The sequence below is a fragment of the Dipodomys merriami genome, unplaced genomic scaffold, assembly GCF_024711535.1.
Source record: "Dipodomys merriami isolate MVZ:Mamm:240054 unplaced genomic scaffold, mDipMer1.0.p SCAF_864, whole genome shotgun sequence".
Lineage (NCBI taxonomy): Eukaryota > Metazoa > Chordata > Mammalia > Rodentia > Heteromyidae > Dipodomys > Dipodomys merriami.
Genome location: NW_027206473.1, coordinates 305,270 through 377,358, shown reverse-complemented (window position 1 = coordinate 377,358; position 72,089 = coordinate 305,270). Strand labels below are relative to the sequence as shown.

The 72,089-nt window shown below is 39.0% G+C and overlaps 1 protein-coding gene across 4 annotated transcripts; it reads left to right on the top strand.

The window, feature by feature from the left end:
- Nucleotides 1-15,491: 15,491 nt before the first annotated feature.
- LOC138820344 (intracellular hyaluronan-binding protein 4-like) lies at nucleotides 15,492-55,397 on the top strand. Of its 4 annotated transcripts, none has more exons than XR_011369839.1 (4): nucleotides 15,492-15,589; nucleotides 24,623-24,716; nucleotides 27,143-27,305; nucleotides 28,185-28,863. XR_011369839.1 is itself a non-coding variant. In XM_070011989.1 (4 exons), exons 1-4 carry the CDS (start codon nucleotides 15,535-15,537, stop codon nucleotides 55,383-55,385), a joined length of 306 nt encoding a protein of 101 aa, XP_069868090.1. In that variant the 5' UTR covers nucleotides 15,492-15,534; the 3' UTR covers nucleotides 55,386-55,397. The 4 variants fall into 4 exon arrangements, 3 of the variants coding, with proteins under 3 accessions (XP_069868090.1, XP_069868089.1, XP_069868091.1); XM_070011989.1 differs by lacking the exon at nucleotides 24,623-24,716 and adding an exon at nucleotides 55,349-55,397 and having other exon boundaries at nucleotides 28,189-28,239; XM_070011988.1 differs by lacking the exon at nucleotides 24,623-24,716 and adding an exon at nucleotides 32,673-32,810 and having other exon boundaries at nucleotides 28,189-28,239.
- Nucleotides 55,398-72,089: the final 16,692 nt, after the last annotated feature.

Genomic DNA, 72,089 nt, shown 5'->3' with positions numbered 1-72,089 from the left:
GGTTATAAGCATTAGCCATTGGCACCTGGCACTAAATGATTTTTTTGGTTTTTTTTTGTGTGTGACATAATTAGTGGAAGCTTTAATCAATTTAAAAATAACCACAAACAATGCAATCACTGGATATTGCTCTATTTCTGAAGAAAAAATCGGGTTATAGTAGAAATAATTCTCAATATTTCAGCAAAGGCTGTTCCACACATTTCACTCCACAGAAAAGACAAACCCCATTTATTGTTCAGAACAAAGTGAATGTGCTTAGATACCCAGGATAATGGAGTTAGTTTTGAAGGAGGAAATCATTCTGAGAAGAGCTTCATGATTCTTATGTCTCTCCTTGCTTGGTTGAAAGTCTAATGTTGGTGAATATCCACAAAGTCAATCTCCAGACTGCTTTTTTGTTTTGTTTTGTTTTTATATTATTAAATTTTTTGGGCATCAGCAAATACAGAGTAATACAATTAACATATGTATACATAACACTTAACCTCCACTAAAATGAAGAAATGTTGTTCTCTGAATATAATCTTTGGTCATTCTTCTTTTTTTATTAATTTTAATTTTTATTTTTTGTGAACATATTGTACATAGGGGTTACAATTACATGGGCAAAATAATGAGTACATTTCTTATCAAGCATTGCAGCCTCCTCCTTTGTTTACCCTTCACATCCCTTCCCAGCCTCCCCCCACCCCCCCACCCAATCCTAACCCTCCTCCCCCCCCCGCACCAAAGTTGTAAAGTTTCTTTTTGACATGACAACTTGTACTTCTCATAGTTGCATCGGGTCTACCTGTATCCTTAACCAACTTGTTTTTCCCCATATCCTCCACAAATTATACCGACATCAAATATAGTGGAAGCAGGTGTTGTACTGTGGGGGAGGGACATACAAAGCTACAAAGAAATAATCTTATAAATGATTTAGAAACAAATGCATGAAAGAAAAAAAACATTTAAATACTTATCTAAGGGTTCATTTTCCCAACATCACATTATCTGACCTGTCCTGCTTGACTCATACATATACTAGATATTGCAAATAAGGGAAACCATGGGACCTTTGTATCTTTGGGCTTGGCTTACTTCACTTAATATAATTTTTTCCAAGCCTTTCCATTTCCTTCAAATGGGGAAATGTCATTCTTTCTGATGGAGGCATAGAATTCCATTGTGTATATATACCACATTTTCTTGATCCATTCATCTACTGAGGGGCATCTGGGTTGGTTCCATATCTTAGCTATGGTAATTTAATCAAATTAATTTATTTTTGCTTGCCAAACATCTAATGTGATTTTTGTTTATACAAACATTTGATTTATAATATAGGGCTCCGTAAATAATTTTATGTAAGTGAATGAGCTAGGTCCAGGAAACAAATAAGAAAAGAGTTGTAAAGAGATTATTAGACTTAAATTTTTTTGTTATACTATTTATGTTAGGGTTGTTTCTAAGGTGCTATTCTTTCTTCAATACTTTTGAATTATATGCACATATACAGCACAATAGCACATATATTAGCACAATAGTTTAGTTACATATGGAAAAAAATGATGCTTTCTTTCTTTCTTTTTTTTTTGTGGTGTCCTGCTACAGAATTAACCTATTTTCTCTCATACGCAGGAGGTATACAAACATAACAAACCTCAAGTTGTTGAATAGGATTTTAGAGAACGTATTATGAATTTGGTTCACATTTTGTCAAATTCTACTGGTGCTATAATAATATTTTAACAAAGACTTTGGTCATGTTCATTAACATCCACTTGTGTTATAAGGTATCTCAGATGCAAATCCAGATAAGCCACATTTTGAAAGCTCAAATCAGGAATCTTTATTTAAAGGCCCGTGTCTACATGGTAGACTCCTGTCTCATAGACCAGCAGCCTAGACTAGAGCTTACACCAAACTTTTAAAGACCAAAACCTCATGCTTGGGTCGTGACAAAACCCCAACATAAAACAAAAGGCACCAAGAGAGGCAGGATTTCCCAGGGGCTTAATCACAGTATATCTGCATATCTTATCTGTGTTTAACAACAAGGTGAATCTGCAATTCAAAGGGTGGCTTGACTTACCTCTAGGCCTCCTAAGCTGGGCTGACAGCACATCACCTGGTCAGGCTCCATTATGGCTGTGAAAACAGGTGAGGACTGACTTAGACCTAGTCTTTCCCTTATTTGACTTGAACTCAAGTTCTGTAACAATGAAACACTGTAAGGATTTACACTGAATCATGTATACACTGTTCATAGAGTGTAGAGAAACTGTTATAGAAATAGGAACATCATACAAATATATGTATTGTAACATGTCATTAGACTTTAATGTTTAAAATATTTTGAACAAAGAAAAGATAGATTCATCCACTTTTGTATATCCTTTTAGCAGAAAAATCATGAGAAAATATATTAAATGTTTTTAGCCTTTTTCCTAAGAAGAAAAATGAAGAAAACACATATAACACTGTGGTAGTTTCACTGTTTTGTCATCTTTTTAAAAATACAAACTTTTGCCAGGCACCGATGTCTCACACCTGTAATACTAGCTACTCAGGAAGCTGAGATCTGAGGATCAGGGTTCAAAGCCAGCTCAATCCGGGCAGAGAAGTTTGTGAGACTCTTACCTCCAATTAATTATAGAAAAAGCCAGAAGTAGTGCTGTGGCTCAAGTGCTAGCTGTGAGCAAAAGGAGCTCAGGGACAGTGCCAAGGCCCAATGTTCAAGCCCCAAAACTGGCAAAAGAAAAAAAAGTAAAAATAAAAATGTTTACAGTTCTGTGAAATTTTCAAAAATCAAGTTAAAATTTTTCTTATGGGAAAGTATCATATATGATACACAGAATTTATTAGTTTTTTTCAATAAATTATTTGAAACATCTGTTGAGGAGGCAGTTCTTCACATAGCTCTCAATGTCCATGTTTTGCCACAAAAGGCAATGACTGCTTTAGTCCGGAACTAACTTCTAAAATATTTTTGTATTGTGAACCACTATAGAAGACACTGTCTCTCCTTGGATAAAGAACACCTACACTATTTTGTATTATAAAGTGTTCAGGTTTCCTAAAGTTGATGTTCCGTTCTCACCATACAACTTACTGCATGAGCAGTGATCACTCAGCTGTCTTCATGTTACCCTGCTGCGTGAATTGGGTCTCAGAGAACCAGGACAAGAAGATGGGGGTTCTTGGGCCACTGCTATTACTGTGACTAATAAAGTCCTTTGTTTCTAAAAAAAAGAAGAGGAAGACACACTGATGCTCCTCCTCCCAGGCTCTCCAAGAATGTCATCAGCATCCACTATTCCACGAGTGGGAGTAAAATGGTGAACACTCAACCAGGAGGAGAGCACTCACTAGGAGAACATATACACCAGGAGGAGAGCACATACTCACCAGGAAAAGAGCACTCATGAGGAAAAGAGCACTCATCAGGGTGAGGAAGCCTTTATAACAATTGTTTACATCATTCCCTGGCCTCCTACAATCACCCAAAATATGTCAGTATACCAGGATGAGATCTGGAGGACAGATAGCTGCCTCAATGACATAGTATGGGAACAAGCCCTACTTAGGCCCAAGTTTCTCCCTAAACATTACCCTTACCAGCCTATCCCTCTGGGCTGCTTACCTGAGCTATTCAGGACTTGCCAGGCCTCTCTATGCCCATGTATCTACCCAGACATCTCACAGGGCATACACAGTTCACCTGCCTGCTCTGCTGCTACTGCATCTGTAGAGAACCTGGAACAGAAGTGGAAAAGTTGTTCCAATGTCTAAGAAATGAAGTTCCAAGTCCTCGTGCTGGAAAAGATGGTAGTGTTTCCCCCCTAAGTCTTCCATGGCTAACATCATTCTGGAAGGCAAAGAAAGGTCAGAGCCAACCTTCCACACCCCATCAACTGTTGCAGACATCAGAGTTTTGGATAACCTCTTCCCCTAAACCCCCTTTGAGCCCACAGGTACAATCTTCACAGTTATTTGAGCCAAAACTGTCTGTGTCCAAAGAGAAATTAGGAAAACAAGCGTGCCACCAAGTCCAAGCACAGAATGGGGCACAGAAGAGGTGGTCAGCAACCCGGTGGCACAACCCCCACAGGAATACCCACTAAATGTATGGCCTCTGGGAGTCAGAATCAATGCCTGCAAAGGCAGGACAAGGGCAGTGGTTAAATGTGAACAACAGCCAGTCCACCACTCCTTCTGATTTAAAACTACACATCCATGATCAACAAGCCTCACAAAAACTAAACCTCAGGTGTAGATTAAGGAAATTCTAGAACACAGGGAAGACTTCAAGACTCAACAATATGAACACCGAAATGTTCCAAATCCAATATAGACAATTAGAACAATGATCAAAGCAAAGGAATCGCTGCTGCTGACACACTGAACGGTATTAACACTTAAGTGATATTACATCCTAAAAATTGCCACAACAAGGAAAAATTGACACAAGTAATCTTTGCAAGAAAAGTGATTTTTGTTATTGCTACTGAAGTCAAAGCAAAACTTGTATGCCTAATTTATAGCTCTGTGTTAACAGAAGTGGAAAAAGCCAATCTGGAACATAACTCAAGCTCAAAGCAGGCTAACTAGAGGTAGAAGTAGAGAAGAAAGAGCAGAGGTAAGGTCAGATGTATAAGATCTTGTAGCCATTGTAGGATCTGGTTATTCGTTCCTGCTATCTCTGATAAATTAATGAAAACAATCAGAAGGCAAAAGAAGCTAGGCTAATCAGCAAGCTTAGAGTAAAATACAAAGAATCGTATCCTAAAATCTTCTCTCACCAGGATACTTCAAAAGATTTTAAAAATTAGACTCCTTTGAGTATGACAGTTCATTTCTGTAATCTCAGCTCCCTGGGAGACATAGGTAGAAGGAAGGGGGAAGTGAGAACCTATAAGAAAAATAATGGAAAAAGGGCCAAGGTGGGAAGTGTGGTGCTAAGGTTGAAATGCCTATATACCAAAGGCAATGCCCTGGGTTCAAACCCCAGTACTGCCAAAAATTAAAATAAATGAGCCAGCCACCCCATAATCCAAGCACTTGGGAAAAAGAGGCATGAGGAAAGCTACACCAAAGTCCAGCCTAAGGCACAGAGCAAGACCTGTTCTCAAGATAGTTAAGAGAAGAATGATTGTTTACCTCTGAATTCCACATTTAACAAGAGCTTTAGCATCAGTTCCCCATACACAGCACAAAGAAAAAATGGGGTGGGCAGAGAGGATAGACACATGAGCACATGTATGTGGTCAGAGGCAACTGAACTCTGTCACCCCTCCCCCCTTCTAATCCTAAATCCATTCAGTTGTCAAGACCGGATGAAAACCACATTTAAAGTCCTCCTATCCTACACATCACTGACACCTGCCTGGGCTAACTTACCAGAACAAAACACTGTGCATGTTCAACTTCCAGGAATCTGATCCCTCTAGTCTTGCAACAAGGTGCCAGGCCAGGCTGCACATCCACTTCATCAATTCAGAGACCTTGTGGCTTCTCCTGCCCACTGCCAACTGCCCAAGGCATTTCCTCAGCAGCACACTGGGAGTTAGGCACACTGCCCCTATAATGTGGCAAAGAAATGAGCACAGTGTGGTGGTTTCCTCAGGAGGAATGTAAGTTCAAGGATGGCCTGGGCTTGATTGAGACACTGTCTCATTTCTCACAAAATAAAACAAAATGTCTTTCATAGAAAACATCTACACATGGCCAGGAAGCCTGCCAGCCACAGCCTGGCCACACCAGTACCTTCATGAGTCTACATACTTGAGAGAAGCTCCCAGTGGGCTACCCTGAGCCCCAAGGTAACCCTTTCAATGTGGAGTGCACAGCTCAGAGCATGCTGAGCCTCTAATAGGAGGAATGCAAATGGCAGGGTGTCTGGGCAGACCAGGTCTAGGGGCTGAGGGCTGGACATGTTCTTGGCAAGAGGCCAAGAGCCAGCTGGCTGAGACTGGGAAAACTCCAGGGCAAGGGGTCAAAGGTCTTCCAGCTCTGGTGTTAGGGAGGTCATGGGCTAAGGGCCAGACAGCATCTCAAGACAACCTGGGCAGAGGATCTGGGGTCCAGATAGGGTGTTGGGCCACCCAGGGAAAGTGGCCCAAGGCTGGCCAGTGGGATCTGCAGGTACCATGAGATGAGTGACCAGGGCCAACAGGGGTCCCCTGGCAGCTGGGATGAGGGGCTGAGGGCCAGAATGAGGTTTCAGGCAGCCGGATTGAGGAGACAGGATTTCCGAGAAGTCCAGGAGGTCCTCAGTGCCAACCATTCTCAGGAACGGCCATTGTAGGCCCAACAGTCAGCCTCTTACCTTTCTTCCCAGAATCAATACTCCACTGCATGTATGTATTGTGTTCTCCACGTAGTCCACTATGTGTGAATACTCCACTGCAATCACACGTCATGTTCTGTGGGTATAGTCCACTGTTTGTAAATACTCCACTGCATGCACAAATCATGTTCCCTGTGTATAGTCCATTGTATGTAAATACTCCACTATATGTATATGTAATGTTCTCCGTGTACAGTCCACTGTGTGTCAATACTCCCCTGGGTGTACATGCTGTGTTCTCTGTGTGCAGTTCACTGTGTGTCAGTATTCCCCTGTGTGCCCACACTGTGTCCTCCATGTACAGCCCACTGTGTGTCAGTACTCCACTGCATGGACACACCACGCTCTCCGTGTACAGTGCACTGTGTGTAAATACTCCACTGCATGCACAGGCCGTGTTCTACATGTACACCCCATGGTGTATCAATACCCCTCTGTGTGTACACACCCTGTTCTCTGTGTATAGTCCACAGTTTGTAATTCCACTGTGTGAACAGGTCATGTCTCCATGTACAGTCCACTGTGTATAAGTTCTCCGCTGTGGGCACATGCTGTGTTCTCCATGTACAGTCCACTGTGTGTCAATATTCCACTTGTGCACACTCTGTGCTCTCTGTGTGCAGCCCACTGTGTGTCAATACTCCATTGTGTGCACATGCCATGTCTCTGTGTACAGCCCACTGTTTGTCAATACTCCACTGTGTGCATATACCATGTTCTCCGAGTCTCATTATGTGTAAATAATCCACTGTGTGTGCATGTCATGTTCTCTGTATAGCCCACTATGTGTCAATACTCCAGTGTGGGCACATATTCTGTGTACAGCCCATGGCGTTTAAATACTCCACTGTTCATACATGTGATGTTCTCTGTGCACAGTCACCTGCCAAGGGGTCCTTAGGGTGCTTCTGGCTTCTTTGACTATGGTGAGCAATGTAGTATGCACATAGGTGTGTGTCACTGCCTTCTGCTGTTGTCATGCACTTGGGAGCTAGAGGTGCATACCATCTCCCTGCACCGCCATTTGGAAAACAAGCCTCTGCTCTGTAAACCTCCAGGAAACTCTAAGCACATCACCTCTTAGAATCTAGCACAATCAGTCCTCTCTGATTTTGTCACTTTAATGAATTTAATGTTAATTTGGATCCACATTTCCCTAATCACTGGTGTTGGGCATGTTCTCCCTGTACCTCTCATAATATCCACAGGGTCTTTTTTGACCTGTTGGATGAATTTTGCCTAATTTTTACCATGTTTCTTATTGCTACCTTCAAATAGTTTTACAGAAGAGTTTTGATTTATGTGCATAGCGCTTCTTCAACAATCATTCTCCCTCCATCAGTTTCTGTTCCTGCACCTATCCCAAACCCAAACTCACCTATCTCATTCAGTTTCCAAGTTCCATTTTCACATACATCTATTGAGACTAATATGTACATTCTCCCACCATTCTTCTTTATATTCATTTCCACTCCCATTAGCATCCACCTGCTCTAGTCAAGACACATTTCAGTTTCTTGATAGTCATTTTTGTTAAACTATTAGCTTTTTGATGGGGTTATGGTATGGAATCTCACTACAGCTTGTACCATACTCTAGTCAATTTGGTATGACATACATATATATATATATATATAGATAGATAGATAGATAGATAGATAGATAGATAGATAGATAGATAGATAGATAGATAGATAGATAGATAGATAGATATCTACATATATATGTTTATGTTTTAGATATATGTCATGCCAGCTTATACCATAGTAAGTTTGGTAAGACCTGTATGTATTTATATATATTTGTTTTAGGTGTAAGACCCACATGTGTTCCAGGCACTAGTGGCTTATGGCCATAATTCTAGTCACTTGGGAGGCTGAGGTCTGATTGTAGTTCAAAGCCAGTCAGGCAAGAAAGTCTGTGATATTATTATCTCCAATTAACCAGCCAAAACCTAAGAATGGAGTTGTAGCTCAAGTGGTAGAGGGCTAGCATTGAGTGAAAAAAATTAGGGACAGCACCCTGAATTCAAGGTCCTGTATTGGCAACAAAAAAGAAGTTTAAAAAGATTTGCATATGAGAGAAGACATGAGCTCCTTATCTTTCTGAGCCTGGTTGCTGCACATCAGATCCATCCATTGCCCAGCCAAAAACCAAAATTCTTCTGTATGTGTGTGTGTGTGAGTATGTGTGTGTGTGTGTGTGTGTGTGTGTGTGTGTGTGTGTGTGTGTGTGTGTATGCATGTACGTAATGGTCCTGGGGTTTGAACTCAGGGCTTGGGTACTATCCCTGAGCTTTTATACTCAAGGTTATCATTCTACCACTTGACTCATCTCTGCTTCTGGCTTTTTGGCGGTTAATTGAAGAGAAGAGTCTCACTGACTTTCCTGCTCAGGCTACCTTTGAACCACAAGCAGCATCAGATCTCAGCCTTCTGAGTAGCTAAGATTACAGATGTGAGCACCAGAATCCAGAAGAAGTATTTATGATTTTACTGTTTTTTTTACAGGAGTCTAAAGTTCCCTGAGCCTTATAAAAGACTTTATATTTAGACTCTTGACCATTGTTGGAACTGTTAAGACTTTGGAGAGTCTTGGAGAATTTGCCTTGTGAGAGGAACATGAGCCTGCAGGGCCCAGGGTCAGAATGTTATACCTTAATATGAAATGTCCCCCACCAGCTCATATTTTCAAGGCATAGTGCTCAACTAGTGCTGCTGTTTTGTGAGACCATGGAATCTTTGGGAGGGAGGACTGCCTGGAGGAAGTAGGTTACAGGGGAAGTTGGGCAGCGCGGAGGCTTTGAGGTTATACAGGGTCTCCAGTTTCCTCTCCTTTCTCTGCATCGTGGCCTTCGTGATGTGGGCTGCTCTACTCTATCCCACCCTCAACCATGATGAACTAACATCTCTAATACCATGGATATAACTACACAAAAATGACCAACGCAAATATCTCAGCCGTACATGATGATTGGGCTCCCAAAAGATGGTTCTGAGAGATCCAAATGCTGACTTTGTATTTTTTTGCTCTAGCTAAAAGCTTCTCAAGTTTTACAGAGCACTGGAATTTCCTAGGGATGTTATAAAGTATAAATTCATATTTGGCAGCTCTTAAGGTAGGCCTGAAATTCTGCCGGTCAACAAATCATCCTTGGAGGAGAAAGGTATTAGCTTACTTCTGAACACAAATTTGAAATAGATGTAGAATGGCAGCTATATTTCAGCATCTTAGACAATCCAGCATTAGCAGTGACCTGGTATAGTTTTCAGATAGCAAAACAGTATTTTGGAGGATCTAAGTATCTTGTCTGTACCCACTAGCTCCTTTATATAATTTGGATTAATGATAGAATTATGGATCTATACAGAAGTCTGCTTTTAAGGTGTTTCTGAAAAACAGTACCTCCAGCTAACAATATTGTTTGTTCCTTGTTTACATAGGCCTTCCTCCTCCTCCTCCTGCTCTTGCCCCTCCTTCTCCTCCTCCTCCTCCTCCTTCATTTCTATTTTTATTTTTGGTTGGTTGTGAGGCTTTAGCTTTTTTGTTCAAGGCAGTGTTCTACCACTTGAGCCATACTTCTTTTTCTGGTTAATTGGAGATAAGAGTTTCATGGACTTGTCTGCACAAGCAATCCTCAGATCTCAGCCTCCTAAGTAGCTAGGATTACAGGCTTGAGCACTGGTTCCCATTATTATTGTAAATAGGTCTTTAAGAAGAGCTTGCCCTACTAAAACCCCAACTTTTAGCTCAGTGCTTATCACTAAAACACCAGGTCAGGAGAGAAGACTCAGTACACTCTCCCTGGACTGACAAACCTAGCTCTTCTTCTTAGAACACTCATGCCACAGAACATGGGGAAATGAAGGCATCCATGTCATTAAGGAGATACATGGATTCCACGAGCAGGTCAGAAGTATGACTGGCACTTAGTAGGCACTGTATAAGATTCAGCTGCAATTACCAGCAAAAATAAACAGTATCACATCCACTTGATCCTGTTATGTATCTTGTTTGTCATATATTAATTTGTTGAATTTTTATGCTTTTTTTCTTTTTGCCTGTCCTGGGGCTTGAACTCAGGATCTGGGTGCTGTCCCTGAGATTTTGTGCTCAAGACTAGTGCTCTACCACTTGAGCCACAACTCCACTTTGGGCTTTTGGTGGTTAATCGAAGATAAGAATCTCATGGCCATTCCTACCTGGGCTAGCTTTGAACCTTAAACTTCAGATCTCAGCCTCCTGAGTAACTAGGATACAGGAATACGTCACAGGCACCTAGCCCTTTATATAATTTTAACACATTAAAAATATTTGCCTTGAGCAAAGACACACAAACAAGAAATTCATTCATCCAGAGAATAAATAATTACAGAAAGAAAGGTGACTTTCAAGGCGCTTGAAGCTGCTCTTCGTTGGCTTCACCAAAATGTAATTGCAAGGAGTAACTATTGAGAGTTGAACTCTCAATTGAATTAAATTCTAAGTCTATCTGAAGATTTTGGCACCAAGGCTTTCATGTAAGGCTTGGGCACTGCCTCTAAGCTTTTCAGCTTAAGATTTGAGCCATGGCTCCTCTTGGGGCCTTTTTTGTGGTTGATTGGAAATGAAAGTCTCATAGACTTTCTGCCATGGGCTGGCTTTGAACTACAATCCTTAGATCTCAGCCTCCTGATTAGCTACGACTATAGGCATGAGCCACTGGTACTTGGCAATTTTATATTATATTTAATGAAACTTTTGAAACTCAAAGCATTTTACATTTTGTGTACAGTTTACCTTAACTGTGTATCCATTGGTTGTAATAACCACTGGGATATATATAATATTATATATATATATTTTCTACTTCATGGGGATGTGTGTATTTATTTATAATTACTACAGATCATTTTCACATCTTGAGTTATTTGATGTTTGCAAAATTGATCACATCAAACACAGTGTTGTAAGTAACTCATGCTAATGCAGTCTGATTGTATTTCATGAATGTATTTAAGATTGCAATCTCCCAGCAGAAAAATGATCAGTAAAATAGGTGAGACCTATTATTATAAGGTCTACAGTAAATTCAGAAACCAGTGACCAGATAATATCAGCAAGAGACAACTTATCTCCATTTCAGCCATCTTAAAGCAGTTCTTAGTTCTGAAGCAAATAGGATTGGTTTACTTACACTTATTATGGTCCTTTGTGATTTGGACATTAAGATTCAATGCTCATAGGACAAGCCCTAAGAACTTGTATGCATACCTTGCTGGAAGGAAAATAGGAATAACTGGGGGACGTTGTCTGATTCCAGAAGTCCAATAATAAAACAATAACTCCTTCTCTCAAGTGGATGGTTTTATGGTAGTATAGTGACAGCTTAAAGGTACCAGAGACAACATTGGCTTGCTACCGTTCTTCACAAAGTATGGTCTCTTGTACAGGTATTAATGTTGTTGCATAAAGAATCTTCAGGATGGGATGTAGCTCAGTGGCAAAGTGATTGTCTAGCAAGCACAGTGTCCTGGGTTCAATTCCCACAACCAAAAAAGAACAGACCAAAAAAATAATCTTCTGGTAGTTCACACCTGTGTTCACACCTGTGGTCCTAGCTACTTAGGAGGCTGAGATAGGAGATCAAGGTTAGAAGCCAGCCTCTGTAGAAAATCGTGAGACTATTATATCTAATTAACCAGGAAAAAGCCAAAAGTAGAGCTGTGGTTCAAGTGGTAGAATGTCAAACTTCACAAAAAAAAGCAAAGCAAGAATGAGAGGACCTGAATTCAAGACCCAGTATCAGCACAATTCAAAAAAGAAAACTTCAGAATTTGGGTGCTGGTGGCTCACACCTCTAATCTTAGCTACTCATGAGGCTGACGTCTGAGGATTGAGATTTGACGCTGGATGGGCAGAAAAGTCCCCATGAGATTTTTATCTCCAATTAGACACTCAAAAACTGGGAATAGAGTTGTGTCTCAAGTGGTAGAACACTAATCTTGAGCACAAAGAGGTCCAGCGACAGCGCTCGGGCTCTATGATCAAGCCCCAAAACAGAAACAAAAACAAATCTTAAGAAAATTTAAGATGACTCTATCTGCTATTAAGTCTGACTGAAAATTATGTGATCGATGATGAATGACACTAATAACATTTAATAACAAGACTTCTCATGATGAGTTATTATGTGATGGCACTGTGCTGATCACTGTATATGAATGATCTCATTCCAACTTCAAAGTAGCCCTTGGAGGTAGGGACTGTGATGTCTCCATTTTATGGATGAGAAAACAAGGCCAAGAAATACGTGTCCAAAATCACAGAGTTAATGGGTGGCAGGACAGGGTTCAAATCTTGATCTGGGTACAAAGTACATTTTCTCCTTAAGTTGTGGTTAAAAATTATTATTTTCACAATGTGAAATGTGTAAATCAGTGACATTTAGCAATTCACAATTTTGTGTTACTGTTGCATTATTTCTGGAGTATTTTTATTACCTTACAGAAGACCTATTAAGGAGTAATTCTCCAACATTACATTGCTCCTAATTCCTGTTAGCACCAATCTACTCTGTCTCTATGGATTTGCCTGTTCTACACATATTTTATATCAGTGGAATCATACAATAAATGGCCTTTTACCTCTGGCTTCTTTTAGTTAATACAGTGTTTGGGAGGTTAACTATGTCACTGCATTTATCAAAACCTTTTGTCCAACCAGAAGGCAGTGGCTCACTTCTGTAATACTAATCATAAGGCTGAGATATGAGATTCTTTTTTTTTTTTGGTGCGGTCATGGGGCCTGAACTCTGGGCCTGGGCACTGTCCCTCAGCTCTTCAGCTCAAGGCTAGTGCTCTACCACTTAAGCCACAGTGCCACTTCCTGCTTTTGTCTTTTTGCTTATGTGGTGCTGACGAATTGAACCCAGGGCCTCATGCATGCAAGGCAAGTGCTCTACCACTGAGCCACCTTCCCAACCCCAGTCTATGAGATTCTTATCTCCGATTAACCACCAGAAAGCTAGGAGTGCCAGTATGGCTCAAACTGGTAGAGCACTAACCATGAGAGAAAAAAGCTCAGGGCAGCAAGCAGGCCCTGCATTCAAGCCCCATGACCACAAAAAAGTAAAAAATGAAACACGCCTTCTGTCCATATTATCTTTTTCCCACTTTATTTTATTGGTGAACTTATTTAATGACAAGTAGGGAGGTAGGGAGGTTCCCAAGTGGGTTAAGTTGGAAGTACCAAAAAATTCAGGATCTAGGCTTTCTCCATATGTGTAGTTGCAATGAAGGGTTAGTTGGAGAGAAGAGTTTTTTCCAGACTTGTCTGCCCAGGATGGTTTTGAACCACGATCCTGACATATTAGTCTTCTCAGTAGTTAGGATGCTAGGCATACCACCTGTACCCAGCTTCAATTTCTTTTTACGTATAAGAAAAGCTTGCCCTGAATTTTCCCCCTCCAATCTGCTCTGCCAGATATTCAAGGCAACCTATTCCTCAGCAGTTGCTGGCAAAGAAATGGAATTACAATGAATGATGTAAGATTAATGAAGGTTGAGGCTGGAAGGGGCCCTGTTTCCCCTGTGGTCCACAGTTACCTGATACCTGAACAAAATCCAAAATGTAAGAGAAAGTGATGTCTGTAAGATGGGGCAGCCACTAGTATGTGGGAAAGATTTCCTGAAAGAAACCCATCTGTTCTGAGCTCCAGGCCTTAACTGAATGTCTGAAATGACAAACAAAACTATCCAATCACCAACCTCAACTTGCCCAAGATGAAACTCATGGTCCCTTCCCAGTGTTGTATTTAGTTGTGACAAGCATTCCCATTTCAGATGCCCATGCCAGCAAAAGAATCGTCACATCAGCTTTATCATCCATACCAAACACAGTCCCAAGTCCTGCTGATCTAGTCACTCTTACTTATATCCACTGCTACCATCCTAAGTCCAAGTGACCTCATCAGTTCTTCCCTGGATAATCCACTGTAGTTTCTTCACAGCACAGTTAGAGTGGTCCTTTCAAATATAAATTGGTTGTGTTTAAGGCACTGCTCCTGGAAGAAAGACTAAAATTAGGTCTTTGTCTAATCCTTCTAGTCCCAGTCACACTGCTTTCCTTTGAGCTTAATAAGGTTTGCACTCCATCCCACCTCAAGACGTCTTCATCTGCCCCTTATCACTTTTCCCTTTCACCTTAACCTTCATTTCCAAAGGAAAGCTTTCCCACGCATCCTCATGGTAAGACCCTTGCACTAGGAATCACATCTTGATGGTCAGATTCTTGTACTAGAAGTCATGTCCTCATGCTCAGAACCTTGCACTAGGAGTCACATCCTCATGGCTAGACACTAGCACTTGGAGTCACATCCTCATGGTCACATTCGTGCATTAGGAGTCACATTCTCATGGTCAGACCCTTTCACTAGAAGTCACATCCTCATGGTCAGACACTTGCACTGGGAATCACATCCTCATGGTCAAATCCTTGCACTGGGAGTCACGACCTCATGATTAGATCCTTGCACTTGTGCTGGGAGTCATGTCCTCATGGCTATTTCCTTGCACTAGGAATCACATCTTCAAGGTAGAACCTTGGACTGGAAGTTAGAAAGGATTCCTTCTTTTTTCTCAGTATGCAGACTAAGGTCTAAGGTCCATAACAAGAAGCAGCTGGTGCTTCTTCAACAACACACTAAATGCTAAGTACATGGCTGTTGAATGGCTATGTTAATGTGTAACCTTAACAGAAGTGTGGCAGACATGGAAAGTACCCCAATTCCATGCGGTTACAGGATAGCCAAGACTGACCCCCTGGTTGGCAGTGCAAGTCACCTGCGTCCATCTGTTGTGGTTTCACCTCTGGCCCCATCTCTCCGGAATGGGCCGGGGGTGGGGTGCAGAGGTCAAGTGAAGTAACAGCCACCGGCCTGTGATTGGGCTCTCTGGCTCGCCGGTTGGGAAAGGGGAATGTCTCTGGGTGCTGATTGGCTGTCTCACTGCGGTTGGGTAGGCAGCGGTAGCAGCAGTGGCAGGGGCAGGTGCTTGGAGGGACTGGACAGAGCCCAGCAGAGAGGGAGGAGGCAGGCGGAATGGGTCCTTGCCACAGGATGTGCTGAACGTTGCTTGTGTGGGCTGCCAGCCTAGACCTGCAGTGACCGAAGCTGGATAAGGGTGTTCTGGTGCCCTGTGACAACCACCAGCGATTCTATGCAGGAGAGCTTTTGCTGGGTCGTGGCCAACCGCTTCTACCAGCTGCTGGAAGGTGAGTAGGACCAGTTCCACATCCTGTGCGATGCCAATCGCTCTCGCCAGCAGCAGCAGCTGCATAGCCGCAAGCAAGACAAGACCGCCATGGTGGCTGCAGCTCCGGTGGAGCTACACAGGAACTTAGGTTCCCAGGCCGGACGCTGGCGGCAGCCACAGGGAGTCTCAGAAGGAGCTCAAGAGCCTCCCGGTGCCCGGTGAGCCTTGGCAGGACAGCCCAGGCCCTCAGCCACCAGGTACATGGGTAGGAGAGGAGAGGAAGGGCACCGGGTGCAGGACAACCAGGCCAGCTGCCTAGATCCTCGGCATGAGACCAAGGCACTGTGTGCAGCGAGGATGAGCGCCCTGGAGGCATTTCATGTGCCAAGAGTGCTCTTGGCCAGGAAGGTGGGAGCCTATGAAACGGGGAGCCTGGCTGGCGCCCCAGGTGGTCCTGGGGTGCCACCGAGCCAGCAAGCAAGTCTGGAGCGGGCTGGTGCTACCAGCATGAAGGGAAGGGGGTGGCCGGTGGGGGGCCACAGAGGACGGGGGGTGGGGTTGCCTTTCTCTAACTGGCGCTGGCCTGGCTGCACTTGCATTCCTGAATCACCCCTGACTGCTCTAAGACAGGCGTTCCTAACCCTGGCACCTCCAAGCTTCTAGATGTCTCCTGCCTCATCAGACCATGGCCTGGTGCAGGAAGAGGAAGGGCACCTCAGAAAACACTTCCACCTGACCCGCCCTGGCCTGAGGCATCTGCACCTGCCTCCCACTTCTTCCCTGAGTGCTGAGTGAGGCGAGTGGTTTTCATGAGGTGAGGTGTGTGGTTGTCACTCTTCTGATTGTTGAGGTTAGCTGTGTGGTTGTCACTGTTCTAGGTGTTGAGGTTAGATGTGCAATTGTAACTGTTCTGAGTATTGAGGTTAGGTATGTGGTTGTCACTTTTCTGAGAAATGAAGTTAGGTGTGTAGTTGTCACTGTTCTGAGTACTGAGGTTAAATGTGTAGTTGTCACTATTCTGAGTGTTGAGGTTAGGTGTGTAGTTGTTACTGTTCTGACTGAGATTAGGTGGGTAGTTATCTCTGGTCTGAGTCGAGGTTAGGTGTGCGGTTGTCACTGTTCTGAGTACTGAGGTTATGTGGTAGTTGTCACTGTTCAGAAAACTGAGGTTAGGTGTGTATTTGTCACTGTTCTGAGTATTGAGTTTAGGTATGTAGTTGTCACTATTCTGATGACTGAAGTTAGATGTACAGTTGTTGCTTTTGTGTGTATTTAAGTTAGGTGTGTGGTTGTCACAGTTCTGAGTGCTGAGGTTAGGTATATAGCTGTCACTGTTCTGAGTAGTGAGGTTAGGTGTGCAGTTGTCATTGTTCTGACTGTTCTGATATTGATGTTAGGTGTGCAGTTGTCACTGTTCTGAGTTTTGAAGTTAGGTGTGTGGATGTCACTTTTCTGAGTGTTTGAGATATGCAGTTGTCACTGATCTGAGTACTGAGGTTAGGTGTGCTATTGTCATTGTTCTGAGTATTGATGTTAGGTGTGTGGTTGTCACTGTTCAGAGTACTGGGGTTAGGAGTGTAGTTGTCACTGCTCTGAGTGTTGAGGTTAGATGTGTAGTTGTCACCATTCTGAGTGTTGAGTTTAGGTGTTCTGTTGTCACTGTTCTGAGTATTCAAGTTAGGTGTGCAGTTGTCACTAGTCTGAGTATTGAGATTAGATGTGCATTTGTTACTGTTTTGACTGTTCTGAGTATTGATGTTAGGTGTGCAGGTGTCACTGTTCTGAGTACTGAGGTTATGTGTTTGGTTGTCACTGTTTTTAGTGTTGAAATGAGGTGTGTAATTGCCACTGTTTTGAGTAGTGAGTTCATGTGTATATTTGTCACTTCTGAGTATTGAGGTTTGGTGTGCTGTTGTCAGTGTTCTGAGTATTGAAGTTAGTAGTGTGGTTGTCACGATTCTGAGTATTGAGTATAGCTATGTAGTTTTCACTGTTCTGAGTATTGAGGTTGGGTGTGTATTTTTCACTGTTCTGAGTACTGGGGTTAGCTGTGAAATTATCACTTTTCTGAGTATTGAGATTAGGTGTGTAGCTGTGTCTGTTCTGAGTTGAGATTAGGTGTACAATTGTCACTGTTCTGAGTGTTGAGGTTAGGTGTGTAGTTGTCACTGTTCTGAGTGTTGGGGTTAGGTGTGCTGTCATCACTGTTCTGAGTATTGAGGTTAGGTGTGTGGTTGTCACTTTTCTGAGTAGTGAGATTAGGTGTGCATTTGTCACTGTTTTGACTGTTCTAATTATTGATGTTAGCTGTACAGTTGTCACTGTTCTGATTACTGAGATTAGATTTGTAGTTGTCACTTTTCTGAATGTTGAATTTAGGTGTGCAGTTGTCAATGTTGTGAGTACTGAGCTTATGTGTGTAGTTTTCACTGTTCTGAGTATTGAGGTTTGGTGTTCTGTATTCAGTTTTCTGAGTATTGTAGTTTTGAGTGTGGTTGTCACTGTTCTGAGTATTGAGATTAGGTGTGCAGTTGTCACTGTTCTGAGTACTGCAGTTAGGTGTGTAGTTGTCAATGTTCTGAGTAGTGATCTTAGGTGTGTAGTTGTTATCGTTAGCAGAGCTTGTTTGCCTATTCCTGGCTTGGTCAAGACTCATCCACTGCTTTCTAGGCAGCAGAAGCTCACGCCTGTTCTCCTAGGTCTTCAGGATGCTAAAACGGAATCAAGGTTCAAAGACAGCCTGGCAGGAAAGTTCAGGAGACACTTACCTCCTGTTAACCATGGTGGGGCTGCAGTTCATTGGTGGAGTGACAACCCTGAGCCAGAAATCTTGAGGGACAGTGCTCAGGCCTGAGCATGGACATGCGTGCACACTCACATATACATGTGTGCACATACACACACAAAGTGTGAGTTCATGCCCTGTCAGAAAATTTTAAGTGCTAGCACCTTGACTTGTTAAAATCGCGACTCTACCTTTATCTGTGTGGAGAAGATTTGTTGCTTGAGAATCAGAAGTCTGTAAAATAAAATCTGTAAAATAAAGATGCTGAAAACCAAATGCTATTCGGTATGTCAGTAAGTGTATGACCTTACTTAATCAAATGAGATAATGCACTTTTACCTTACTTTTTTTCTCAAATTAGAGAAATATAAAATTAAATGAGGCAAGGATTCTCCATTTATTTACTGATCTACGTAGTTTTTGCTGTAATAGTTTGAACTGATGGCCTCACTAATTTTTAGATATAGCTGTCTCCCTATGCTTCCTACAAAGCTGAGATTAGAAGTGCATGCCATCATGACTTCATGTCTAGCTTCATTTTTTTAAACAAATGAAAATGTTGTGTCCTTTAGAAGAGTGTGACACTGCAGCTAGTATTGCTAATAAGCTGACTTTTCACAGTTTTCAATTTTAAAATAAATTTTTGTCATTTTTTTCTTATAGTATTGAGGATCAAACTTGGGGCCTCAAGCAAGCCAGGCCAAAGGACATTATCAATGAACTATAGTCCTACCCTGTGGTGGAAATTTTAAACATGTATGACATTGAATGAACACCCTTTATTTTTCCTGACATCAGCACTGTGAATTTATATACACAAATTTAATTACATAAATGCACAGTGCTTTTTCTTTTTTCAAAACTTAAGTGATATAATCTGGGATGCAGTCCACTTCCTGCCTGACAGTGCACTACCAACTTTTCTGTCCATTTAGAGTCTAGGCAATCTGGCTTTTGAGATATATATTTACAAATCTTGAGGTAATTTTATAGGTAGAATAACATTGTAGTTTTTTTCAAGGTGCATAATAGAAGAAAGCACCTCATTAATTTCCATTTATGTAGTTACTGTACTAAATTTATCTGTAATGAGTGTTAAAGTTCTACACAAATTTCTGTAAGCCCTGTTATGAAGGTCTGTGATTTTCTCTACTTAAATATTTTATTTATTTATTTTATTGTGAAAAAACCATACAGAGGGGTTACAATTACATGGGCAAGATAATGAGTATATTTCTTATGAAGCCTTGTTGCCTCCTCCATTGTTTCCCATTCCCGTCCTTTCCCCTATCCACCCCACCCCCACCCCTGCCAAAGTTGTAAAGTACATTTTTCAACATAATGTATTGTAAATCTCATTGTTGCAATGGGTCCACCTGTATCCCTATTTAAACGATGTGTTTTTTTCCTTCCCCTTTAAAATTATACATGTTATGCCAAGGTCACAGGACCCCCACCAAGAAGAACTCTACAGCTGTTTTATTTAAACAGGCTGTAGCTTGGGCCTCATCTTACACTCTGACACAGTGGCGCTCAGGAGGAGAGCACTGAGCTAAGGATGTGCAGGTCTTATAAAGGTACACACCCAGGTGGTTTATCACCACCTATTGCTCTGCTACAAACAAGCAACAAGTGGTCACTGCCTCCAAATTTTAACCCTTCATTTCCCCCCCATTGACTTATAGTCCTGAGACACAATCTTGTAGCTCTGGGCCAAAACTAAATTCCAATACCTCTCGAACTTGAACGGGTATAGTCCCTCTCTGACCTTAGCCATAATATTAAACAATAATATCAATAACAATCAGTTTATTTTTCTTTTCTTGAGGTGTATGCGGAGTGGTTGGGTAGGATGCTTGCAGACTTCTCATGTTTCCCCACGGTCATCCAGGGCAAAGGGTTCAGCTGGTCTGGCATGGGAGCAGTGGATCCAAGCAGCAAGGGCAGGAGTAGTCAGTAGCACCATGTAAGGTCCCTTCCACCGTGGTTCCAGAGATCTCAAGTTGTGCCTTCGAACAAACACCCAGTCCCCTGGTTTAAACAAATGGGGGGTAGGAATAGAAGCAGAATCATAATGCTCTAAGCTGGGGCCACATACTCTTATGCAACAGCTGTAAATAGTCAAGCTTACACAGAAATTCAGTATCATCCAAATCAGCAAGCAATTCAGTCTGAAGACTAGGGATAATGGGTGGAGGGGGTCCATGCATTATTTCAAAAGGAGTAAAGCCAAACTGATAGGGTGAAGTTCTTATTCTAAACAGGGGCAAAAGGAAGGAGTGATACCCAATCTGCGCCAGTCTCCAAGGCCAATTTATTTAAGGTCTCCTTTCTGATTCATTCTTTCTACCTGCACTGAACTCTGGGGTCTATAAGCACAGTGCACATTCTAATCCATCCCAGGTGCTGTGGCTATTCCCTGACTTACTTTTGAGATGAAGGCCCATCCATTATCTGTCCCAACAGTGGATGGGAAGACATACCTGGGTAGGATTTCTTCCAGGATCTTCTTAGCCATGATTTTCACAGTCTCATGTTTGTTGGGTAGGCTTCAACCCATCCTGAAAAAGTGTCTACAAAAACTAGCAAATATTTATATCCAAATTTTCCAGTTTTAATTTCTGTGAAGTCTACTTCCCAATACACACCTGGCCTATCTCCACGGAGGCAAGCTCCCTTTGTAACCAGTTGATTGGTGGCATTGGTGAGCTGACAGGCTTCACAATTTTTTTTAAATTTAATTTTATTTTATTTGTTAACATACTGTACAGAGGAGTTACAATTACATGGGCAGGATAATGCATACATTTCTTACCAAACATTGCAGCCTCCTCCTTTGTTTACCCTTCACATCCCTTCCCAGCCTCCCCCCTCCCCCCCATCCCAATCCTATTCCTTCCCCCCCACACACCGACGTTGTAAAGCTCGTTTTGGACATGACAACTTGTACTTCTCATTGCTGCAACAGGTCCACCTGTATCCTTAAACAACTGGTTTTTCCCCATCTTCTCCACAAGTTATACTGACATCAAATATAGTGAAAGCAGGGGTTATACTGTGGGGGAGGGACATACAAAGCAACAAAGAGATAATATTATAAATGCGTAAGAAACACATGCATGGAAGAATAAAACATTAAAATACACATCTAAGGGTTCATTTTCCTGACATCACATTATCTGACCTTTTCCGCTTGACTCATATATATACTAGATATTACAAATAAGGGAAACCATGGGACCTATGTTTCTTGGGCCTGGCTTACTTCACTTAATATAATTTTTGCCAAGTTTTTCCATTTTCTAACAAATGGGGCAATATCATTCTTTCTGATGGAGGCATAGAATTCCATTGTGTATATATACCACATTTTCTTGATCCAATCATCTACTGAGGGGCATCAGGGTAGGTTCCATATCTTAGCTATGGTAAATAATGCTGCAATAAACATAGTTGTGCTGGTAGCTTTAGTGTGGTCTTGTTTGTATACATTTGGGTAAATGCCCAAAAGTGGGATTGCTGGGTCATAGGGGAGTTCTATGTGAAGTCTTTTGAGGAACCTCCATACTGCTTTCCAAAGTGGTTGAACAAGTTTACATTCCCACCAACAATGAAGTAAAGTTCCTTTCTGTCCACATCCCCTCCAGCATCTGTTGTTGTTAGAGTTCTTGATTTTTGCCGTTCTAACTGGAGTGAGGTCATATCTCCATGTTGTTTTGATTTGCATTTCTTTTATGGCTAGGGATGTTGAACATTTCTTCATGTGTCTATTGGCCATCCTTCTTTCTTCTTCAGAGAAGTTTCTCTTTAAATCTTTTGCCCACTTATTTATTGGGCAGTTGTTTCTTTGAGGATTTGTTGTTGGGGGGTTTAATTTTTTGAGTTCCAAGTATATTTTAGATATGAGACCCTTGTCAGTTGTATGGCTAGTAAAGATCTTCTCCCAATCCGTGGGTTTTCTATTGATCTTGCTAGCTATGAGGCTTCACAATTTTTAACAATGTCCTTGATGAGTTGATTTTTACTTTGGAGTGTTAGAGCATGTCCTGCAGTCTTCGTGTTCCCATGTGAGGGACGCAATGGATTCTCTTTAGAATCCCCTTCCCCAATCTTTTTAGCAAGATAACTTTCCCCTCACCGGTTTTCCTTCTCTGTCCAGAGGTTTATAGGCCATGGGAATTTTCTTTATCCACTGCAAGTCTTCTTGGGGATACTGAGGCTCAGGAGGCAAAGCTCGTGGCCCTGGGTCTACTAGAGTCAGCTCTGGGCTGGAGGGCCAACTCCTTAGCTGCCTGATCGGCCAAGTTATTTCCTTTGGTTATAGAATCAGTTCCGTTTTGATAGCCAGGGCAGTGCATAATGGCAATATTTGCTGGTTCCCATCTAGCCGAGGCTTAAAATTTCTTGTTTGTTTTTAATATATTTTCCCTCAGCTGTCAGCAGCCCCCTCTCTTGGGAAATGGCTCCATGGCCATGCACGTTGGCAAAAGCATACCGACTGTCTGTGTAAATGTTTAGTCTCTTCCATTTTCCCATTTGTAGGGCTTTTGTTAGTGCCACTAGCTCTGCTCTTTGTGCAGACATTCCCTGGGGGAGTGCTTCTGCCCACACTATCTCAGTGTCCGTGATGATTGCTGCGCCTGCGTATCTTGTTCCATCTCAAATGAAACTGCTGCCCTCTGTGAACCATGTATGCTCAGCATGTGATAGTGGCGATTCCAACAAGTCTGGCCTCTTTTCCTTTACCCAGTCTCTCTTTTCACGCTCAATTTCATGTTTTCTGTCCTTCCTTTCCTGTTTTTGCCACGGCTACTAGATCCCTAATAGACCTCTCACCGAGAGTCAGATTCTACAGCTGTTTTATTTAAACAGGCTGCAGCTTGGGCCTCGTCTTCAACTCCGACACAGCGGAGCCCAGGAGGAGAGCCCTGAGCTAAGGATTTTCAGGTCTTATAAAGGCACACAACAGTGCAGTTTAGCCCCATTTGTTGCTTTGCTACAAACAAGCAACAAGTGGTCACTGCCTCAAAACTTTAACCTTTCAATACCAACATCAAATACAGTGAAAGCAGGGATTATACCATAGGGGAGGGACATAAAAAGCAACAAAGAAATCATCTTACAAATATGTTCGAAACAACCGCAGGAGAGAAAAAAAAAAACATTTCTTCATGTATCTATTGACTATCCTTTCCTCTTCAGAGAAGTTTCTCTTTAAGTCGTTAGCCCACTTATTTATTGGGCAGTTGTTTCTTTGAAGATTTGGTTTTGGGGGATTTAATTTTTTAAGTTCTAGGTATATTCTAGATATGAGTCCCTTGTCTGTATAACCCATGCTTTCACTGTATTTGATGTTGGTATAATTTGTGGAGGGGAAGGGAAAAAACAAATCGTTTAACTAAGGATACAGGTAGACTCATTGCAATAATGAGATGTATTAATCGTTATGTCAAAAAACGAACTTTACAACTTTGGTGAGGGGTGGGGGGAGTGTCGGGTGGGGAGAGGGGGGAGTATGGAAAGGGATGGGAAGTGGAAACAAAGAGGAGGCTACAATGCTTGATAAGAAATGTACTCGTTATCTTGCCCATGTTATTGTAATTCCTCTGTACGGTATTCTCATAATAAAAAAGAAAAGAAGAAACATTTGAATCCTTATCTTGGGGTTCCAATCCAGATGCCCCTCAATAGATGAATGGATCAAGAAAATGTGGTATGTATACACAATGGAAGTCTATGCCTCCATCAGAAACAATGACATTGCCCCATTAGTTAGGAAATAGAAATGCTTGGCAAAACTCATATTAAGTGAAGTAAGCCAGGCCCAAAGAAACATAGATCCTATGGTTTCCTTTATTTGCAACAACTAGTATATGTCTGAGACAAACAGAAACTGTCAGATAAGTTGATGTTAGGCAAAATGAAACATTTTAAATTTAGTCTGAAGATTGAGTGAATGCTTAGCATAGAGAAATGTCAAGCATTTGGGAATACACTTTTTGACATACACCAGAAACATTAATCCTCCAGAATGTGGGAATTAGATGCTTGCCCCGTGGAATTGGAAGTTTTACTGTACTAAACTATCCAAAGCTGTACAGAAACCTATGAGAGGCCCTTTGCTCAGTATATTCTCGAACCATCAGAGACTGTTTCAGCTCGCTTTCCTCAGCTTTCTTCAGAGCCTAGAAACCCTTTGAGCCAAAATGCAACTATTTTATGGGAACTCTTGCTGGAAATTTTACTGTATTCTTTTCCTTTTCTAAGCTTGTGTTTAGATCAGTGATCCAATGCTAATGCAAGCCTTTTATTGGAAAAGGCTGGTGAAATGCAAGCTGCTGTTCTAGTGTGGAAAAGCAAGGTGGGTTCAATTGCAGTTTTGGCCTCTTACAACTGATTTGGGGGGGAAATGTCTGTCACTATTAGCTTTGGTCTTTGGAGATTTAGAGGGAGAATATAGTATTTGCAGGATATTGGTAAATATCCTAGTAAGTAGCCAATTCTATTTAACACTTCAATATACATACAGAAATGATGGAAATGACTTTACTATAAAGCAAGTTTAATTGATATAGTTAAAAATGAGATAGCAGAAAGAAGGTAGAATAATCAATGAAGTAATTCTGTAGTTGAATGGAGATACTATAATGGTAAAACACAAATGCTTATGGGTTGCAAATAGAAAATCTACAGCAAATCTTTTAATTTTTCACTTTGCTAACTTTATTTATGTAGGTGCTAATTCTAGGAATTGAACTTAAGGCCTGGGCTCTGTCCCTTAGCTTTTTCTTTTGCTTATGGTTAGTGCTCTACCACTTGAAGCCACAGCTCCACTTCTGGCTTTCTTAGAGATCACATAACTTTTGTGCCTAAGTTGGCTTCCAACTCTGCTCCTCAAATTCCATTCTTACATGTAGCTAGGACTACAGGAATAAGCCACCAGTACTCACCTTCAACTTGTTTTTTTTGTTGTTTTGTTTTGTTTTGTTTTGTTGTTGTGGAGCTTGAGCTCTGTATCTGGATTTTGTCCCTCAGATCTTCTGTTCAAGCCTAGCACTCTACCGCTTTGAACCACAGTGCTAATTTCAGTTTTTCTGGTGCTCAATTGGAGATAAGAGCCTCATGGATTTTCTGCCAGGCTGGCTTTGAACCATGATCCTCAGCTTTTGACCTTCTGAGTAGCTTGGGTTTCAGGTGTGACCCACCAGTGCCTGGCTCAACTTATTAACAACTTAGTGACATTTTCCCCCTGATTTCAACTACCCCTTCTATTTTGGTTGATCTGATTTGTTTCTACAGTAGAAGTATAATCCTCTATGAAAATATCATAAAGTGATGTAAGTTAGATTTAAATAGTTATTGATATTATAGGATATTAGAGCCATAGAGTGAACTTAAATCCCTTGTGCAATATTTGACACTCAAAAACATTTTATATTCAAGGTAATTACATAATTTTATATTCGTGATGTACAAACAGGATTTTTATTTTAAGACTTGATAGTACTTACTTATTTGTGTTAGAGTATAAAGTTTAGTTAGGAAATAATAATGAGAAAACTGAAAAAAAATCCCTGTATTTTTAAAGTTTGTAATTTTTGCCAGTCCTGGGGCTTGAACTCAGGATCTGGGCACTGTCTCTGAACTGCTTTTGCTCAAGAGTAGTGTTCTACCACTGAGCCACAGTGCCACTTCTGCCTTGTTCTGTTTATGTGGTACAGGGCATCTTGCATGGTAGGCAACCACTAAGCCACATTCCCAGCTCTATGCCTGTATTTTTATTGTGGATACATGAGAGGAATTTAATGAGATGTACATCCATTATTTGAATAAATTTTAATATTTTTCTATATGTACTATCAGCGTGGTGTAATTACTCCTAAGGAAAATCAAAGAAGTATAGCAAAAGCTATAAATAATATTTGAGGACCCTTCTAAATCTAAGGGGAAAAAGACAATTTTGGAAGACAGTTTAAGAAATGACAAAGTTCAAAATTTATTTACTAACTTATTAGATGGCTTAAAATACAGGATTTGATTGCATATTCTAAAGCAGCAGAAGAGAAAAGACAAAAGAGGGTTAGCACTTTGTCCTTGTTTCACCTGGATGCTGGATTCTCAAATGGACAAAAAAAAGATACCTTCTTGAGTGAGTTGAAAACTGAGTTGAGGCCCACACTAGAGACATATAGCAAATATATAAATCCCATTCAAGGGAAGGAAAATCTTTTTAAAATACAATGTTAAGCACAATCTAATATTGTACTTTAAACTACAATCAAAGGTACTGGTATGTACTACTTTCCTGGATGAGGTTTAGAACTATGGTTTCATAAAGCTGCTTTTGAAATGTGAAATGTAGTTAGTTTATTAAATTGTGTTAATAGAGGTCATCTATAATTAACCAGGTGTGGTGCATGCCTATGATTTTAACCCTCAGGAGTCTTGATACAGAATGATTGTGAGTTCCAGGCTAATCTCAAACATATGTAATGACCTTATTTCAAAACACAGCAACAACAAAAAGAAAGAAAAAGATACCTATAATTATATGGTTTATTGTATACTCTCTAAAACATAAGTGAAGTCATAATAGTAATAAGGTTTTATTAAAATGAATAAATTCTAGAAAATAACATCAGCAACTTTTTCCCCTGAAATTCCCATTTATCCAGTGGTATTCCAACTGGTTTTTGGAAAAATGAAATCTTAAGGAACCTATAGAATTGTACCTAGTGTTTCATGGATGTTGTGTTTTAGCCCTCTGCTTTGGTTTTCTGCTGGCAGGCCAGAAATGGACTCCTAGAAAAGGGGAGCAACAATGCTGGAATGACAGCTGGAGAAAAGAGGTGATACTTAATAGAGCTGAGCAGAGATCCTACAGGGAATATGGACCATTTGAGGCCAAGAGGCAGGCCGACTTTACAGCTGAGAAGTTTTCAGCTGAAATGTATGTACAGTCCTCAACTGGGTTGGTTGGGGAACCAGAGGACTTTTCAGAACAGCCATAACCCTTTGTGACCTTTCCATATTACAGATCTTAGGAACATTTTGATAGTTTAGGCAACAAGTCATTATTATTTTAGATGACACCTGAAAGATCTTCATGTATTTCAGAGATGACCTTATATCAAGATTCAGGGCCAGTTGTATAATTAAAACTAAATGTGGAGCTGGGTTCTGTTGGCTCATGCCTGTAATTTTAGCTACTCAGGAGGCTGAGATATGAGGATCGTGGTTCAAAGGCAACCCCAAGCACGAAAATCCTTGAGACTCTTATCTCTAATTAACCACCAGAAAACAGGAAGTGGTGCTATGGTTTAAATGGTAGAGTGCTAGCCTTGAGATGAAGAGCTGAAAGATATCACCCAGGCCCAGAGTTCAAACCCCATGAACAACAAAAATAAATAAATAATAAATTAACCATGGGCTTGGAATGTACTTTATCAGTAGAGCATTGGGAGAGCTCTTTAGAATATACAAGGCCCTAGTATCAATGTCTAATTCCACTGCAAAGGAAAAAAATATTTTCCATAATATGAGAAGCACACAGTGCAGTGTTTCACACGAGTTAACATAGCTGTTTTGCGAGACACCACCTTAACTTATAAATAGCTGAGTGTCCTGGTACATGCCTTTCACCTATGTGGGAAGCATAAATATGCGGTCCAGGCTGGCCTAATCAAAAGCAAGTATACAAAAGTAACAAAATAGCTGGACTCTAGTGGCTCACATCTGTAGTACTAGCTACTCAGAAGGCTAAGATCTGAGGATCACAGTTTGAAGTCAGCCCAGGCAGTAAAATCCATAATATTTTCTCTCCAATTAGCCAGATTAGAACTGAGGCCTAATACAGCAGCAGCTGTAAACAACAACAAAAAAAGGTAAGTAAAAGCTCAAGGTCCTGAGTGTAAGGACCAATACTGACACCAGAAAAAAATAAACAAGTAAATAATCAAAAGGAACTGGAGGCATGGTTCAAGTAGAGTGCCTTTGTAGCAAGCATACAGTCCTTAACTCAAGCCCCAGCACAGCAAAACAAAACAAAACCAAAACAGGTGAGTATATTGGATTCTTTAAAATTTTACTTTGAAGTTTTACACTAAGGAGCTAATTTTAGAGTAGGGATATAATTAGGGTTTTGATTTAGCATTATGAATTCTGTCTCTTAAATAGATTGAAACAGATTCTTAATTCTATGATCAGCTAAGTAGGCTATCATGAGACATGTGAAGAAAAGTCTAATATGATACATGATACCAAACTCTGGAAAGTTCTCTGGTGTGAAGTAATGCATAGGACTGGTGCATTCTACCATGTCTCCTGAGTCAGAGCAAAGCCTTCTACAAACGTAGTTATTATTTTGCTTATGCCTCCTGTTAGTAAGATAGTTCTGTATTCAGGGAGTCAAGTTTCTCAAAGTGTTTTGACTTCCTGCCATCCAAATTCATTTAGGACCCTGTCCGAAACAAAGTCTTAGTCAAAGAACATGGCTTTATAAGGCTGGAGTAAGGAACCATTTTCCACCAAGCGCTATTTGGATATTTATAACCTGTCATGTACTAAATGATTTTTCAGGCCTTATAGGGCCCATGGGTCAAGTGTACCTCATCCCTGCTAGAGTCAATTAGAAATAAGTAAATAAAGGACCTGTAGCAGAGAGCAGCACATCTGAAGTGGTGTGCATATGGTGACTAACTAGAAGGGACACATAAAACAGCAATGCACAACCTGGTGGATCTCTCACAAGGTTAGAGAAAGTTCTGGAAAAGCTCACTTTATTTTTTATTTTTGGTGATTATTTCAAATTTTCTCTGTAATGGCCACTTTTATATGTAAAGCTTCTTGGAGCAGAACTAAATTTTTGAAAGGTTTATGTATTTTTTCTCTACTCAGACTTTTATTCTATGGAAAAAATGAAATTTTTGTTCAAATGCAGAAACCGTCGTTGCCATCATTTTTAAAAAGTATGGAACTTTAAAAAGTATAATTGAACATGTCAGTTTTTCTTTTTTTAATAAGTATGGTAGGCTTAAAAAGATAGATTTTTGTGACATGAAAATCTGTCTGTGAAGTGAAATAACATATGTAATGGTAGGGGCACAGGGATATGAGACAATGAAGTGACTTTTCTTTATTTCTTTTAAAGTAATTTGATTTATAAAAACATGGCAAGAATTACATAAAGTATTCTCTTATACCCTTCATTTGGATTCCCTGAATATCAACTTCTTAACATATTTGCTTTACCATTCTCTCCTTTTCTACAGTTTTCTCTTTGTCATTTAGAAATAAGATTTGTGAGTGTTCCTTTATCCCTAAATACTTTATGTATTTGCCAAAAACCATGAGAGAATTATTAAAGTAATTAATATTGATATAGCACTATTATCTGATTCTTTAAATTATTTAATTTGCATTCAAATTTCACGAAGTGTTCTATCTTCTTTAATCTGGAATAAAGTGTAGACCAGTTATTTTTGTAGCATACGTATTTCTCACATGACCCATTGAGAGGACACAACTTCTGATACTCCTACCAAATGTAAATGGCAGTGTTCTCTGGTTTTCTGGTGGTTAATTGGAGATAAGGGTCTCACGAACTTTCCTGCATAGGTTGTCTTTGAACCACAATTCTCAGATCTCAGCCTCCTGAGTAGCTCGATTACACGTGTGAGCCACTGACACCCAGCTCAGGTTTCATGATCCATATGTTAATCTTCTGCATTTTGTGTTGGAGTTTGTCAAGAATTAAACTTCTTGAGTACAAGATTATTTAATTTTCATCAAGTTTTAAAATACAGAAGACCTGGTGTGCTGCTTCACACCTGTTGTTCTAGTAATTATGAGGCTGAAGCAGGATAATTGCAAGTTTGTATCCTGGGTTAGATTAGGAAGACTACGTTTCAAAAAATGCAAACTCAAAACAACAACAACAACAACAACAACAACAACAAAAGAAATGGGAAAAAAGTATATGGAATATATACTGTTTTCAAGGATTACAATATACACAGGGATGATTTTAGGCTTGGTTTCTATCATTAATATATTTGAGAAGACTTTGGTGTTTTGTTGTTATCTGATCTAGATTTCTATAAATGTAGGACTGATTTTCACTGATGTTGTTTCCCATGTATGTGTTTGCTGTTCAAGTATTGTGTAGACTTTTTTTTAAAGATTTGTGTTACAAACAACCGAGAATAGCCAAAGCAATTATAGGCAAAAGAAACATGAAGGACAAATCACGATACCAGATTTCAAGCTCTTCTACAGAGCCATAATAACAAAGACAGCTTAGTATTGGCACAAAAACAGACCCGAAGAGCAATGGAACAGACTAGAAGATCCAGAAGTAAAATCACATACCTATATTCATCTGACACTTGACAAAGGAGCCAAAGACATACAGTGGAAGAACTAGTGGTGCTGGGAAAACAAGGTGGCCACATGCACAAAACTAAAAGAGGACCCCAACCTGTCTCCATGCACTAGCATCAACTCAAAATGAATTGAAGACCTTCCCATCAAACCTGAACCTGTGAAACTATTGCAGGACAGAGTAGGAGAGACAGTTGAACTTACAGGCACAGGCAGGAACTTCCTGAACAAAGTCCCCGGGTCACAACAAATTGGAGACTCGAAGAATGGGACTATCTTAAAACAAAATTTCAGCATCGATGAAGAAATAGAAACCAAACTAGAAAGATAACCAAGTAAATGGGAAAAAATATTCACCAGCAATAGATCAGAGAAAGGCCTAATATCCATTATATACAGGGAACGCAAGAAACTAAATCCTCCCAAATACAACCAAATATTAAATGGGAAAGCAGCTAAAGAGAAACTTCTCAGAAGAAGAGATACAAATGGCAAAGAAACACATGAAATGTTCATCATCCCTGGCCATAAAGGAAATGCAAATAAAAACACTGAGATACCACCTTACACCAGTCAGAATGGAACACATCCTAATGTCAGCCAATGACAAATGCTGGAGGGTATATGGAGAAAGAGGAACCCTTGCATTGCTAGTGGGAATGTACACTAACACAACCACTTTGGAAAGCAGTCTGAAGGGTCCTCAGAAAGCTAAATATAGACCTCCCATATGACCCAGCCATACCACTCCTAGGCATCTACCCTGAGCAACAGGAACCAGGATACAAGGACACATGCACCTCCATGTTTATTGCAGCACTGTTCACAATAGCTAAGATATGGAAACAACCCAGATGCCTCATTACAGATGAATGTATCAAAAATTTGTAGTACATACATACAGTGAAATATGCAGGCATTAGAAAGGATAAAATAATGGTATTCACCAGAAATTGATAGAATTAGAATAAATCATTTCAAGCAAGGTAAGCCAAGATCAGAGAGACAATTGGCACATGGCTTCCTGATATGTGAATGTTAAATCCAAAATGCAAAGAGATATGACAAAATAAACAGGATTCAAGAAACAAAGGACCTCTACTTAATTTGTCATATCATTCCTAAATGACTCCATGTTCTCGACCTTATATATGGTAGATAGATAGATAGATAGATAGATAGATAGATAGATAGATAGATAGATAGATAGATAGATAGATACCATATATATGTACCATATATATGTACCATATATATTTACCATATATATGTGCACATCTGAGGGGAGCTAGGAGCAGGACACAGAATCAGAGGAAAATAGGAGACTATATAACAGAGGGGCACATCAGCTACATTGGACATTGAATGAAAATGAACTAAGGAATTCAAGGGCAGCAATGGAAGGGAGAGAATTAGAGGGAAAGAGGGAGCAGCTTACACTAAACAAAAGGAAAGAAAGGTACATATCAACCGATTTGGAAGAAATAGTTGTATTGTCAAAACTTATAGAATTCACAAACTTTATAGACCATGATAATGACAATTTGCCTTGTAAAGGTTAAAATGTGTATATGACTTTAAGTATTACTATCCCACAATACTGTGAAATTTGTGAATTTTATGTAATCACTGAATCTCAATAAAAATTATTTTAAAAATTATTAGCCTTTGGACTATATTCTAACAATTCATAATGTGCTATGATTTTTTTCTGTATTTCTATGTCTAGTATAATTTACGTAAGGAATTTTGATAGGTTTCCCTTATTTGCAATATCTAGTATAGGTATGAGTCAAGCAGAAAAGGTCAGATAATGTGATGTTAGGAAAATGAACCCTTAAATATGTATTTTAATGTTTTCATTTCTTTCATGCATGTGTTTCTAACGCATTTATAAGATTATTTCTTTGTTGCTTTGTATGTCCCTCCCCCACAGTGTAACCCCCGCTTTCACTATATTTGATGTCAGTATAACATGTGGAGGAGATGGGGACAAACAAGTCGTTTAAGGATTCAGATGGACCTGTTGCAACAATGAGAAGTACAAAATGTCATGTCAAAACCAGCTTTACAATGTCGGTGTGGGGGGGGGGAGGGGGGTATATTTGGGTGGGGGGAGAGGGGTAAAATTGGGTGGGGGGAGGGGGGAGGCGGGGAAGGGAAGTGAAGGGTAAACAAAGGAGGAGGCTGCAATGCTTGGTAAGAAATGTATGCATTATCCTGCCCATGTAATTGTAGCCCCTCTGTACAGTATGTTCTCAAATAAAATAAAATACAATTAAAAAAAATAATTTCTCTTTTCTCAAAATTACATTAAATGCTAATAAAGAAAATTGGAAAAGAATAGAATTTTAAATCAGAAAAAAATGTTCTGTTTTAAAATTGGTTTGGGTTTTGTTAGAAGGTAGAAAAGCCAATGTAGAGAATTTATTTAGCATAATGTTTTATATGAAAAATGTAAGATTAATCTTCATTTCTGCATTTGTTTTCAAAAAAAGAAAATTGTAAATTCGATCTTTTTTTTTATTGTGGTAAGAATGGCTTTTCTTAGCCATGAGAGAATGGTAGGATAATTTACTGGTGCAAGTATTGAAGCTATTAATAATCCGGATTACTTGATTTCAGGATCCGTTTTTGTTTTGGTCAGTCATGGGGCTTGAACTCAGGGTTTGGGAACTTTCTGCGAACTTCTTTGCTCAAGGCTAGTGCTCTACCATTTTAAGCCACAGCTCTACTTTCAGTTTTCTGGTGGTTCATTGGAGATAAAATGTCTCTTAGACTTTCCTGCCTGGGCTGGCTTTGAACTTTGATCCTCAGATCTCTGTCTCCTTAATAGCTAGGATTATAGGCGTGAGCCACCGGCGCCCAGCCAGGATCTCTTTTAAATAAGTAATTTGTTTTTAGGGAAAATGTTTTGGAAAGCCTATACAAATTTAAAAAAGTTAATAAACAAGGTGTTAAAATGATTAAAAAGATGTATTCATTTAGAACTACATCTTGGAGTCTAGTAGAAAAAAAGTAGGTCCTCAGAAAGCACAAGGATGGGCAGAAGGGAAAGCGGGCAGGTGATTACACCACCAGATCCTGGTAGTGTACCACACCATACAGGAGCCTGGATGAGGCAGAACACGGGCAGAGGCTTGGGCTCTCTTATCATATTGCATTGTCATCTTTGACTAGACCAGTGGACAGGTTTGATTGAGACAGGCCGCTGAAAGGATGTGGAAGCCCAAAAGGGGGCATGAGAAGCAGAGGGAGAGGCGGTCCCAGGAATAGAGGTTTTGATGCATTTGACCACACACGGAAACAAGATTTTGAAACATACAGTGGGAATGATAAAACGTAAGTCATTTTATATGTGCTATTTTCTACATAAATTTCAATAATATATGAATCTGTTCATTATGTATGAATATTTAGCCAAATTCATATCAGTATGCTATTATGCTATTACTTTTTGAAAGGCTATCTTGGGACAACTTTTATGATCGCTTTTTCTGATGTAGAAATTGACTAGAGCGTCAGTAGTAGCTTAAAGGAATACTATTCATTTCTCTAGAGCTATTAGAACTGAAGACTGCATAGGTAGATATGGAGCTTGTACCTGGGGATTAGGTAAAGAGACCAGGTAAGGGGTGAATGTGTGTCTTCTGAGAGCCTACGATGTAGTGTAAATCTATGTACCTTTATTTGCTTTTATTGAGAATTGTGATCACTGAATTATGCTTTATAATTATGTATCCTTAAGCAGAGACTGATTTGGGGCTTTGATTTACTGACATAATATTTTTGGTGAAGGACCTAGGTGATAACTTTATATTTTTGGTTGTGGGGCTTGAACTCTGGGCCTTGGTGCTATCCCTCAGCTCTTCAGCTCAAGGCTAGCACTCTAGCCACAGTGCCACTTCCAGTTTTCAGTGATTTACTAGAGATAAGAGTCTTACAGACTTCCTTGCCTGGGCTGCCTTTGAACCATAATCCTCAGATCTCAGCCTCCTGAGAAGCTAGAATTACAGGCCTGAGTCACCGGTGCCCAGCTTCTAGGTGATAACTTTTTAAAACAAGTTTGCTCTGTTGCATTTAGATTTGAAACTGCTTTTAAGGATCTTTTCGTATTTTATATTAGCTAATGATTTGTGACAGATGTCTACATACTTGTTGATGCCCAAACAAGTATATGGCCTGGCATATTTATGTATGTCTTAATAAGCTTTCTTAATTCCCACATATTATATACTTTTTGGAGACCTTTCAGAGTCCTTTTAGCTTCTTGGTATTGCTTCTTACTTTATAGTCATTTGTAGATGTGGGTTGCAGCTCCAAGAGAAGTTTCTCCTGTATCTTCCTCCTGTTAGACATTTCTTTATGGTTTAATGATACTTTCGATCTTTGCCAGTTCTGCTAGAGTAGGTATGTATTTGGTTTTACAGGGGTGTTGACCTTCATGGTGTCTGCTGACCAAGTGGTAGGATTTACTGTAGGGTAAGGGATGATGTAGAGCAAGGAACTGTGCAAGACCAGCTTTCCATAAATTAGAAACTTGATGCATCTGTACTTCTATTCTTCTTCTTTTAAAGAGTCTAAGTTTTTATGCAATCTTGTTTTTATTTGTTGTTAGTATTATTCTGGATACAGACAGTTCCACGGTGACCTGGAGTTCTCTGTGTCCCAGGCTGGTCTCTAAATTGTTAGCTTACTACTGCCACCTCCTAAATGCTAGCATTACAGACATGTGCCACAATGCCAGGCAGAACTATACTTCTTTGAGTATCTGTTCTAAAAGACAAATGTATAAAATAATAATGCCAAATGTAACATTAGTTTTACTACCATTCTCTTCTATAGAACCTGAAGAGAAACTTTTTGAGTGGTTACTCAATCTGGAATTCCATATTCTCAATGATCTTTTTCTTACTTCAATTGTATGTATGTATCTAGATATACATATATACGCATATACACATAATATCTATATGTATGTATGAAGAGGTGGCTGTGTCACTTGTGGGGCTTCCAGGAGTGGTGTTGGCATTCATTTTGGGTTTCTTTGTGACAGGAATTTAGGTGTTGATAGTTAATAAATCAGTCTTAGAGTAAGACATTTTAATGTGTGAAGGATCTGGGGCTTGAACATAGGGCCTGGGTGTTCACCCTGAGCTTTTATGCTGAAAGCTAGCACTCTACCACTTGAGCCTTGTCTTCACTTCTGGATTTTTGGAGATAAGAGTCTCACTGATTTTCCTGCCCAGCCTGGCTTTGGACCACAATCCTCAGATCTCCGCCTCCTAAGTAGCTAAGATTACCAGTATAAGCCACCAGCATCAGGTAAGACTCACTTTTTGTGGTTTTGAGTTTGATTGTTGTTTAATTGTTTCTGTAGTTTTCAGAGCTGAGGTCTGAACTTAAATCCTTGCACTTGCCAGATGAGTTCTCTTACACTGAGCAAGTCTCCAGGCCCTCCTGTTGTTTTTAATCAGCTAATGTGCAGTCAGTGCTGTCATGTGAACTTTGGATCCATGCGGAAGTGAAAGCCAAGAGATGTGCAGTTCATCCCTTGTTCATGCTGAAAACACTGTAATGACAATTTGGAGTTTCCTAGGGCTGCCAGCTATTCAACAAATAAAGGATTGATATCCATCCTATATAAAGGGCTGAAATTAGACAGCAAAAAAACCCCAGAAATAATCTAATTACATAGTTTTCAGAAGAAGAAAAAGATGGCTAATAAAGTCATGAGGAAATGTTCAACAGCCTTAGCTATAATAGAGAACATGCAAATTAAAACTGCAATAAGATTAAATCTACTTCAGTTGGAATGACAGCCACCAAGAAAATGTGGTAAGATGAATTAGAAAAGGAATCTTTATACTCTTTTGGTGGGAATGCAAACTAGTGCAACCACTATGGATATCAGTCTAGAAACAGACCCTTCCAAAGACTCCATTATACCAATATGAGGCGTATGTCAGTAGAATATATCAATATACCTGAAAGATGCCAGCATAACTCATGTTTATTACAGCACTGTGCACAATAGCCAAATGATGGAATCAGACACCTGGAATCTTCTTGAACTGATAAAGAAGAAGTAATATAGATGTACCATGGAATGTTACACAGCCATGAAGGAAAATGAAATCATGTCGCTCTCAGAAAAGTGGATATAACAGAGGACATCATAATAAACCAAGCTAAAAATAAAAATAAAAAAAACACAAGATATGTGTTTGTTTCCGATATAGAAGCTAGGCCTAAAGAGCATATATATTCATAGACATGATTGTACCTTTGTGTATATGGGCAGATTTACAAATTGAGTCTACAGGACTGTTTAAGAGGGGAAGGGAAAGGGAAAAAGAGAGTGAATAATTTTGAGATACATTATAATTATATATGAACATAACATGAAAACTGTTGATCAATGGAAAGTTGGGGGGAGAGAGAGAGGCTGAGGCAGAGAACTAGCAAGAAGGTTGGCTAACTAAGGGGAAAGAGAATGAATATGGTTAAGTAGATTTTTGTCAAAGTAAAACTGAAACTTTTTGAAATTGTTTTAAGAAGAGGGAGAAGGATAACATTGTGTGGAAATGTCACAACAAAATCTCCCCTTGTATAACTAATATATAATAATTTTTTAAAGGAAGGGACTTGTTGCTCACATCTATACTCCTAGCTACTCAGGAGGTTGAGATCTGAGAATTAAAAGTTTGAAACCAGTTCAGGCAAATGAAACTGAGATAGATATTCGAATCTCTAGTTAAACAAGAAAAAAAAAAAAAAGCTGGACGTGAAAGTGTACCTCTAGTGATAGAGTGCCAGCCTTGAGAGAAAAAGCTGAGCGAGGGGAGAGAGAGAGAGAGAGAGAGAGACCCTAAATTCAAGACTCGGAACCCATACAACAAAAGAAAAACAAAACTAAAGTAGAATTTTATCAAAGTTCATGGCAAAAAGAAACTGTGAGGTTAAAAAATTGTTATTAAATTTTTTGTCAGTCATGGGGCCTGTAACCTTAGCCTAGGCACTGTCCCTCAACTCTTCAGCTCATGGGTTGTACTCTACCACTTTAGCCACAACAACACTTCCAACTTTTTCTGCTTATGTGGTGCTGAGGAATTGAACCCAGGGCCTCATGCATGCAAGGCATGCATCCACCTTCCCAGCAATTGTTATTAATTATTAAAGAGTTGTATAGAAGGGTTACCATTTCATAAGCATGTAATGAATTTTTTCTTTGGGGGCAATTTCACCCCTTCCTTTGTTATCTCCGTTTCCCTCTCCCATCTCTACCTACAAATTGTATAGTTCCACAGTTCATTTTCCTGTTAGTGTCTACTGAGTACCACTGCTGCATTTTTTCACCATTGGTTCTTCCATTGCTTTGCCTCCTATTACCCACCAAAGACAGCTAAAGGAAAAACAGGCAAAAAGCAAGAAACAAAGACCAAAAAGAAAAAAGAAAAAAACACCATCTTCATCAACAAGAGGAAAAAATATATTAAAAACTTGTTGCAATTTCCTGAAATTCCTGTTGATAAATATTATTTTATATGTTCACTGGCACAGAGGCATTCATTGCACCTTTGGGTCCCTTCCTTAAGAATACCTCTTTTAATTGTGAGTGTTTTTAAAAATTGAATGTTGTTTCTACATACTTAGAACAAAAAATATTTAAGTTGAGATGTATTTTATTAATGCAATATAATTTATATGTACTTTTAAACCTTAAAAAGCCATCACTGAAAATTTTTTTTCTGAACCAGGTTGTAAAAAATGCTGCATTCCATATGTGACTGTAAATTTTTTACAGCAGTGTTGGGAATTGAACTTGGCTTGTTATAACAAACACTCTGTCACTTAAGCCACAGCATTTTGTTGGTCTTCTACTGTAGTTCCAGGCCCAACATAGTCTTATTTTTAGGAAGTATTTTTAATACTTGTAGTTTAAGAATATTTATGGTTGAGGCTGGGAATGTGGCTTAGTGGTAGAGTGCTCACCTAGCTAGCATGAAGTCCTGTGTTGGATTCCTTAGTACCACATAAACAGAAAAGACCAGAAGTGGTGCTGTGTCTCAAGTGGCAGAGTGCTAGTAAAAGAAGCTCAGAAGCAGTGCTCTGGCCCTGAATTCAAGCTCCAGGACTGACCAAAAAAATAATATTTATGATGTCCTCTCTGTTTCCCTCTCTCTGTCTCTCTTTCTGTCTCTCATGTTGACCATGGTGCTTGAACTCAGGACCTGGATGCTTAAGACCAGTGCTTTACCTCTAGAGCCACCATTCTACTTCCTTTGTGGTGATTAACTGGAGTCTCACAAACCTTCCTGCCTGGACTAGCTTCAAATTGCAGTCCTCTGCTTCCTGAGTACTAGGATTACAGGTGTGAACACCTCAGTTTATGACTCCTTTAAGTAGCTGGAATTTTCTAAGATAAGAATTTTGATTTATTTATAGTCCATTCTCCCTCCCCCTCTCTCTCTCTTGGTTGTAGGGCTTGAACTCAGGACGTAGGCTAGTGCATTAAAGCAAGTGCTTTACCACTTTGAGCCACAGCTCCATTTCCAGTTTTCTCGTGATTAACTGGAGATAAGACTCACACATACTTTCCTGCCTGGATGGCTTTGAACTGTGATTCTCAATCTCAGCCTTATGAGTAGCTAGGAGTATAGGCATGAGCCACTGTTGCCTGGCATATAGCCCATTCTTATTTTATGGAATTTTCTAGTGATAAAATTAATTTTCATATTCTGGAAATTTATATGGATGAAAAATTCATTTTACTGTGGCAACTGTATGTGCACATAACTCCTTGAAAAGCAAACACTTAAGAAATAAGACACTAAATTTGAGCTCAGTGACCCCCACTTGTAATTTCTAGAAACTTGGGAGGATCATGGTTTGAGGTTATCTGGGGGAAAAGACTGAATATCAACAAGCCAGACATGGGGATATACATCTGTAATCTCAGCTATGCAGAAAGCATAAGTAGGAAAATTTTGCTTCAGTGCAATGCTCTTAAGTTTAAAATTTAATAAAACATTTTTTTAGAAAAAGAAGAAATGGGCCATTAAAATTTGCTTTTGCAATCTTATGGTTGTAAAAGCATTAGTGTAAACGCATTCATATGACTGCAGAGGCTTTTGCTGTTTTTCAATGGCGTGGAGTTAATGGCCTTGAAGGAAGAGGACTCAGTGGAGGAGACCCTGTGTGTCCTGGATGAAGAGTCTCCAACTAAGTAGGGTGTTTCACGTATTTTCCTCATTAGGTTGTAATCTTTTCATACATCTTAATGTATTAATAAGGAGCAATCCAGCTCAAGCTATCTAATGAGTAATTTTTTTAGCATAATCATCTTATTTGGGTTCTAAAACTTGCATTCCCATTTTTTTCTGTCTTAACAGTAGATAGCATTGTGTCTTGCATTATGACCATAGTCATTCTCAGTTTCCTTTTAAAAATATTTTTGTTATCTTTAGGTAGTTGTACAAAGCAGTTGATGAATACAATGTGTCTTGATCAATGTTACCTTTTCAGCATTCTCCCCCAATTCTCCAAGCCACCCCTTCCTTTACTTATCTTAATTCTAGGTTATGTATGGAAAGTTTTGCAATTTACCAAAGCTGTTTTTGTGTACTCTGCATCTTGATTTGTGTCACATCTTCACACACACCCTTTTGACATACCCTTTCCCTTATTATGTCTCAATTCTGTGGCTTGGATTCTTGCCTGCATTCTCCAACCTTCCCCCTTCATCAACCCCTTCCTTCTCCTCCCCTCCCCCTTCCCTTCTTACTAGCACCCATTTCCTGGTTCTTATTTTGCTGGGCTTTGACTTAAAATCTACACAATTGCTAATGAGTGGTTTTTTTAGGTACTGGGATTTGAACTGGAGCCTTGAGCTCTTGCTCAGCTTGCTGACAGCTAGTGCTGTACCTCCTGGTTTCTGGTGGTTATTTTGGAGATGGAGTCTAGTAGACTTTTTGCCTGGGCCAGCTTCAAACCGCAATCCTCTGTATCTGTCTTCTGAAGAGCTAACATGAAGCATGACCCACTTGTGTCTACTTCTAATGGGTTTTAATGAAATTAATGGGTTAAATTCAAATATTCTGTTCTTTACCCACCTCTTTCCATCAGTAGCTGTTCAACTCATTTTTTTCTGTTCCTGTTATTATCACCAAGTCCCTCTTTTCTCTCTTTACTTCTTGTTGCTTAGGTGCCTGGTCCGTATCTAGCAGGTTTATACCTTAAGTCCACTTTTCCTTTGGAGTTCGTATGGGATCTCGCTTAGCCAAACCCCAGCAGGATGACTTCTCACAGTTGTGCTACGTGCCTGTACCCACAGGCAGGCACTGTAATCATTTGAAATCTCTGCAAGGCTTGACCCCCAGTATTCTAAAATGAGTCCTCAGTTCCACATAGCAATCTGTTTCAGGGTTTCACTTTTACCACCTTACAGCTTAGTCCTTCTTATCTACTCAGAACTCTGACACTACCCTTTCCCTTTTGCCCCACACCTCCTCTTTCATTCTCCCTGTGCAGCTTTGTGTGATAAACAAGGTGGGAGTCATCAGATGGGAACTTCACAGTTTTTTCCCTGTCAAAGGTACAAACCTGTCTATAGCCACTCATCTCCTAAGTTCCTGCCTTCCTGGTAAAAGCCCATCTTCTCACAGCTCTTAGAGCTTTTGGTCTTCTCTCTCTACTTCATAGAAGCTTCATATGTCAGGTTTTTCCCTTCTGTATTCATCTCATTTCTCCCTGCTCTGGTCTTGGAATCAACAGTTTAAACACAGTCATTCTCATGCTGGTTCTGGGACTTGAACTCAGAGATGCGTGTTGTCACTTGGATTTTTGCTCATGACTGCTAGAGCCATGCCTCCAGTTTTGCTATTTTTGCTGGTTAATTGGAGATAAGAGTCTGAAGGATTTGTGTACCCAGGCTGGTTTCGAACTGTGGTTCTCAGATCTCAGCCTCCTGAGTAGCTAGGCTTACAGGTGTGAGGCACTGGTGCTTGGCACTCAGAAATCTGCTGACCCTTCTCTTGAGCCTCCATTCTCTCATGATTCCCTCTTTCTGAGTTGTGTGCACTCTTTCTTCATTTACATACCCCATCTTCATTCCTCACTTCACTCTTGCCCTCTTTGTGTTCTGGAAGCTGTCACCATGTCTCCTGATGTAATGGATGTTTCAACCTGAGTCTTCTTGGTTCTCAGAATCATTGGACTTTATTGATTTCTTAAACATGTCCTCTAACTGGCTTCTGATATCACAGTACTGGTTTTCCTTCTGTGTCTCAACATCTCCTTTAAAGGCTCATCCTTGCCTTGTAGGTCTTTTAAAATGCCATCTCTTTCAGCTTCTCTTCTTCTAGAGCCCGTTTGTGGGATCTTATGTATCCTGTGCCTTAAACTGTCATGTATATCTCCAGAATTATCTCTGAGTCCTTCCTTCAGTATAATTCTGGCCACCTCCCCTGATCCCATATATTCCTTGTACTCCACATCTCCAGGATTTAGCAAATTACTTTCATTACAAGCCTCTGAGCCTCCTCAGTTGTTTCCACAAAGTAGAAGCCTAGGAATAACCTATGGAACTCCCTTTGTGACTCCCTCTCCAAAATTCAATCCGTCCCTCTGTTCTGTGTGATTTGTACCATACCTCCAACAGCACAGTCATCTGGCTGTCACATGGCTCCCTGCATTTTCACCTTGTGTACCAAAGTGGCATTCAGACTGCTGTTCCCTCTACCTCACTGCATACCTCCCCCCAGTGATTTCCTTCTCTTTTTTAGTTTCTGACCTGACCTACACAGTCCTACATGGTCATTCCCCCATAGGACCCGCAGTTCCACCCGTGCCTTCCCTGGGTTCACCTCATGTCTCCTATTTTTAATCTCAGACATATACCTGTCCTCTCCTACTATCCTCACATCTGACATGCTTTCACAAGTATTGATTTCCTGTTCTCTATACTTCTTCCACTCATCTTCACCTTCAAACCATTAGAACTTTTAAGGAAGCGTGTCTAAAGAGCATAGACTTGGATGCAGAGTGCTGAGTACAAATTGTAGCTCCACCACTCACCAGACTGGAAAATTTATTTAATCTTTCTTCAGTAGTTCTGTTTTCTTCATCTGTAAAATGGTAATAATACAGTACTTATGCTACAGAGTTGTTATAAGGAGTGTGTGTATGTGTAAGGGAGAGAATGTACACATAATGCCTAGCATCTGGTTAGCACTATAGAAATATCACTGTGAATATATATATATATATGTATATATAGATAGATAGATAGATATATAGATAGATAGATAGATAGATAGATAGATATAGATATAGATATAGAAATAACAATGTTATCACTGTGACTTATAAGAATAAAAAGGCCACAATGATTGGTGATTATCAGAAGAATTAATTTGCTATTCAAAGTTGATGGGAAGCTGCTTTGTTCTCATAACTCCACATTTCTCCCATGATCACTCACCTCCCACCCCTCCCACCTCCGGGTCCTTCCTGGTTTTCAGGAGTACTTCATCCCTGACCCCATCTGAAGTGCAAGACCAAAGCCGGGCACTGATGGCTCACTCTTGTCATCCCAGTTACTTAGGAGGCTCAGATCTGAGGATCACAATTCAAAGCCAGCTCAGGCAGGAAAAGTCCATGAAACACTTATCTCCAATTAACCACCAGAAAACCGGAAGTGGCACTGTGGCTCAAGTGGTAGAGAAGTAGCCTTGAGCTGAAGGGCTGAGAGACAGCACCTAGGCCCAGAGTTAAAGCCCTATGACTGACAAAAGAAAAGCAAAGGGAAGTTCACGACTAGGATGATACCTCAGTTAGAAAATCCCAAATGGAATATAAATTCCAAACAGAACAGTTTGGATAATAAATCCCCAATAGGACCAGATGAAGGATCTCCAAGAAGAGTATAACAACTCTTTCCTGATCTCTTCTTCCAGCCCAATCCTTTTATCTATCCAAAGACCTATATTAAGGACTTACTTCTCCCGTCTTGTCCCAAACTTCTTATATACCTAAGGATGGAATATGAAAGATTGACCACCCCCCTACTGTCCCAGGTGCATATGGACACCAAGCAAAACCCAGGTATGTGTGGACTTGATGTGCAGGCAGGGCAGTCTGACCCAAGCCTGGCCTCCAACATTCCACTGTGAGCTGATTGAATGTCCCCATCTCTCAGCCCTAATAGCCTTTTGATAACCTCCTTGATAACCTCTGCCCCCTGACTGAGACTCCACAAAAGTCCACCTCCAACCCCACCTCCTTGTAGCCTCCATTCCTCCAGGAAGTTTGGTTGCCCCTTATTGATTCTCAGTAAGTAGTCCTAGCCTGTCAAGATGGAGAGTCCACCACCATGCCATACCACCAGCCGACAAGGAGTGGGTGAGGCTGTAAGAGCTGTTATAAGTTTATATCAGCTTTTAAGATTTACTACATTCTTTTTTCTTTTCTATTTTAAAGATTTTATTGTGAAAATATCATACAGAGGGGTTACAATTACATGGGAAATGTAATGAGTATATTTCTTTTCAAGCATTGTTGCCTCCTCCTTTGTTTCCCCTTCCTATCCCTTCCCATCTTGCCCCTCTGCCCGGCCAAAGTTGTAAAGATAGTTTTCAACATAATGGCTTGTATATATCATTGTTGCAATGGGTCCACCTGTATCCCTATTTAAATGGGTTGTTTTTGCCTTCTCCTACACAATTCATACCAACATCAAATACAATGAAAGCAAGGGTTATTCCCTGTGGGCTGGTGGTATGGCATGGTGGTAGAACTCTTGTCTAGCATGTAAAAGTCCCTGAGTGTTACAAAAAAAAAACAAACATAAGCCTCAATCCATTGTATCTGGCCAGAATATATTGAATTTTGCATGCCACTATAAGAAACAATTTTGTTTTGAGGTTGGAAATTGGTTATATTACCTAAATGATTAGCAGATATCCTTTTATTTATTACACATGATGTTCTCACTTCACTTCTTTTACTTGTATGTTTTGATATAAAATCAGAAATATGAAATATTCAGATGATGTGGGAGAGAAAGGATGTTTTAATTTGGCACTGATTGGAGTGGGAGGAGATTGAAATCAAGTGAATGCATGGCACATTTCAGTTTTCATAATAACCTAAACATCTCCCCAGTTTGTACAGAAATTTGACACTCAAGCATATCATAACTTTGCATAATACATATTTTCATTGACGACTTTCTTTCTGAGAATGACTAAACATGAAAATATAGTACTGACTTCTATCAAGGATCTTTCTGTTTTACTTCTAAATTAAACTTCTGAAAAATTTTAAAGGCTAAAACACATGAAAACCTGAGAAAAACTGAGTTCACAGTCACTGAATTATATACAAGGAAAGAAGAAACAACATTTTTAAGTATCAGACCTAAATAAATAGGATAACACAATAGATTTAAATTGTACAAAGGAAACCATTAAAAACAAAGACATCAGAGTAAGGAAAACAACTATAAAATTAATCTTTAATTCTTATTACTTTTTGTATATTAAATATTGTAAATATTTTTTGAAAAGATGGAGAGTCCAACCTGCTCCTATCTCTTTTTCTATTTTTCTTAACAAAAACTACAAAATATGTTGGAAAAATAGGATTAATATTTAATATGATGAATTAAGCCATGAGTTGTCTAAAGAGATATAAATTTATATGAATGTTGGGAAATTATGTGAACTGGATACCTCTGGGAACACATAATATTCTTTCTGAACCAATGAACATTTATATATAGTTGGGTGATATAAGGGTGAGTAACAGAATGAATTATAACATCATCCTAACCTTCATATTTATGGAGATACTGTAGCATTCATAAAAGACTAACGATTGTGTGATCTATCTGAGAGATGGCAATCTCCATGAGGTCTAGTCAACAAATCTCTGCTGACTATAGCTGTTACTAAGCATCTAGTTGAACTCCTGGTGCTGCCCTATAGAGTAGCCACGTTGGACAACCATGCTGAGAAATCCTTGTTTCTGTACTCCCTTGTCAAGCTTTTGAAAGTTGGAAAAACTATATCAAATGACAGTAACACTGGCTGATCTCAGTCTTGCCTAATACTGATTTAACATTGCTGCTTTCAATAATATATAATGTGCACTTCTCAGTTATATAAATTCTAGATGGATACTGTTTTCTTTTTACTGACAATCACAGTTGCTCTTCTTTTTTGATGTTGCTTCCTTAGAGGAAGTTGAAATGTTCCTTGTCCCATATGTTCAATAATATGTGAGGATAACTGTCACTACTTGTATTTTGTTATAAAAAATAACATTTCCTAAGTATTACTGTGTGCCAACATCTTCTCTTTATAGAACTTCTGTGTATTAATTCACTGAACTCTGGATTGCTCTGAGCAGTTAACTGTTAACTTTCTTACATGGAAGCACAGGGGTTAAACAACTTATTAGTAAGTACTCAGAAAAAATTTGAGTCTAACAGTACATCAGACAGAGAATGGTAGGAATCGTTCATTGGCATTCAGATGATCATCCTGTTAGGGACTTCCCTTAGCTGGGCACAGGTTGCTCAGGCCTATAATCCTAGCTCCTCAGGAGGCTGAGATCTGAGGATTGATATTCAAAGACAAGCCCAGGCAGGAAACGTCATGTAGAGCTCTATCTCCGAAGTAACCACCAGAAAACCTGAAGTGGCACTTTGGCTTCAAATTGGTAGAGCACTAGTCCTTGAGCAAAAATACTCTGGGTCAGCTCCCAGCCTCTGAGTCAAGCCCCAATGGACAACACACACAGAACACACAGCACACACACAACACACAGCACACACAGAGAGAGAGAGAGAGAGAGAGAGAGAGAGAGAGAGAGAAGAGAGAGAGAGAGAGAGAGAGAGAGAGAGAGAGAGAGAGAGGGGAAGAGAGAGAGAGAGAGAGAGAGACGAGAGAGAGAGAAGAGAGAGACGAGAGAAAGAGAGAGAGAGAGAGAGAGAGAGAGAGAGAGAGAAAAAAGAGAAGATATCGGTTCTGTCATCTTGGGGATTGCCAGAAGGATCACTGATTATTTCCCTAGATAAGATTGATGGAACAACCACCTCATTCCTTCCCTTCATGAAAAGAAAATGTTGGGAATATGTTTCCTTCCTTGTTAGCTTGTACCAGGGTTTGAACTCAAGGATTCAGCTTGCTTGCTTGTCACTCTACCACTTAAGTCGTGCTTCCAACCTAGCTTTTTTTGTTGGTCATGGGGCTTGACCTCTGGGCCTAGGCGCTGTTCCTGAGCTCTTCAAGTCAAGGCCAGTGCTCTACCACTTGAGCCACAGTGCCACTTCCGGTTTTTTTACTGGTTATTTGGAGATGAGTCTAACATACGTTACTCCCTGGGCTGGCTTTGAACCACGATCCTCAGATCTCAGCCTCCTGAGTAAGGAGGATTACAGGTATGTATCACCAGTGCCGGTCCAGCTAATCTTTTCCTGGTTATTTGTGAAATGGAATCTTGTATACTTGTTATTCACAAAAGCTCAATTTTCCTATATAGGACTGTAGTTACGAGCCACCGTGGCCTAGCTGAGTAAGTATTAATACAAGGTATCTATCTTCTATTGCATTTTGTTTCCAAGTGTATTCATATAAACAGTGCAGATTTTGCATATTTATGTGTTAGGTTAAATTTGCTTGCCTCAGTCATATCTGGTTAGTAACTTTTGCTTAGTTCTAGGGCCCACTTTCTTTGGTTCACTGTATTTTTCCTATATTCAGGTAGAAAGGTACCTTACTGAAAATGTGGATTTGTGGACTGGTGTTTTAGGTATTCTCTTAGAATATCACAACTCTTTTTCTAAGCCCCATTACCCTCTTACTCCCTAAATCTCAGTGTAGTACAAAGGTGAAGGCTTTAGAGATACAATGCAGTATCCTTGTGGTACCCTGGAGCCCCTGCAAGGTCACCACACGGACCTCTGATGGGTCTTCGTGGGCTGGTGATGGGGACCTTCCCAGGACACACATTCAGAAGTTCCACTCCCCTTCTTGGGACCGGAAGCAACATGTGCCACATATACTTTCTATTTTCTAATATTTTCCTTCAGTGATATAAACAGAACCAGAACATAGAAATATTATGTTTTATTACAGCAATATATATTAACTATATTATTTCAACCTTTAAAACCATGGTTTACTTTGAACCATGATTTTTTAAATTATATTTCTATATATTTCCGCTAATTTCAGGAGGCTTGGGTCTCCTTTCTCTTTTATTTTCTCCTGTAACTTTTCTTGTTTGGGAACAAATGTCATGGACTGTCCATCCATTCAAAACTAAGCTTATTTCATTAATTTAATAGAAAAGGAATCCAGCTTGCCTGCATCTCAGGGAAGCTTTGCATATAATGTTCATCTGATAATTCACATCAGTGAATTTTCAAAGTCATGTTGATAATTTTTTGTAAACCATTCACTAAAAAGGTCCCAAAAAGCAAGAATAAATAATAATGTTCTGATTTCTAACAAGGTTAAAAAAACAAGTATTTCAAGAAAACACATTCTAGTCTTCCCAGATTCCATGGTGAAGAAGTCCTTAACACTACCCCCTCCTTTCAAACTTGTAGCTTTATTCAGTTTTACTAGCTTTCATTTCGGTACTAGCACCAGTAATCTCCTTGTAGTATTTGACAGTGAAATTCCATTTGTTAATAGCTCAATTCATATTGACAATGGTAGACTCATGAGTTAACTATCATAGAACATAAAATATTGAATAGCATTAATTATATGCAACTATTCCATAAATTAATATAAGTACCACATATATGCATCTTCATCAATTTTTAAAATGCAAAAGTTGCATATCTGTGTCATAAAATAAATCAGATCACTAGTATGAGACTAAGCTAAACCTATTTCATCATCCCCAATATTCTTTGTAAAATTTTCTCTTCTCATTAACTTTTACCTTAAGGCCTTCTTTTCCTAGCAACCGATGATATGTTGATGACTCTACATTTTAGTCACCTCCGTATAACTTTTTTCCCTTTCCACCTGCAGTTAGTAGCTCATGTTAAATACCTGAGGAATAATTGGTCCCAATGTGCCTGAAAGATGCCAGGAGTACCAAAGTCGACTGGCTGTGCCCACTCTGCACTTTTTTACTTAGGGAATGGAGTATCAGTGTCAGGGGTGTCAGGGAATCAGGTGGCTGGAGCCATGGTACTATGAATTATGGGTAGTAGAACAGAGTAGCAGAAACTAGGATACCAGGGAAAGAAGAATTGTGACTATAATCATTGAGTTGCAATGACTGGGCGTAGGAAGCACATCTGGAGTTCACTGCTCCTGCGGCACTGAGCCCAGGACAGCCGGGGAGGTTCCAGCTCTAGATCAGGACCAGGCTTTGTGGACAAGACCAGATAGGGCATCTGGGGACCTGAGCGGTGGCCGTCTTGTGTGGGCTGGGAACTTCATTCGTGTAGTCTAGGTTTCTCCATGGAAAAGCGCATTCACTCCTGTGCCTCTCCTGTCTTTAGGATTCCTGCTATTCTCCTGCCTGCTGCCATGTCCAACTACAGGTGTCAACTTCTCCACACTGCTGAAAGGCCATCCCAGACATGCTCACAGGGCTTCCCATGCATGCATGCAGAGCTCTGGGGTGCCATCCTCCAGCCAAACTGTACCCGCTGTTCAGCTTGGCCTAGGGGTCCACGAACTACAATCTTACACAGGAAGCCAGGGGTACACAAGGCCATCCTGCAGTCTCAGGAATCCTTTCCCTCCTGCTCAGGTGTGGGGTGGCTGTGAAGCCAACCACAACATCACATTTGATTATCTAAAAGGAAGAATAAAAAAGCTTCACTGTCCCAGAAACAACTGCCCCTAGGGTTCTTTGTGTACATGAGGGGTGTGTGTGTGTGTGTGTGTGTGTGTGTGTGTGTGTGTGTGTGTGTGTGTGTGTGTGTCTGTGTCTGTGTCTGTGTGTGTGTGTGTCTCTGTGTGTGTCTGTGTCTGTGTGATGTGAGAGAATCAAACACAGCTGAGGTTTGGGGTAAAACACTTCTTCACTTCAGCATTGAGTTTTGGTATCTAGTGGTTGTCCCCCCCCCCAATTCTGAGTCAACGTTCTAAAGTTGTCTTTCTTTATAAATTTTTTTTTGGGTCCGGTTGTGGGGCCTGAACTCTGGGCCTGGGCACTGTCCCACAGCTCTTCAGCTCAAGGCTAGCGCTGTACCACTTGAGCCACAGCGCCACTTCCGGCTTTTTTCTTTTTTCTTATGTGGTGCTGAGGAATCGAACCCAGGGCCTCAGGCATGCAAGGCAAGCGCTCTACCACTGAACCACCTTCTCAGCCCCCCTTCTGTATACTTTTATCCTTGGATCTTCTGGATGTTCAGATTCCTATGGTCTGCTTGTGAACTGCACCATTTGCTTGTTGAAGGTGGTGCCTTTTAAAAAATTTATGAAGCCCTTTGATCACTTGAAATGCTGTTTTTACTGTGTAAGTGCATTTTACTTAGCCCAACTCTTGGGGCCTTCCCTGTGACTGGTAATTCTGAGATTAGCTTAGGGCTAATATGAGATACTATCCTTTCAATCTATCTTTCTAGTGAAAGAAGTTGGGCGTCTTTATTGAAATAATTGTCTGGTTGTAAAAAAAACAAAACAAAAACAGTGTTATAAATGTACAATCGCTTGATTTTAGTAAATTGTGCACTGTAGTGATAATTTTTTTTTACTAAGGTGAATAGTTGGAATGGGAAAAAAAATCACAAATTCTAAAACTTAAAAATTGATCAAATAACAAAAAAAAAGAAAGTCACTGATTAGGAATGTATTACAAATATAAATGTTTAATAAATAAATGAAATATTTGAAATTCTTATCCACAAAGGAAATATGTATCAAAAAGTCACTGAGATTCCATATTACACATCAGAATACTTATCACAACTCAAACAAATAAAAACAAATGCTGGAGAGGTTGAAATAAATCAGGAATATTCAGTTGTGTGGCATTATAAACTAGTGCAACCCATAAGCAGCTCAGAATGGAAGTTTACACAATGCCAAAAAAGACACATATTTTAATGACCTTTACAACAACTTGGATACATATTGAAGGAATATGATTCAACATGAATATCCATGTTCATGGCAGGAGCATTCATAACAATCAATCTCTGCAGTCCACCTAGGTGTACCAGAAAGAGGGAATAAAGAAAATGTAATATTCATAGCTATAAACATATACTGGGATATAAGAGAAGTGAATGCTTCTACTATTTCATTTCAAAAATATTTTTGGATATACACAATTTTAATTTCACTTGGTTTTATGGCATTGTGTTTTTGCTTTGGTGAGGAACCTCCATAATGATTTTCAGAGCAGTTATAGCAGGTTAAAGATATCCTATAATATGTGGATGGTAGACCAAAATTTAAATATATCAGTAAACACATACAGGACAATCATATATAGTTTATAATTTGAGGCAATGTTAAGAAGGCAACAATTGGGGGAAAAGACAATTTTAGAAGCTTAATAAGAAATTATCTTGAGAAGTTGAATAAAGAGGTACAAAATGAGATTCATCAAAAGCTGGTGAATGATAGAAGATGGAAGAAGGTTAGAAAAACAGATTCATCTGCATGGTCAACTCGACTGAAGTATATGCATATTTGGTGTACATTGATGAAACTCATTCCAAAACTGTGAGCTATTCTTTTGCATCTCTTGCATTTGAGGTAGAATAGGTCCAGGCTCAGCTCATGCCAAGAGGTAGATGCATTGTGACAACAAGTTCAGGTTTGTACTGAAGATCATCATATTGAAAAAAATAACTGAAATTAATGGCACCCTTCTAGACTTGCATCTATACAAACAGACAACTTCCTGGTTGCTCACTCTGTAGCTTCAATTCTTTAGTAGCAAGAACAATTCTAGGAGGTCTTTCCTTGCCATACTTTTTGAGGTTTTCACTGAAAATTGAACTTATTAGAATCTCAAACGTTTCCGTTTGGGGGTTGTGGATACTGATGGCTTATAACTACAATCCTACATATGCAAGAGACGGAGATATGAGGATGGGGGTTCTAAGCTAGCCTGAGAAGAAGGTCTATGAGATTTCTCTCTAGTTACCCAACAAAAAATCAGAAGTGGTACTCTGTACCAAAGTTGGAGAGGGCTAGCTTTGAACCAAAGAGCTCAAGGACAGTACTCAGTCCCTGAGTTCATGCGCTGTGACCAACAAAAAGTAAGTTTCATTTTTTGACTCTGGTTTCCTCTTCTAACTTACCATGTGCTTTATCAGGAAGTCTTGCTTAAGGTTCCTATGTCTCACTCAAGTAGATTTTGTCTGTCAACAATAACCAAGTCTACAAAGTCTACCTAGAGTACAATCAGCAAGTTTAAAACAAATATAATATTTTTTAAGTGTGGATGTGCAGACCTTTGACTAATTCTTACTTTAATGAAACTATGTTGGCCTTCCTTCCACTTGAACAATTGTGTGTAAAATAGATGCATCCCTGGATTTAATAGGTTCTTCCCAGAATCCATTTTTTCAAGATTGTTTTTCCATTGATGCATAAAAGTTCCAAGTTGTGGCTACTATTATTTATTGTATTGCTAGTTTTAAGCATGGGAAAATATATCAAAGGTATTTCAAACTTGATTTGTATGAAAAATGTTCATTCATTATCTAAATTCAAAAAACATAAATTACTAAATGCACTGTTTCTTTGGTGAAAAGAAGAGCATGCGGGTCAGAGATAGTCTTCCATGTAGGAGTCTTAGAGGATCTGACTATCTAGTGGTCTGGCTTTTAGTAGTAGGTTGACATGATGGGTCTTTCCAACACTTCTAGTTTGGAAGTAGAGGCCTGGTGAAACAAACACATTTGTCTCTGACTTACTCTCTTTCAGGATGTCCAAGGCTGATATTGATTGTGAACGATAATAATTGTCCTCCTACCATTTCCTTCTAAGTAATTTAACTTATATTTGGGATTTTGCAACTTGTAGCAGCTTATATGTAACAGTCTCCTGTGGAGCGATTTAAGAGCGAACCTTCAGTATCTGTGTTACAGTATAGTGGTGTCATAACAGTTCCTTATATTTTATAATATAAGATAAATAAAAATGGTTTTCTTAGGAAATCTAGCTAAATTATGTATTATTAAACATTATGATAATCGTGTGTCAAAGTTTATAGATCACTTTATTTTCAAAAGAAAATCGAAGTAATCACAATATTGATATTTTTGAAATGTATAAGGCATGTATATTTCCAAAGGCAATATTACCCATATTTCCAGTTTCCTATTTTGTCATGTAGTTTATTAATTTTGTATTTTGTCCAAATTATAGCTTACTATATATTACTTGTGCTATAAGAAATGGAATACAAATTCAATTCTTGTGTTTGTTTTCATTCATTTGTATTTATCATAAAGTTGTTGTGCAAAGAGGTTTCAATTCAATGAGTTTATTAGTATAATGCATCTTGATTAGTGTTACATTGATCTACCCCATCTTTCCCAACACTACCCATCCTCCAAGTTACCTGGTTCCATTTTTACATATGTATCATTAATATTATGATTGTATTTGCTATCCCTTCCTGTTTTCATTAATCTGCCCCATCTTAAACTTCTTCCCCAGCTGAACATGATTTCCTTTCTGCTACTTACTTTCTTGAACTCTTCGTTCTTGGTTAGTTATTCAGAGAACCACCATCACTGTAATATTTCCATAAGCATACCGAATATTGGGCTTTTAAAGTTTATTTTGATTTCAACATGTACATAGGAGTTGACATTCAATTCATGAGTACATGAGTACACTGGATCTTGATCAATGTCACCTCTTTCATAATTTTCCCCAATGCTCTCACTACCAACTTTTCCTCAATTTCTTCATTTTATGGGATATGCATTAAGTTAGATCATTGCATTTATCCCCACTTTATTGCTTCATATATCTATTTCTCCCTACCTTGATCCCAGCCCTACTTCTGAGTACTTGATTCCTGGTGTTTATTTTGTTGGAAGGTTAGTTAGCTAGTCTAAGGAATTACATTATTTAAATTCTCTGAACCAACCATATTTCAGTTCATAACTAGGTGTATACTTGGATTCCACCCCAAAGTGTGCATATTGTATTGATCCTGATCATGTCTACCTTCCTATATAAAAGAAAACATATCTCCCTGGGTTTGACTTTCTTCCCATATTTCACTTAACATGATTTCCCCCAATTTCTTTCCTTTCTTTGCAAATGATGCATTATCATTCTTTATAATGGATAAATAAAATTCCACTGTGAATGTTTATACACACATATGCATATTTATATGCATATAGCTATCATATTTTCCTGATCAACCTGTTTACTGAGTGGCATAGTCCATATCTAAATGCGATTTCTTGTACTATAAGACTTAGTATCATTTGCCTAATCTTGTGCATACAGTCTATTCTATAACAAAAATCATTCTATTAATTTCCTAATCTAGTCATTTACATTTCTATATATGTTGGCTCCTATAAATCACAGGGATTCATAATTGTGTATGATTCTGTTTTTAAGAGCAAGACTAAATGCTTGCTTTTATATAGTTGACACTTGCAAATAATTTATTATATAATTATATATACATACATATACATATATAATTTACATATTGACATACATATATATACATATAGTGTGTGTGTATATATATATATATATGTATATATATATTATCTATGTGCTAGAGCTAGGACTTAATTTCAGGTCCTTTTGGTTTTCTTTTTTGCTCAAGGTTGGCATTCTTCCATTTGAGCCACAGATCCACCTTTAGCTTTTTGGTTCTTAGTTGAAGGTAAGGGTACCATAGTCCATTTCACCTTCTCTGTGAGTACCATGGTCCATTTTAGCTTGTCTGTCTTGAAACTATGATCCTCAACTTTCAGCCTTCTAAATAGTAAGTCAAGCACCACTAAACCCAACCCTATTCTTTTTGAATTAAAAATTAATTTAAATAACAATAACTTGTAGTATTTTCTTTCTTTTCTTTCTTTTTCATTTTTATTGTGAAAATACTGTACAGAGGGTGTTACAATTACATGGTCAAGATAATAAGTACATTTCCAATCATGCATTGTAGCCTCCTCCTTTGTTTCCCTTTCCCATCCCTTCCCATCCTCCCCTCACCCCTCCCCCAATCCTAGTCTCCCCACCCATCAAAGTTGTAAAGTTCGTTTTTCCACATAACTACTTGTACATCTCATTGTTGCAATGAATCCACCTGTATACCTATTTAAACGATTTGTTTTTTCCCTTCCCCTCCACAAATTATACCAACCTCAAATACAGTGAAAGCAGGGGTTATACCATGAGGGAGGGACATACAAAGCAAGAAAGAAATAATCTTATAAATGTGTTAGAAACAATCACCTGAAAGAAAAAAACATTTGAATACATATCTTAGGGTTCATTTTCCTAACATCAACTTATCTGAACTTTTCTGCTTGACTCAGACATATACATTTTCAAATAAATGTCTTTTCATTTAAACTAAATTACACTGCTTAATTTTTTTTCTTATTCCAACTTACCTACCAAGAAAGAAAAGGAAAAATTCAAAACTAAAGAACCTCTGAATCTAACAGTTCTCAAGCCTGGCAACCACAGTTTCTTTGCTGGAAGATAGAACAGGATGATGTTTTCTACAAGCAAAGCAGCAGAAAATACTCTTTACTGAAGTAGCTGCAAATCTGATAAGGATGAGGACAAGCAAATTTATTCAGTAAGTATTACAATGTGTTTGCTGTGGTAGGCTGACTCTAGTGGATAAGTTTAGCCTATCTTAGAGGATGTTCATAATCATGTGGAGAATAATCAAAGGTGAATATGTAATTAGAGAGGTGTGATTTCTGGAAGATGAATGTTTATATTGTAGTTTGTATACTGTTGAAAATGAGACGGTTAAGATAGGGATGTTTATGTAATTTTTCTGCTTGTAAGACAAAGAATTATACTAGCAATACCTTTGAAAACTGATTTTAAAGTAAGGGTCCTTACAGTTTCTGTTGCAAAATAAAGTTTTACCCAATAAGTAGTTGTTTATTCTGAATTGGTTTAGAAATGAAATATCAAAATATTATTGAACACTCAATAATAATGACTTAAGAACATGCCACGGATAATCACAGCTACTTAGTAGGTAGAGATCTGAAGATAGCTGTTTGAAGCTAGCCCAAACAGAAAATAACTCTGAGACTCATACAGACAATTAGCCAAGAAAAAAGTATGAAGTTGTCCTGGGGTTCAAGTTGTAAACTGCTAGCACTGAGCAAAATGGTTCAAGGAAAACACCAGGCCATAGTTCAAACCTCAGTACTGGCACAAAAATAACTTATGCACCTAAAACATACAAATATGTTTATTTAAATAAAGTCATTCCTTGTATCCTTCACAGTATAATAATAAAACAAATTTTATACATATATAATTTATAGTAGTAATAGAATATCAGTAATTATACTATACATATATCATTTATATATTATAATAACATTACATATATTATACATACATTATAGTAATAACAATACTATCCATTAAATTAATACATGTTTTAGAACAGTGAATAGATTTTTTTAGTACAACAAAGTACCTATTCACAAAAAAATATTCCTTTTGGATTATATATCACTAACAAACTATTCCATTTGCATTCAAGGTACTTAATGATAAAAGCCTGTGTTCATAAGCATAGGTGTCGTTGACATGGATTTGTTACTCCTTAAACTATTACACCAATTACTTCCACAAACATTGAAAGCTGTATGATGTTCATTCAGCTATATCTCTAGAAATTAAACCGATCTTTATTTGATACAAAGATCATTTGATACAAAGTCATTACCCATACCCTTTTCATTTAAAAATATTTATATTCTGTAGCAATTTTGTTGCCATTATAACCATAATGAAGAAGATAATGTGGCTTCATCTACTCCATAGTTCTTAAAAGGTAATGAATGTGACATTTAAAAAATTGCCTCAGATATGCCGTGTGGAAAACTGGATTTGAATTATGGTCAGTCTTAGGTACTTGGGAAATTTGCTTGGCCTTGTTGGCTAGGTCTTTTTGAGTGATATATTGAATTCCTTTCCTAAATTGCAGAACTGTCATGAGGACTATAAATACTCTAGTGCAGGTGCAGTGCTTGGAATGGTGTTTTGAATAAGTCCCAGATAAATCTGCTTCTCTCACCATGGTCACAGCATCCTTTCTGAATGCCTTCAGAAATATTTACCCAATTGATGGTAATATCTGTGAAAATTTGTCTTTACTAAAAAAAATGTTCTATTCTTCACATGAAACAATGAAAGTAATGTTGGGGCTGTCCTGTGGCTTTTATTCTGAAGGAGGTTTGCCTAAATTTATTTACTATATTAGTGGTACCAGTAGCATTCTTTAGTGCTGCCCTTCATGTTTCTAGTCTGTGTTCCATCTGGAATACAATTGTAACTTAGTTTATAATCTTTGTTACCAGAATAAAAAATACAAGTGTCTTTCCAATAACAAGACAATTTAGGCAAACATTGCATATTATATGCTTAATACTTTCCTGAAGTATATTTCTAATTTCTTTTAGACCCATAAAGGATAGCTCAGAACAGGGAAAGAGCATTGTAAGGAATAATAAAAAGTACTATTATGGTGGTCTTAATGACAAAGTGTAAGGAATATATAACAAAACTGATGGTAGGTTAATTTGCTCTTTTTGCTATTCTCTCCCCCTTCTTTGTAGAAAGGTTCTCACTATGAAGTGACAAATGATCTAGACGTTTCAAGCCTTGTCTCAGTGACAGAAGAGATGGGATTAAGGATATGTGCTACTATGACTGCTTTTAAGGAAGTTCACAATAAAGCAATACTAACACATATAAAGAAACTTTTGTAATTGATGTGTATTCACTTCCTCAATTGCCAAAATTAAATTTATATGTCAAAACATCAAATTATTTACATTACAATATATGCAGTTCACCTGGAATCACTAACACCTCCACAAATCAAATGCAAACTAAAAGCTCGATCTCAAAAACCAACATCTAATCAGTATCTGAAATACAAGAAGATAAACAAAAAACCTAAATGAGTGAGACCTTTCACACTGGTAAGAGCATTGATAGCTGGATTTTAAACCAGGGCTTGAAATGATCAGATGTCATTAAATATGTGATTAAATTGCAGGATTGACCTTGGTCTCAACATTGGAGGTACAATTCAAAGGCAGCTAAGGTTGCTGCAGTATTGTTGCTGCATATTCAGTGTGACCCTCCCTAATAATGGTAGTGTACAGAGTCGAAGCTAAGTCAGTAAAAGTTATAGGAAGTATTCTCCACTGAGAAAAATTGCAGGGGTGATCCTCCCTCTTGCGTTGAGAATGTACAGCTCATCTCATTTTACTTTAGGCTCTAGCATATTTCTGATCTGAAGACAATTATAACACTTCTGTGTGCAATGAGTGTGAGCAGTGAGCAGGGTAGGTGTGTATTACTCTAATACACATATAAACCTTAGAGGTATGGGATGACCCGACCCTCAAACTTCATTCTATGTTGTTGAGTTTCATGGAGAAATATTAATAATTAACCAATTCAGATTAATCTAAGTCTGATTCAGGCAACTGAGATAAGACTTTAGGGTCATTCACTCCAGTCAGTTTGTGACCTATGAAATAAATCATATTATTTCACAATGTATATATTTTTGTGAAAATTTATGCAAAACCACATACCAAATGTATAAAAGGGACACTTATCCATCTCTTATATTAGCAGAAGTAACAATACTCCAGAAATGTATAGATGCTCATATAATTTTATGTATCTTCTTTGGGAAAAAGTGTATCAACAGTTTGTTTAGAGGTGTTCATATCATTACTGTTGAGGATCTTCTTTGGAAAAAGAAAAGTTGGGAAAGTGTGTTTCCACAGTTTATTTTGAGGTGTTCTGAATATCAGTACTGTCACTAACTGCAACAATAGAACAGCACAGATGATGGGATACCTGGACAAAGAACTGAGAAATCACAGAGAGGGATAGGAAAGAAGACACCTGGGGATCAGAAGGCTCATTGTTCTGGATCCCAAAATCCTTCTTAATATGCTTTATATTCATTTTATTACAGGGTTTTGGTCAGTGGTTAGAGGTATGTGCACAAACTATGGCATAATCTAGTCATTAACATGAGGTATTGTTTGTATACATAGTTGTCACTGTGTATGTAACTCCCTTACTGTTAGGGTGCAGAAGGGAGCAATAATCATATCAACCGTAACACAGACAACAATATTATCTCCAAGGCCTTAATCTTTTAGTGTCCTAACAGCTCTAACTTAAATAAATTTAAGGCAAAAAATTATGTGTCTGTCTTCACTTGACTGTTTGACCCTTCCAGGGCATAGCTTTCATTCTTCTGAGTGCTGTTTGGGATGGCTTTTCGATCTCTTATCCCTTTCCAGGTCTCATGACTCAACTGTAGAAATCCTCACATGTATTCTTACAGATGTATTATTTTGAAAATGATATTTTTATAGAATAGATTCACTTTATAAGCTTAATATTCCCTTTCTCTCCCTCTGCCTCTCTATCCCTCTCCCTCTTCCTTTCCTTCTCTCTCTCCTTCCCCCTCCCTCTATTCTCTGTAGTAAAGAGAGACTCCAAGCCTCAAATATGTGTGTGTGTGTGTGTGTGTGTGTGTGTGTGTGTGTGTGTGTGTGTGTAGTAATAAGATTAGACTCCAAACCTCAAACTCTTGCTTGTTTTTTTCACTCATGACTGAAGCTATACTACTTGAGCCAAGGTTTCACTCTGCCTTTGTCTGCACAAGTGAACATAAATGTTTCATGGATTGCTACTGCAAAAGGCTGTGAACCTTGATCTTTCAATCTTAGCCTCCTGTTTATATAGGAATATTGATGGGATACTGGCATCCACCTTTATTATCAAGTGTTTTTGTTTTGTTTTGTTTCTTGCTGTTGTTTTTGTTCATTCAAAATCTGTAAAGAAAGCAAATTATTCATAAACAGCACTCTTCAAATAAAACACGTATTGTTGAAAGATTACCTTAATTATGCTATTCTTCTGCATTACTTTTATTACTTGGTATGTACATTACTTAATTTGATTTCTTGAATTCTATTGTTTCACACAGTAGAGTCATATATATATATACATATAATTTTCCTTGTCTTGGTTTATAATGTGTTAGTTTTTTCACAACAGTTTATTAAAGTTTATCTCTGTACTACTGAAGCAAGACCTTTATGATTATTCAATATCCTGTAATTCATAAGTTCATCTCTTCTTGTGGCACTATGTGGGTACCAGGTAGTTTCCTGTAATCACCTCACATGTTTTAGAAGTCACTGCCAGACACTTTTCTGACCATATATGAGTTCACTGTTCTGCCAAATATGCAAGGGCATCCTTTGTAATTCTCCTTTGATTTTCATTGTTGTAAATCCTATGATGGTCATGTTGATTTTCTCCCCTGTTGCTTTCATCACTGTATTTGGGAACTACTGATATATACTATTTTACTTCACTCCATTCTCCTTGTGACTTGGCCTGTACCCCTCTCAGAGCAGAGGGCCAGATATTGGGAATATTAAATTTAGTCTTTATTTCATAAATATATCTTTACTTTCTAGCAATACATTCATTGAGTTTATTCTGTACATTTAATATCTTGATAATAATTACTGTATTTTCGCTGCTTTGCCTGTTATTTGCCTTCAGGGAAGAACATAACTCAGTACTGTACCCTAGGTAAATGAAGGGTCTCAATCATGCCTCAGTAGATGTTGTTCATTGGATAATGTTTACATCATGGTCTGCTTGCCTGATTTCTTTACATTATTTTTCAATATAGACCTTTCTTCTGGAAAATATTTGTGGGCCTCATGAAGATCAATTCCTAGTGGAAGCAGTCATTAATTTTATTCCAAAATCATTTTATGGTGCCCTCTGAGTTTCTTCAGGGTCTGCATAGTACTGCTTTATATTCTTGGATACGTTTTAAGTATTGGTGCATCCAATGATAATTGCTCAAGTCACCATTTGGATGATTGAAAAGAAAACCATACTGCAATCTCACCATATGACAATTTTCTAGTTTTAAATTCTTTTAGATTAAAATTAATGCTGGAAGATTGAACATTCTGTATATTTTATATTTTGCTAAGTATTTAGTTTTAGTTTAGGTTCAATATAGAAGCATAAAGTTAAATCATTACTATTTAATTGATTTTAGTATTTCTAAAATATTCAGAGGAAAAATTCTATTAATTCATAATTTGAGGACAATAGAGTGTCCATTATGACTAAATGAGACAGTTTATAGTTTTTGTGTTCCAAAGGTGGTGGTGGGGAATCAAGTCCAGTGCTTCATATGTCTTAATCTACTTTGTTCCCCTGAGCCTGATGTGATCTGTGGTTTTATTAGAAAAAGTTCACTAGGAAGGAATTACTTGGTTAGTTTATCCAGTATCTCTCTCATACATAAAAGTAATTTAATTCTACACTGACAGAAAATGGTAGTCTTATGTTGCATTTATTAGTACTAACTATTTTTTTCTAGCCCTTCTCTTCACTTTCAATGCATTACCAGTTTCCTATCCTCCCCTCCCAGTAAACTTGACTTAATCCACTGGAAACGCCCTTCCAGTCATCTTCTTCCTTAGAAAGCCCACCCTTAACTAACCTACTCTCTGGTAGTCCTTCTATGAATTCTCAAAGCCCTGACTGCAACCTGACCCCTTCCTGAAAGTCCTGCTCTGCTACAGGGAAATCCCTCTTCCACGCCACCCCTTCCTAGAAGTCTGTTCGGCACTACCAGAAACCAGTCCACATCCCTATCTCCTCCCTTTATGTACTGCCTTAGTTCACCAAGAATCCCTCCCTTATCCACTGGATACAACCCCCTAACTACCCTAGCCCCTCCCAGTCTGGCCCCTCCCATATAATTGTCCCTCCAAGACCCTCTTTTCCTTTCACACCCTGTCCCCAACCAGGCTTCCCCCTGGAGTTCCTCCCAGTTTCATCAGAAACCCCCTCTATTACTAGCCTACTTCTCAAAGCCCAATAATGAACCTACCTCCTCCCACAAAGCCTACCATGCTACTCCAAAAACGTTCCATCTCCCTATACCTGCTCTTGAAACTCTGCCTTGCTAAACCTGAAGTTTCTCGCACAGCTCACCACCTCCCTGGAAAACTGCTCCACCACATGCCTCCCCACCTCCCACATCCACTTCCTCTATGCCCTGCCTTGCTCCCCAGATAAACCTGCCTTCTGGGCTCCTCCCTCGGATCCACACTCTGCTCTATCAGATGTCCTGCCTATAATTATCCTGTACCCTTGAAACCCTTCCACTCCTTCCCAAAGCTCCACCTCCAGCTTGCCCCAATGCTTCAAGCCCTGCCCTGCTCCATCAGAAAACACCCACCACTCTATCCGATCTCTCAACACCCAAATTGCTCCACCTGAAACCACTGTACCAATTGGCTTCCCTCTGGAATCCTCGTCAGGCTCAATTGGAAATCCCTGTCCCTCCCTAGTCCCTTCTTTTAAGGTTGCCTTGCCCTACTGGAAACCCAGCCACAGTAGGTTTGGTACTGCCTTGCAATACTGAAATACCCACCCAACTGTACTCCCTGTCTGCAAGTTGTGGCTGGGTTTACTGAAAACCTCATCCTCACTAGTCTAGTCCATTGGATTCTCGCCCTGCTTACACAAAGCCCTCCTAATAAGGCTTGTCAACTGCTACCACATCCTGCTCCATAGAAACATCACTTCCACCTTACCACATGCCTCAAAGTCGTACCATGCTCTAATAGAAACCCTACCCCTTACTAGCCCACTCCTTCGGAGCACCGCCCTTCCCTCTCAAAGCCACACCCCCAAAAACCTCTCACTGATAGCCCTGCCCTCCTCCACCAGAAACACTGCCTTCTTTCAGCCTCTTCCCTCAATTCCCCTCCCTGCTCCACGGGAAACCCCACCCTGCCTATCCCGTGGAGGCTCTCAGTGCTCCACCAGAAACCCTCCTCCCCTGTAGCCTTGTTCTTCCATTTCAAAGTCCTGTCTGCAAATAACAAGCTCCCCTTTTGCCCTGCCTTCTTATACTGAAAAACAGGCCACCTGTCGGCCTTCTTCCTAAAGCCATGCCCTGTTCCCCTGGAAACTCCACCCCGAACAAGTCTAGTCTTTCCGGTCCCCTCCCTACTGTCTCATAGCCCTACCCATACTGACCTCTCCCCTCAAAGCCCTGCCCAGTTACACCACAGAACCTTTGTAAGTACCAGCTTCTCGCTTGAACCTGACAGGGCCCCACCAGGATCCCCACACAACCTTATCCAGGAAGGTCTCACCTAGTAACTGTTTTATTCCAAATGTGATTTTATATTGGTCATAGAATTCACACTAATCAATAGGATAAAATAGCAGTGTTGCAAACAGGAAACATAAAAATGAGATAGCTATTAGATGTCTAAGTCCAGTTTGGGGTTTATGTAGGCTTCACACAAAATGTTTCTGCCAAATAAATAAATGATGGCATAATAGCTAAAAAGATTTAGTGTCATTATTAACATCTAACACATGCTGAGATTTTTATTTATACCTCTCTTTCTCCCTTTCTTTTTTCCCTCCCTCTTATTTTCCTCCCTCCCTCCTTTCTTTTCTCTTTCTTCGTTCTTTTTCCTTTCCTTCTTTAGCACATGACTATGAATTTATTTTGTTTGCTAAACAACATTCCTTTTTTGATTTACTTTGCTCATAGGTTATCAGTTTTGCTGAGGGCCAAACAGAGTCTGAATTCCTCACCTCTGTCAGCGAATTTGAGGGATCAAAAGTGCATTCCAACATGCCTGGTTTTCGATGTGCAGATCTTATTAATTTCCTTGCTGACTGATGCTGAACAGTGATCATCTCAAATTCTATCTCTTCAGTTAATGATGTGAACTCCAGTAGCCTGCCCTACTACAGATTGTCTAAATGAGTGATTGAAGGCAATTTGATTTTAATCTCTTTTTTGACATTCCTATGGCTTGAACTTTGGCTTGAACTAGGATGCTTTGGCTCAAGGCACTTGAGCGACAGTGACATTTTTGTTTTTTTCTGTGATGATTTGGTGACAAAAGACTCACAGACTTTCCTGCTCAGGCTGGGTTTGAACCACTATGCTCAGGTCTCAGCATTCAAATAACTACGATTACAGATGTCAGGCACTGTTGCATGCCTACAATTTGAGTTTAATCACTGGCATAAATATTAAAATAGGTTTGTTCCTGTTAAAATATAGGGTAAGTAAGTGTGAAAATATAGTTTCACTAATCAGATAATGTAAGGAGTTATTTTGCTGTTTGTCATTTTGAATGTAATTTTTGAAAACATACTTTATTTCTTGAAAATGAGATTAAAGACTTTGAATTGCCTGATATGCTATCTCACATCTATGATCAATATTTGTTAGAAGTCAGAGATCTACGGCATCACAATGTGAACATATCCTCGCCAAAAAGGTATGCATACCAATCTCAAAAACAAGTGAAGCATGAATACTCATACCATTAATCTCAGCAACATAAGAGGGATAGGTACCAGTGACATGGTCCATGCATTGCCTACATAAAAGAGATTGAAAGATGACCTAAAAGTACAAAAAGCAAGAGGCATGTAAAGATTAGTTATAAAACTAAATGCATGTATAATTAAATGCATTTTAAAATGACATATTCATTCATTTTAATTATGAATTTGATTTTATAACTGTATTTCTCCACCCTTCATGTGCTCATTAATGTGCCTTTCAGCACTTGATTCAACTCCCACATATGAATACTCAATTCTGGGTGCTTATTTTGTTGGGCTGTGAGTTAGCTTTTCTAAAAAAATACAGTGTAGTTCTTAAAGAGAAACTTCTCTGAAGAGGAAAGAAGGATGGCCAGTAGACACATGAAGAAATGCTCAACCTCCCTAGCCATAAAAGAAATGCAAGTCAAAACAACATTGAGATACCACCTCACTCCAGATAGAATGGCTATAATCAAGAACTCTAATAACAACAGATGCTGGAGGGGATGTGGACAGAAGGGAACCTTACTGCATTATTGGTGGGAGTGTAAACTTGTTCAACCACCTTGCAAAGTAGTATGGAGGTTCCTCAAAAGACTCCACATAGAGCTCCCCTAAGACCCAGCAATCCCCCTTTTAGTCACTTAACGAAATGACCACAAACAAGACCATACTAAAACTACCAACACAACTATGTTTATTGCAACATTATTTACCATAGCTAAGAAATGGAACCCACCAAGATGCCCACAGTAGATGAATGGTCAAGAAAATATGGTATATATACACAATAGAATTCTATGCCTCCTTCAGAAAGAAAGGCATTGCCCCATTTGTTAGGAAATGAAACGACTTGAACAAAATTATATTAAGTGAAATAAGCCAGGCCCAAAGAAACCTAGATCCCATGGTTTCCCTTATTTGCAATAACTAGTATATTTCTGAGACAAGCACAAAAGCTCAGATAAGTTGATGTTAGGTGAAATGAACCCCAAGATAAGTGTTTAAATGGTTTTTCTTTCTTGCTATTGTTTCTACCATATTTATAACATGATTTATTTGTTGTTTCGTATGTTCCTCCCTCACGTTTGAACCCCTGCTTTCATTCTATTTGATGTTGGTATAATTTGAGGAAGGGAAGGGAAAAAAACCAAATCATTTAAATAGGGATACAGGTGGATACATTACAACAATGAGATGTAGAATTAGTTATGTTGAAATGAGAACTTTACAACTTTGGCTGGGGGGAGGGGCAGTGAGTGGGAGATGGGAAGGGATGGCAAGGGGAATTAAAGGAGGAGGCTACAGTGCTTGATAAGAAATATACTCATTACATTGCCCATGTAATTGTAACCCCTCTGTACGGTATTTTCACACACAAAAAAAGAATTATTGGTATAATTTGAAAATATATTTGAGTAATAAATAGAATAGAAAAAATATTAATTCACTTTTTTATCACTACATATCTTTTTGTCTAAATATAAATCCCAGACTTAAACTAAGGGCCTAGAATAAGCAAAATGGTTTCTAGATCATTTCTTTCCACAGAAGATGACAGCAGCAGAAGGAAAACCGATCCACAACCTGCAGAAGGAAGAAAGAGTTTAATGTCTCCTTAATTCTTAGGTTTCCATGCTCAATGAGGAATCCTCAGTACAGAGGACAGTTTAAGGAACTAACAGTTCCTGTGCTGTTCCTCATAGGAAGCAGACACCAGTCTCCCATCATGCTTGAATGATTATCTTGGCTGTGTTCTGAGAGGGTCCAGGAGGACTCTGTCATGGTCACTGGAGACTCAGAATTGCTCTCTAAGACAATGACATAGAGGAAAGTGGTCACAAGACCTCAGTCTGGGTTTTGTCAGGTTTAGATGATTCGTAACAGGCTCTGATGCCTTCTGACTAAGAATGTGAATGTATCATGAGGTTCCAGTACAAGAATTTATCATGACATGTGTTAGCTTGCACCATTTCCTAATGAAAGCCAACAAAATATAATGCCCTCTGGGCATATTCTCATCAATATTTATTAGTTTAAAAGTTATAAAATCAAGTTGATGATGAGGAAAAAACCCAGATAAAAACAAAATTTCAGGGGCATTTACAAAAATGTTGTTCTGTACATATCAAATATGACAAATTATTAAAACTTAATGAAGCTGCGTAAGTTATATTGATTTCTTTTGTTCTACTATTGCAAATTTCTTTTACATTTCAACTCCTTAATAAAAAGAAGCTAGGCCAAGCACTACCAGTGACTCACATCTAGCTGTAACTCTAGCTATTTAGAAGGATTTGACCTGAGGAAAGTGGATTTAAGTTTACCCCAGGTAGGAAAATCTGTGAAACTTTAATCTCCAATTAACAGTTCAAATTCCAGAAGTGGAAGTTTGGTTCAAGTTGTAGAGTGTCAGCCTTGACTAAAAAAAGCTAAAGGTCAGCTCCCTGAGTTCAAGTCCCAGTATACACACACACACACACACACACACACACACACACACACACACACACACACACACACACACACACAATCTACCTCAAAAATAACCAGTGACCAGGAAACAGAAACAAGATAATAATTTTCTTTATTTTCTTTCGTTTTTGCCCCCTCCTTTGTTTCCTCTTCCCACCCCTTCCCACCAGCCCCCCCTCTCCGTAAGACCCCCCCACTGGCCAAAGTTGTAAATTTCATTTTTCGACATAACGATTTGTACATCTCATTGTTGGAATGGGCCCACCTGTACACCTATTAAACAATTGTTTTTTCCCTTCCCCTCCACAAATTATACCTACATCATATACAGTGAAAGCAGGGTTTATACCATGAGGGAGGCACATACAAAGCAACAAAGAAATCATCTTATAAGTATGTTAGAATCAATTGCATGAAAGCAAAAACATTTGAATCCTTATCTTCAGGTTCATTTCACCTAACATCAACTTATCTCACCTTTTTGCTTGTCTTAGACATATTTGTCATTTTTTTTCATTTATTTCTCTTTGGGAAGGTAAAGGGGGCAGAGAAATGGAGGCACAAAAGATGAACATATGGAGCAGTGGTACTCAGTTGAGACTATGTTGAAAGTGCACTATGCAACTTGTTGGTGGGGAAGTGTGAAGACTCAGGGTCTATGTTGAAGGGGCAGAATGATGCAGGCTTCAGCCTCAGGATTATCTGAGGACTGTGTTTGGGATTAGGAAAGCTCTTGGTATGCCGGGCTAGAGAAGGAAAATGTTTTCTCTCCCTATCTCAAAACACATGTCATAGACTCCTGGGAGCTGAGGAAGTAGATGTTCTGGCTGCTTAAGCATAGATGAACAGCTGGTCAAGCATTTTCCTGAGATTGGAGAAGTGGTTTGAGCTTGTTCTAAAATAGTTTAGATAATAATATATCAAGATATTGTCTCATAGGTCAAATAAAAATGTATCTGTTGAAATTTTTTGTATGAATGTCTTCTGACCAAATCTTGGCAAAGATCATGCTTGCTTGTCTTTAAATACCCACTAATAATAAATCACAGCATGCAGTGACAATTGTTCTTTGCACTCTGCATCCCCTATGTCCTTTTGATTTCACGACCCTTATCCAGGGACCCCAACGCACTAGACGTTGACAGGGAAGTAGAGGAAAACTGGAAGAGACGAAAGGAAAGGGTGATATTGTCCACAAAGAAATGCACTCATGGAAATAGATCTGTGGCTCAAGATGAGTGCGATTCTTCAGCGAAAGGGCTCAGGGACAGTGCCCATGCCCTGGGTTCAAGCCTCATGACTGACTATAACAAAAATAAAGACAAAAGAAATGTAGTCATTACCTCACTTATGTAACAAAGCTCTCTACATCACAATATTAATAAAATAATAATAATAAGGAAGTTAATTAAAAAAACAAATCAGTGGGAGAGAAAAACTGAGAGAGCAAGGGATGGGCTGATATTTCCAAAAAGAAATATACTCATACCTAAATTATATGACTATAACCTCTGTTTAAATCATCTTTATAATAACAATATAAAAGAAAAAAAACAGAAATAGTGCTGGAGGCATAACTCACATGGAATAAGTTCAGACTAATATGTAATAGCAAGTTCAAATCCCATTATCAATTTCCTCTTCAAAAATGGTTCTTCTCATCACTTTTATTTCCCTAGCTTATGAGAGGGGGTGTAAACAGTTAAAGAGTGAGGAATAAGTCATACATACAGGAGAAATTTAATCTATCAGGCAGAGAACAGTACCTGTAAAGAGCAGTACAAGCTAGAATACATGTTGACTAGAACACATGCTGACGCCATGATTTCTGAAATTTAAAAAAAAAAAAACCATAGTTGAATTTGAATACAGGCTGCACTGTATACTAGCTGGGGATGGAAAGTTAACTAAAGTCTCTGGACTTCAAATTCTTCATAGGTAAAGTGAGCATAACAATACTTATCTCACAGGATTATGAGACCTGGATGTCATCAAACATGGAGCAGGTTGTGTGTTAGTTGTGTGTGCAACACTCAAACCCTGCTGGGGGGGGTATAAAATGGCATGATGTTTACCATATTACTTAACAGTTATACAACAACTACTACAGGCTCACACCTGTAATCCTACTTAAAAAAGAGGCTGACACCTGAGGATCTTGTTTCTAAGTCAGCCTGGACAGAAAGTGGATGAGACTCATCTCCAATGACTTCTAAAAAGGCTGGAGGTGGATCTTTGGTTCAAGTGGTAGAGTGCTAGACTTGAGCATAAACCTCAGGAACAGTGCCCAGGCCCTGAGTTCAAGCCCTAGGGCCCGCACACACACACACACACACACACACACACACACACACACACACACACACACACACACACACACACACACACACACACACAAATTGTTGGCTTTGTGGACAAGGACTTGCTGGGTAGCTCAGGCTGCTCTTTAACTTAAATCCTCCTGGGTACTGGGATTACAGGTATGTCTAACATACTTGAATTCACTCAGAATAAAATTCATTCAAATTCATGATGATACTATGGCTTAAAGCTGTTCACACTAATTTTCAAGTATACAAAATATAAATAATATAGGTGGATATGGTACTATGCTACCACATGGTAATTCCAGCCATTACTCAGGAACCTGAAACAGAGAAGAATAAAGATTTGAGGTAAGTCTGGTCTACACTGTAGGACTTAGTCTCGCAAAAAAAGAAAATTTTATAAATATTAATCTCCTGTGAAATATACAATATGTTAAATTTATATAATGGAACAAATAGATCATTATAATGGAAATAAAATCTTGGCACAAATTTTAAATACATACATATGTGTGTATATGTATTATATATTATATATTTAAATTTAAAGAAGAAAATTTTCAAGTGGTATTATCTGCATCTGTCAATCTGTCACCCACCTATTTACCAACAACAGTGATTTCTATTTAGTGTTCAAAAAATGCTGTTTTCTCACATAAGTACAAAAAAAGTTCAAAACCAAAAATTCAAAAGTTGCATTATCATATGTACAAAAGTACTTTATTCCCTACCATAAGGATTTGGAGAAAATATGCATTAAGTTAATGGCATGGAATACTGCTCAAGAATGGAAGTCTAAGAGAATGTAGATTGTGTGTGTGTGTGTGTGTGTGTGTGTGTGTGTGTGTGTGTGTGTGTGTGTGTGTGTGTGTGTGTGTTCCATGAGTAAATAATGGAGTCTGAATTACACATATTACTCTTACTTAGTCTTTTTGCTCAAAGCTGCCATTCTACTACTTAAGCCACATTTCCACTTCTGGATTTTGATTTCTTTCTTTTTATTTGTGGGTCATGGGCTTGAACTCTGGTCTTGGGTGCTATCTCTCAGCTCTTCAGCTCAAGGCGAGCACTCTACTGCTTGAGCCACAGTGCCACTTCCAGTTTTGTAGTGGTTTATTGGAGATAGTCTCGCAGACTTTCCTGTTCAGGCTAGCTTTAATTGTGATCCTCAGATCTCAGCCTCCTGAGTAGCAAGGGTTACAGGATTGAGTCACCGGCACCAGCTTAGATTTTGGTTTCTTTCTTTCTTTCTTTCTTTCTTTCTTTCTTTCTTTCTTTCTTTCTTTCTTTCTTTCTTTCTTTCTTTCTTTCTTTCTTTCTTTCTTTCTTTTTTGGGGGGTCCGGTAGTGGGGCCTGAATTCTGGGCCTGGACACTCTCACCTCTTCAGCTCAAGACTAGCTCTCTACAACGTGTGCCACAGCACCACTTCTGGCTTCTTTCTTTTTGCTTATGTGGTGCTGAGGAATCGAACCCAGGGCCTCATGCATGCAAGGAAAGTGCTCTACCACTGAGCCACCTTCCCAACCCAGATTTTAGTTTCTTAATTGGAGAAATATTGCAGATTATTTTGCATAGGCCGCTTTAAACCAGGATCCTCCATTTTTGGCCTCTACAGTAGCTAAGAGTTAAAACATGAACCAATGGTGTACAGCAACTATGTTAACGTTTTTGTCATGTTTGAATGAATTTTAAATTAAGACATATATGTTACTTTTGAAAGTGGCAGGAAATAGTAATTAATGTTTAACAGAATTTAAAATATACATAGCTCAGAATGGCAAGTAGCTGGGAAGAGGATGGAATAAATAAAAAAATACTTATGACTGTTTTCAGACTGTGCATAGAAATGATTGAATTGTTGGAGAACAAAGATATCAGATAGTTGAGGTCCAGCTGGCTGCCATACACATGATGCCAGCTGCTACTTTTCACAAGATTGTGATGTTGCTGGTGACACAGCTCCGTTTCCAGTTGGGAGCCTGAAATATTTCTATTGATCTAGCAGGAGAAACACACCAGTACAAGAAATGTGATTACCAGTGCCGAATGCAAAAAGACATCCAGTCCAAGGAAGACAGAATAACTTTATTTCTGAAAGAATTCTCTTACAAAGAATCCTGAGCTGAATATGTTGGTGAATGTCTGATATCTCTGAAATTGAGAGGCTGATTTTTTTTATTGTGAAAATACAATATAGAGGAGTTACAATTAAATGGACAAGATAATTTGTATATTTCTTATCAAGCATTGTTGCCGCTTCCTTTGTTTCCCCTTCCCATCCCTTCCCATTTCCCATCCCTCCCATTGCTCCCCGCCCCCTGCCACCACCCCCCGGCCAAAGTTATAACCGCTGTTTTCACTGTATTTGATGTTGATATAGTTTGTGGAGGGGATGGGAAACAATAAATCATTTAAATAGAGAGGCTAATTTAGAAGTTAGCTTGAGACCACCCCAAGTTTTAGGTCAACAGAAGGACACATAGAAAAACCCTATCTTAAAACAACAACAACAAAATAATTCCCAATGACTGGGAATGTGGTTAATTTTAGAATGGTTGCCTAGCCTGCATGAAGCACTTGATTTGATTCCTCAGTATGACATAAACAGAAAAACTGGAAGTGGTGCTGTGGCTCAATTGGTAGTGTGCTAGCCTTGAGCAAAAGAAGCTCAGAGAGATTGCCCAGGCCATGATTTCAAGCCCTAGGACTGGCAAAGTTTTTTTTTTTAAAGAACAAGTGCAAAATGCTGTTTGTTGGAATAAATATGCTGAAGAGTTCTTTGTGCTCAATAGCAAATTGTGTTGTTGGACATTCATAATGAACTTTGTTAGGAAAAAGTAAAATAAATTAATGAAATAATATCTAGCATTGGACAGGACATGGTGAGATCTACAACTGATTGCTGC

What these genes read in the sequence shown, in the direction of transcription:
- LOC138820344 (XM_070011988.1), top strand. Translation starts at nt 15,535, where the DNA reads ATGCAGGAGAGCTTTTGCTGGGTCGTGGCCAACCGCTTCTACCAGCTG. An exon ending in CTTCTACCAGCTGCTGGAAG is followed by an intron (nt 15,590 to 27,142) that starts GTGAGTAGGACC and finishes TTCTGCTGGCAG; the next exon opens with GCCAGAAATGGACTCCTAGA. An exon ending in GTAAACAACAACAAAAAAAG is followed by an intron (nt 28,240 to 32,672) that starts GTAAGTAAAAGC and finishes CCTCCCCCACAG; the next exon opens with TGTAACCCCCGCTTTCACTA.